Source organism: Salmo trutta, chromosome 16 (genome assembly GCF_901001165.1).
Source record: "Salmo trutta chromosome 16, fSalTru1.1, whole genome shotgun sequence".
Lineage (NCBI taxonomy): Eukaryota > Metazoa > Chordata > Actinopteri > Salmoniformes > Salmonidae > Salmo > Salmo trutta.
The window spans coordinates 57,480,343-57,552,431 of record NC_042972.1 but is presented as its reverse complement, the minus strand read 5'-3'; the positions used below and the strand labels follow the sequence as shown (position 1 = coordinate 57,552,431).

The following is a 72,089-nucleotide window of genomic DNA, read 5'->3' as shown; positions in this document are numbered from 1 at the left end:
AAATAACAAACAGCCAACAATTATGTCAGGTAAAAGATAACTAAACAGAAAATAACTACCCACAAACACAGGTGGAAAAAAACCCTACTTATGTATGATCAGTTAGAGACAACGAGGACCAGCTGCCTCTAATTGGAGATCATCCCCCCAAAAAACAACATAGAAATACAAAACTAGAACTAAAAATAGAAATACAAAACATAGAAAAACAGAAAACACCCCCTGTCACGCCCTGACCTACTCTACCATAGAAAATAACATCTTACTATGGTCAGGATGTGACAGTACCCCCCCCAAAGGTGCAGACTCCGAATGCCACTAAACAAAACACAAAAACGGGAGGGTAGGGTGGGTAACTCCTATCTATGGCGGCTCTAGTGCAGTCCACATAACCTTATCCTCCAGCAGAGGCGGCGGCTCCGGTTCGGGGCGTAACCCGCGCTCCACCCGATGATTCCTCTGCTTTAGTACCACCGGACCGTGGATCATCGCTGGAGGTTCCGGGCTGCAGGCCGCCTCAGGAGGTTCCGGGCTGCAGGCCGCCTCAGGAGGTTCCGGGCTGCAGGCCGCCTCAGGAGGTTCCGGGCTGCAGGCCGCCTCAGGAGGTTCCGTACTAGGGAGCATTGCTGGAGGCTCCGTACTTGGGAGCGTCGCTGCAGGCTCCGGACTGGGGAGCGTCGCTGCAGGCTCCGGACTGGGGAGCGTCGCTGCAGGCTCCGGACTGGGGAGCGTTGCTGCAGGCTCTGTGCAATGGATCATCAATACAGGTTCAGCACCATGGATCATCACTGGAGGCTTTGTGCCATGGATCATCACTGGAGGCTCCGGGCCATGGATTATCACTGGAGACTTCGTGCCATGGATCATCTCTACAGGCTCCGGGCCATGGATTATCCCTACAGGCTTCTTGCCATGGATTATCCCTACAGGCTCCGGGCCATGGATTCACTGGAGGCTTCGGGCCATGGATTATCACTGGAGGCTTCGTGCCATGGATCATCTCTACAGGCTCCGGGCCATGGATTCACTGGAGGCTTCGTGCCATGGATTATCCCTACAGGCTCCGGGCCATGGATTCACTGGAGGCTTCGTGCCATGGATCATCCCTACAGGCTCCGGGCCATGGATCATCACTGGAGGCTTCGTGCCATGGATCATCTCTACAGGCTTCGGACCATAGATCATCACTGGAGGCTTCTTTCGTGGAGCTGGAACAGGTCTCACCGGACTGGGGGAACGCACTGGAGACCGGGTGCGCAGTGCTGACACAGGGTATACTGGGCCATGGAGGTGCACTGGAGGGAGAGTGCGAGGAGCAGGCACATGCTCACCACGATAAGCACGGGGAGTTGGCTCAGGTCTCACCCTTGACTCTGCCAATCTACCCATGTGCCCCCCAATTTTTTTGGGGGGGGCTGCCTCTCGTGCTTCCCCGGCAGGCTTCTATATCTGTCCAATACTTGGCCCCAAGTCCAGTCTTTCCTCTCTCGCCACTCCTCCAGAGACCAGGTATCCATCTCCTCCCGGGCATGCTGCTTGATCCAGTTGTGGTGGGTAGTTCTGTAACGGCTGTCGTAGAGAGGGGACCAAGGCACAGCATGTTGAGTGCTCATAGTGAATATTTATTTTAACTCAGAATACTAAAGACAAAATAACAAACAAACAGCTAACAGTTCTGTCAGGTAACAGATAACTAAACAGAAAATAACTACCCACAAACACAGGTGGAAATAACCCTACTTAAGTATGATCTCCAATTAGAGACAACGAGGACCAGCTAACTCTAATTGGAGATCATCCCAAAAAACAACATAGAAATAGAAAACTAGAACTAAACATAGAAATACAAAACATAGAAAACACAAAACACCCCCTGTCACGCCCTGACCTACTCTACCATAGAAAATAACATCTTACTATGGTCAGGACGTGACACCTGGTCTTTGTGGTTGAATCTGAGAGACCTTACAATTAACTGTATGTGGGGTACAGCGATGAGGTAGTCATTCAAAAATCATGTTAAACACTATTGCACACAGTAAGTCCATGCAATTTATTGTGACTTTGTAAGCACATTTTTAATCCTGAATTTATTTAGGCTTGCCATAACAAAGGGGTTGAATACTTGTTCACTCAAGACATTTCAGCTTTTCATTTGTATTAATATATAAAATAAACTCTAAAAAAATCATTCCATTTTGACATTACGGAGTATTCTGTGTAGACCAGTGACACACTAATCTCAATTTAAGCAATTTTAAATTCAGGCTGTAGCACAACAAAATGTGTGACTACTCTCTGAAGGCACTGTAGCCATACTACTAGGCTGTCATGGGGCTGACATGTATTATACTTTCCCCCCTGTTTTCACAGGTGCAGCTGTTTGTCTGTCATGCAGGTTTTACAGATGTATTTATTTTTTTAAGTATCACCTGGACCCCCCCAACAAAGCGTCATCTTCCGAATCTCATGAAATTAGGATTTCATCAAGGCAGTGGACACCATCAGCAGACTCTGGACAAGGCACATTTACCTTCGCTGGTGGTAACTTCAGCCCGAGAGATGGTCCAGGAGGTTCAGGTAAAACAAATTGTTAAATTGGTTAAAACACTATTCAGAATAAATAGATAATGCGTTAGTCAAAACGTGATTTTAAATTAATTGATTTGTCTGAATCACATGACAATTAAGATAACTGATGTCACAATGAATGTCTTGCATTCTCAGGAGAGAGAAGCAGCCTACAGACTCAGTAAGGGAGATGCTGGTACATGCAGTATCAATCATATCACACAAATGAATGTGTCTAATGAGCTAACAATGATACACTGTACATGATATTCATGCAGGCAAACACTGCCCAACTGAGCCCAGTCATAGATTTATTTCACGCCTGCTCCCGCTCCCCCCCCCCCCCCCACGGCGCTCGAGGGCGCCAGGCTCCCCAGCATTGCGCACTCCTGCCACCATCATTACGCTCACCTGCCTTCCCCCGTCACGTGCATCAGCGATTATTGGACTCACCTGGACTCAATCACCGGTTAATTACCTCCCCTATATTTGGCAGTTCCCCAGCTCGGTTCCCCACTGCTGCATTGATTGTCATTTGTCATTGTGTATCCGTGTGCTGACGCTGTTTCTGTCTTGCTCTTTGTCTGTTCCTAATTAAATGTAGCTGGCTCAAGGTTTCTTAACCCGGTTGTCTCGGAAAGCGCCCATCCCACGTCAGGCCTCAGCCGGATTCAGGTTTTTATTCCCCGCCGGCTCGTCAGGCTGCTACGCCTCCGCCGGATCGTCGGGCTCCCACGCCTCAACGGGATTGACAGGCCTTCATGCCTCAGCCAGATCGTCAGGCCCCTATGCCTCAGCCGGCTCACTAGGCTCTCACGCCTCGGCTGGCCCGTCAGGCTAACCCAGGTGGGACGCTGTTTCTGTCTTGCTCTTTGCTCTTTGTCACACGAATGATCCATTGGTAGTTTGTTGTAACCAAGTATTGGTGCTAACCGTGTGTTATTGGATGCTAGCATGCTAGTTAGCTACGGCGTCATAGGACACGGTGCACTGGGTGGGTTTCACGGAAGAATACTGTACCAAGTTATCTAGCTGAATAAACTAAGTTTGAGCCTATTCCTGGAAACATTGAACCACTGTAGTTTACATCAATTATAATTTCTAAGTGGAAGTTGGAATAGTTACATTTCAGTGTTTCAGCGAATGGTTAGTGAGGGAGGCCCTGCTCTCTCGCTTCCCCAGTTGTTTAGTTAATTTTCTTTCCAATCTCCTTTGCATTAGCGTAGCCTCTCCTGTAGCCTGTCAACTGTGTCTGTCTATCCCTGTTCTCTCCTCTCTGCACAGGCCACACAAACGGTTCACACCGCATGGCCGCTGCCACTCTAACCTGGTGGTCCCAGTGCGCACGACCCACATGGAGTTCCAGGTCTCCGGCAGCCTCTGGAACTGCCGGTCTGCGGCCAACAAGGCAGAGTTAATCTCAGCCTATGCTACCCTCCAGTCCCTCGACTTCTTGGCGCTGACAGAAACATGGATTACCACAGAAAACACTGCTACTCCTACTGCTCTCTCCTCGTCTGACCACGTGTTCTCGCATACCCCGAGAGCATCTGGTCAGCGGGGTGGCGGGACTGGAATCCTCATCTCTCCCAAGTGGACATTCTCTCTTTCTCCCCTGACCCATCTGTCTATCTCCTCCTTTGAATTCCATGCTGTCACAATCACTAGCCCATTCAAGCTTAACATCCTTATCATTTATCGCCCTCCAGGTTCCCTTGGAGAGTTCATCAATGAGCTTGACGCCTTGATAAGTTCCTTTCCTGAGGATGGCTCACCCCTCACAATTCTGGAAGACTTTAACCTCCCTATGTCTACCTTTGACTCATTTCTCTCTGCCTCCTTCTTTCCACTCCTCTCCTCTTTTGGCCTCACCCTCTCACCGTCCTCCCCTACTCACAAGGCAGACAATACGCTTGACCTCATCTTTCCTAGATGCTGTTCTTCTACCAATCTCACTGCAACTCCCCTCCAAGTCTCCGACCACTACCTTGTATCCTTTTCCCTCTCGCTCTCCTCCAACACTACTCACTCTGCCCCTACTCAGATGGTATTGCGCCGTCGCAACCTTCGCTCTCTCTCTCCTGCTACTCTCTCCTCTTCCATCCTATCATCTCTTCCCTCTGCTCAATCCTTCTCCAACCAATCTCCTGATTCTGCCTCCTCAACCCTCCTCTCCTCCCTTTCTGCATCCTTTGACTCTCTATGTCCCCTATCCTCCCGGCCGGCTCGGTCCTCCCCTCCTGCTCCGTGGCTTGACGACTCAATGCGAGCTCACAGAACAGGGCACCGGGCAGCCGAGCGGAAATGGAGGAAAACTAGCCTCCCTGCGGACCTGGCATCTTTTACTCCCTCTCCACATTTTCTTCCTCTGTTTCTGCTGCTAAAGCCACTTTCTACCACTTTAAATTCCAAGCATCTGCCTCTAACCCTAGGAAGCTCTTTGCCACCTTCTCCTCCCTCCTGAATCCTCCTCCCCCTCCCCCCCTCCTCCCTCTCTGCGGACGACTTTGTCAACCATTTTAAAAAGAAGGTTGACGACATCCGATCCTCGTTTGTTAAGTCAAACGACACCGCTGGTCCTGCTCACATTGCCCTACCCTATGCTTTGACCTCTTTCTCCCCTATCTCTCCAGATGAAATCTTGCGACTTGTGACAGCCGGCCGCACTACAACCTGCCCGCTTGACCCTATCCCCTCCTCTCTTCTCCAGACCATTTCCGGAGACCTTCTCCCCTACCTCGCTCATCAACTCATCCTTGACCGCTGGCTACGTCCCTTCCATCTTCAAGAGAGCGAGAGTTGCACCCCTTCTCAAAAAACCTACACTCGATCCCTCCGATGTCAACAACTACAGACCAGTATCCCTTCTTTCTTTCCTCTCCAAAACTCTTGAGCGTGCCGTCCTTGGCCAGCTCTCTTGCTATCTCTCTCAGAATGACCTTTTTGATCCAAATCAGTCAGGTTTCAAGACTGGTCATTCAACTGAGACTGCTCTTCTCTGTGTCACGGAGGCTCTCCGCACTGCTAAATCTAACACTCTCTCCTCTGCTCTCATCCTTCTAGACCTATCTGCTGCCTTTGATACTGTGAACCATCAGATCCTCCTCTCCACCCTCTCCGAGTTGGGCATCTCCGGCGCGGCTCACTCTTGGATTGCGTCCTACCTGACAGGTCGCTCCTACCAGGTGGCATGGGGAGAATCCGTCTCCGCACCATGTGCTCTCACCACTGGTGTCCCCCAGGGCTCAGTTCTATGCCCTCTCCTATTCTCGCTATACACCAAGTCACTTGGCTCTGTCATATCCTCACATGGTCTCTCCTATCATTGCTACGCAGACGACACACAATTAATCTTCTCCTTTCACCCTTCTGATAACCAGGTGGCGAATCGCATGTCTGGCAGACATATCAGTGTGGATGACGGATCACCACCTCAAGCTGAACCTCGGCAAGACGGAGCTGCTCTTCCTCCCGGGGAAGGACTGCCCTTTCCATGATCTCGCCATCACGGTTGACAACTCCATTGTGTCCTCCTCCCAGAGTGCTAAGAGCCTTGGCGTGACCCTGGACAACACCCTGCCGTTCTCCGCTAACATCAAGGCGGTGACCCGATCCTGTAGGTTCATGCTCTTCAACATTCGCAGAGTACGACCCTGCCTCACACAGGAAGCGGTGCAGGTCCTAATCCAGGCACTTGTCATCTCCCGTTTGGATTACTGCAACTCGCTGTTGGCGGGGCTCCCTGCCTGTGCCATCAAACCCCTACAACTCATCCAGAACGCCGCAGCTTGTCTGGTGTTCAACCTTCCCAAGTTCTCTCACGTCACCCCGCTCCTCCGCACACTCCACTAGCTTCCAGTTGAAGCTCGAATCTGCTACAAGACCATGGTGCTTGCCTACGGAGCTGTGAGGGGAACGGCACCTCCGTACCTTCAGGCTCTGATCAGTCCCTACACCCAAAGAAGGGCACTGCGTTCATCCACCTCTGGCCTGCTCGCCTCCCTACCTCTGCGGAAGCACAGTTCCTGCTCAGCCCAGTCAAAACTGTTCGCTGCTCTGGCACCCCAATGGTGGAACAAGCTCCCTCACGACGCCAGGACAGCGGAGTCAATCACCACCTTCCGGAGACACCTGAAACCCCACCTTTTTAAGGAATACCTGGGATAGGATTAAGTAATCCTTCTACCCCCCCAAAAAGATATAGATGTACTATTGTAAAGTGGTTGTTCCACTGGATATCATAAGGTGAATGCACCAATTTGTAAGTCGCTCTGGATAAGAGCGTTTGCTAAATTACGTAAATGAGTCAGAAATTTTAAAAGGCTAATTTCATAGTCTTATTATGAGTCACGTGATGCATGTGTGTGTATATACACATAACAAATATTGCTGCCCATTACACATCTTTCTCTTCTTGCATCATCTCTCTCCTAAGAATTTCCATTTCAACTGTCATCTTAGCCCTTTCACTTTCTGCAAAAGGCCTTAGGGAACCCACTGAGATATCTTCTGGATCATGTTGTGCTTCTTTAACTAGCTCACCTGTCAGTTAGGGAAGCATTATCGGGGCGGCAGGCAGCCTAGTGGTTAGAGCATTGGGCCAGTAAACGAAAGGTTGCTAAATCGAATCCCCAAGCTGACAAGGTAAAAAATCTGTTCTGCCCCTGAACAAGGCAGTTAACCCAATGTTCCTAGGCTGTCATTGTAAATAAGAGTTTGTTCTTAACTGACTTGCCTTTTTTAAATACATTTTAAATCTTAATTTGGTTCAGATGAAGGCGAAGCATCTTCATTTGGCTCACAAAAGATGGAAGTACCATTGTCATTGGATGTCCTGGGGAGCCTCTTTCTTTAGGGTGGTGGCAATTGAGGAACACATATCACTCGTTTTCTTGCATTGCCAAAACGGCTGAGTTCTTTCACAGCAAGATTCCCATTGGTGGGGAAAATAGATGGCACATAGTCTGGATGTAGATGGTCACTTAAATGAAACCCTGAAATATTTGATATAAACTTCAGTTTTGGTATTTGGAACCAGGGGCGCATCTTTGGTTTTAGAAGTTGGTCACCTTTATTGTAAATAATAATAGAATATGTTCAGGGCCTAAAATGAACACACAAATGCGGGTAGATTCTGGCATTGGCGGGTAAGATTTATTTTTCACTAGCCACTTTGGCAGGCTGTCAGGGCTCCACAATGCAAGCATTTCACTCGCATTTGTGAATAAAAATAGTCAAATATGATCACATTTATAGTAAAATAAATGTTGCAGTAGCTGTATTTCTGCTGTTTTGTTTCATAGCTGGTAAATTAATCACACACGGTAAAAGAACCACACATCCTACATAGCCTATCCCACCTCACGCTGCAACACTGCCTGGCTGGGGGCTGTGCACACGTGAAGATCTGAGTGAAATATAACATTTTAGAAGTGCTGCGCACAGGCATAAAAGTTGGTTTAATTTACTTGAAACTAAAGTCTACTGAAGTGAGACTTTGTTCTTGTGTTTCTTGGCTATTTACATTGTTTTGTTCACAAGCTAGCCCAGTCAACAACGTGGGTTCGGGCCTATTCCGTTTGAGACTTGGCATCGACTCAGACTCGGGGAGGCTTCATACGGGCCAAGCTCTTCCCGAGTCCGGCAGAATCATATTACTCTGGGTTCTGGCTAATGGTACTCGGGCCCAGTCACACTAATTATATAAATTTCAGTCATTCGGCCAATACTGTCTAAATATAATGGCATTAGCGATTATTTTTATTTTTTTAAATATTTTTTTTATTTTTAAAAATGTTTTTATTATTACAAAAAAAAATGGCATATGCTGGTGGTCATGTTAATTATCTGTGTCATAAGCACATCTCAGTGTCATAGGCTATAGCCTATTTTTCTGTGGTAGACTTATCTGTAAACGCTGATACATCCTGACAAAATACACCATATGAGTGGCCTAATGTAATTTTCTGGACCTTAACTGTCAAGAATAAACCCATAACTGATCAAAATGGTTGTATAATCAGGGCTTTATTTTGGCATGAAACACAAAAGGACGTTTGATTAGCCCACATCACTGCCTAGACATTTATTCTGTACTAACAATAATACCTTCTTCATTGCACTGTGTTGTAGCCTAGAACATAGAATAACTTTATTTAAAAAAGAAAAAAATGAAGGCCTATATCTTCCATTGGATAATCTGCTACCTAGGCTGAAGGAGTGATGCAGCCTACAACCATGCATGTTGAGTTATTGCAATAGCCTATTAAACTGTTAATTGTAGTCTATAGCCTATTAAAATAGCTAAATAAATAACGACCATGACAGTCAATGGAAAAAATCATGGTGCTCAAAACATCAAGATTGTGGGTTCGATTCCTGGGGCCACAAACAGAAAATGAAAATGTGTTTTGGATGAAAGCGTCTGCTTAATGTCACATTATTTTTGCACACCTCGTATTTGTGAGACATCAAACATTTCGCTGCATGGAACTTGACAGTGGCTATGGGCTGCCTGTCCATTCTGAGAAGACAGAAGAAAATAAAACCATGTATCTTAACCGGGTTAGTTATTAGTTGTATCACCAACTGTGTAACTTTGCCATAGTGTTTCTTTGTCATAACCCAAGGTTGCATGCCAAATCTTTGCTGAACCTGAATATAGACAAGTTTAATTCAAGATTCAGACCTCACATCACCAAGTCAACAATAGGCTCATATATATATTGTCTCTTATACAAATCTGTGATTGTAATTTTCAACATAGCAAATAGCAGCATACATGTATTGTCAATTGCCATCATCAATGCTTGCTGAAGTATCCTTAATACTTCTGCATTATCTCTAAAGGAACCACAAACCGATGATCCAGCAGCGATGATCTCTGCTACTTGAGCCGTCTGCCTTGCAGCTTGAGCCTGCCTCCCCGCCTGACTTACCAACGGTCGTTGAGAGAGTCAGTCAGTTGGTTAACAGTCGAGGCCAGCCGGAAAAGATACCAACAAGTTCAAAATAAGTAATTGTAGCTATTGTATTTGTAGTAGTGTATTTCATCACAGTAGCTAATTAGTTTGTGACATTGTAGCTAGCTTCATTTCTGGACTGGTCATTGTTGTCAAAGTTTCTGTTAACGTCATCTAACGTTAATGTTAGCTAAGTCAATACGTTTAGGGCCTAGCCTGGGATATTAGATAGCTAGTGTTTCTGTTTGTGAAACATCAGTAGTCTAGCTAAGACTAGGGAAGTAATCACCCATTAACACGCTAGCTAGCTTGCTATGACCAGTGAGTCACAAAGGATTCACACAACTCCAACTGGTCTTAAGTGGAGATGCCACAGAGCACTCAAAGATTCAACAATGATGATGATGATAATGGTTTATTTAGTTTAATGTGTACTATGGCAGCTAAATGCTGAATTACAGTAACACATACAATATATATGTTGTATATGGTCCCGGTGGTTCTGTGTAATGTTAGCTACCTGAATTATTTGGATCTAGCTAGTGGTCAATGACAAAACAAATAATTTTGTGAAACTATTCATGGTTGACCCTATACAGTCAATGGGTCAATCAGCTGCTGTCTTCTTTCATTGAAAAGCAAATCTATAGAAAAAGAAATCAATTATAAGTATCATGTAAAACAACATTTCTATCGGTTGAATAATTAGTGTTTCCAGCTGATCCCATTCCTCACTTGAACCCAAGTACATGTCTTCTTGTTTGTCTTCCTGCCAGCAGACTGTCTCTCCACCCTCAGCCTCTTTGTCTCCACCTTCCACCACCATGAGCCAAATACTCAGACTGTTCACAGCCAGAAACGTATGTGTAACACAAGTTACCACTCATAATAACCAGGGTTGGGTAGGTTACTTTCTAAATGTAATCAGTTACAAGTTACCTGTCCAAAATTGTAATCAGTAATGTAACTTTTGGATTACCCAAACCCAGTAATGTAATCTGATAACATTCCGTTACTGTTAGATTCCTTTCCCCTTAAGAGGCATTAGAAGAAGACAAAAATGTATGTTACCAATTGAATGACATCTATTGCAGGATAAATCAATGTTAAAGTTTACATGGCTGGCTATATATGCATGTTAAATGTAACTTTATGGGTTGGTTATGTAGGCTTCTTCATCGCTTTCTACTACATATAATATTATGATTAAATTATATCTTTACATTAAAATACAAAGTCTATCAGAATTCCAGTCATTCCAATAAATGTTACACCCCTTGATCTTCAACAATAGGACTTGGAAATATGGAAGTATAGATTAGCCAAATTGTTTTCTCTGAGCATGACCCCAAAACGAAGGATTTATTAGCCAGCCCTACTCTGTTTCTGATTTTGTTGTCATGGAGGACTTATGCGCTCATGGAATGGCATGCTTTTTCCAAGAGTGTGCAAAGCTGTCATCAAGGCAAAGGGTGGCTTCTTTGAAGAATTTAAAATATTAAATATGTTTGATTTGTTTAACACTTTATTTGGTTACTACATGATTCCTTATGTGTTATTTCATAGTTTTGAGGTCTCCCGAGTGGCACAGCGGTCTAAGGCACTGCATCTCAGTGCTGGAGGTGTCACTACAGACCCTGGTTCGATTACAGGCTGTTTCACAACCGGACGTGATTGGGAGTCCCATAGGGTGGTGAACAATTGGCCCAGCGTCGTCCAGGTTAGGATTTGGCCGAGGTAGGCCGTCATTGCAAATAAGAATTTGTTCTTAACTGACTTGCCTAGCTAAATAAAGGTTAAATAAAAAATAAATGTCTTCACTGTTATTCTACAATGTAGAAAATAGTAAAAATAAAGAAAAACCCTTGAATGAGTAGGCGTGTCAACTTTTGATTGGTACTGTATATATATAATTTATAAGTCCAAAAATAGATAGACTTCAATGGTCAATCAAAAGTGTGCACGTTTGAGCATGTGTCCATTAGGCCTATGGATTTTTTATTTTTTTTATCTGCATGAATTAGAATGAGCAACAAAAGCCCCACTTTTATTCCATAGGCTTGGATCCACACTATGCAGCTGTTGCAAGAACACATTTTTCTCTGGCTGTCCACTGGTTTCAAAAACAATGATCGATAGGCAGCTTAAACTTCTAGAATTCAACCATTATTGGGTTCAAATACACATTTAGATTTGTGAACAGCCATCCACAACAACCACAATCCGTAAGGCACAAATAGCTAAATGAGAGAGCAGCAGTGTGATTCACATCAATGCGCTACGTAGATATCAATAATAAGTGATATCTGTATCGCCGTAGACTACGCCACTACTGTCATCCTTACCTCCAAACGTTTATTCAAGTTGGACAATCTTTGGAGGCAAACAGCACTCGCACCATTGGAAGACATAGCTTGTACTGTAGTCAAAATGTGAATCTGAAGGCTGGCACCCTGAGCCTGAGCTGATGTGGCTGGAGAGTAAAGGAGTCAATCTCAAATGTGAAAACTGTCCAAGGGTGTGTAGACTTTCACTAGGCCCATTGATTCTTGAAGAAAATGTTTAAATGCTTGTTGTGCTTAGTGGAACTGTTCTTCCCCATCAGAACCAAACACAGGCCTGTTTAACTGAAAACAAACACCGTACAGCCTCAAAACATGGTTAAAACTGTCATTTGTATATAATGGATGGCCAGTCCTTGCATCCATAGCTCCTATGACGTGCCTAGTTAAATAAAAAAATATATAATATATGTTTATGGTCAGTGCTTGGGATGTCCATGCCTGAAACCATAACCCTAACCGTACACATAACCAAATCCCTTACCTAACCTTAACCAGTTTAAATGTCATGTTCAATGGGGTAGGGATGTCCAAAGGAATCTGAATAGCACGGCCCATAAAGTGCCTTTGGAAAGTATTCCGACCCCTTGACATTTTCCACAATTTGTTAGGTTACAGCCTTATTCTAAAATGTATTAAATTGTTTGGCTGTGTGCTTAGGGTCGTTGTCCTGTTGGAAGGTGAGCCTTCGCCCCCCAGTCTGAGGTCCTGAGTGCTTTGGATCAGATTGTCATCAAGGATTTCTCTGTACTTTGCTCCGTTCATCTTTGCCTCAATCCTGACTAGTCTCCCTGTCACTGAAAAACATCCCCACAGCATGATTCTGCCACCACCATGTTTCACAGTCGGGATGGTGAAAGGTTTCCTCCAGACGTAACGCTTGGCATTCAGGTCAAAGAGTTCAATCTGACATGCACTGTCAACTGTGGGACCTTATATAGACAGGTGTGTGCATTTTCCAAGTCATATCCAATCAATTGAATTTACCACAGGTGGACTCCAATCAAGTTGTAGAAACATCTCAAGGATGATCAATGGAAGCAGGATGGACCTGAGCTCAATTTCGAGTCTCATAGCAAAGGGTCTGAATACTTATGGAAATAAGGCATTTCTGTTTTTTATTTTTAATACATTTGCAAAAATTTGTAGTTATGGGGTAATGTGTATAGATTTAAAATTTTTTTTATCACATTTAGAATAAGTCTGTAGCGTAACAAAATGTGGAAAAAGGGAAGCAGTCTGAATACTTTCCGAATGCACTGTACATCACCGTGAGTTCAGTTTTGACCCACGGCAGATCAAAGTTGGGCCCATAGCTTTCCCCGAGACTTGAGAACACATTTTGTATTGTTGTGAGAAAGTCTCTCTACGCTGCTGCTCGTTAAACTGAAGGTCTACTATTGAGTCCCCAAATGTTTTTGAAGTTGAGTCTTGGTGTCGCAGAGCTGACTTCATAAAACTGTCTACAGTATGTCGCTTTGAAACCAGTACTGCCCCAGGTTGACGTCTTGTCGGTGCTGAAGAGTAGACAATCCCAGCAGTACAGCTCTTGGTTGGCTCACACCCAGTCATCCTCAGATAGTCCTCATAATTGTTCTCTTGAAAATGCCTTTCAAAACTCTTTCTTCCTGCCCATTACAATTCAAAATGTGATTGGTTCATTCCACTGTCACTCAAATTCTGTTCTTATAAAGTTGAATGGCAGAAGCCTTCTGGACATCTTCTGAAGGCCTAGCCAATGGCATGCTGAGCTAGCTAGATTTTTCTACTCAGAGACCACCAAAGAAAAATCCTGATTTAGATTTTTTCTCTCTTCAGTATTAACCCTTCTCTTTCCAACACAAACTGAAAAGATTAAATCAGAAGATCATAAAAATGATTGAAAATATAGAAATTAAAACGATTTAAATAATATACAGTGGGGGAAAAAAGTATTTCATCCCCTGCTGATTTTGTACGTTTTCCCACTTACAAAGAAATGATCAGTCTATAATTTTAATGGTAAGTTTATATGAGCAGTGAGAGACAGAATAACAACAAAAATATCCAGAAAAACGCATGTTAAAAATGTTATAAAATGATTTCCATTTTAATGAGGGAAATAAGTATTTGATCCCTCTGCAAAACATGACTTAGCACTTGGTGGCAAAACCCTTGTTGGCAATCACAGAGGTCAGACGTTTCTTGTAGTTGGCCACCAGGTTTGCACACATCTCAGGAGGGATTTTGTCCCACTCCTCTTTGCAGATCTTCTCCAAGTCATTAAGGTTTCAAGGCTGACGTTTGGTAACTCGAACCTTCAGCTCCCTCCACAGATTTTCTATGGGATTAAGGTCTGGAGACTGGCTAGGCCACTCCAGGACCTTATGTTCTTCTTCTTGAGCTACTCCTTTGTTGCCTTGGCCGTGTGTTTTGGGTCTTTGTCATGCTGGAATACCCATCCACCACCCATTTTCAATGCCCTGGCTGAGGGAAGGAGGTTCTCACTCAAGATTTGACAGTACATGGCCCCGTCAAATGATGAGGTGAAGTTGTCCTGTCCCCTTAACAGGAAAACAGGCAGCATTCCTCCTCCTCCAAACACGGCGAGTTGAGTTGATGTCAAAGAGCTCCATTTTGAACCCCTTTATCGACAAGTTTCCCAGGAGCCTAGCTTCACCCTCTCCTCAAGCTAGGTCACTTAAAGCTATTTGTGATGCTCTGGGGTATGCTGATGTCTGGAGAACCTTTCATACCTCCAACAGAGTTCACATTTTTCTCTGCACCTCATGGATGTCGGACTAAAATAGATTACATTTTATGCCCAGGACATGTTTGCAGACTATTTTATCTGCTAATATAGGAAGCATAGTCATATCTGATCATGCTGAGGTGATCCTGGAACTACAACTCAAAGGGGCACCCAATCCATCAAGACATTGGAGATGGAATACAACCATTCTTAAAGACCATACACTTACATCATATTTTATTAGAGTTCAAAGCATTTTTCTCTACTAACTCTCAATCAACAGATAACCCCTCGCTTCTTTGGGAAACATGTAAAGGGTACGCCAGGGTTCTGATTATGTCATACTCAGCCACTAAGAGGTGGAAAAAAACATGTAAAGCAAAAAAAGTTAAAAGGGTGAATTAGCAACTAAAGAGAAGGACAACATTCAAATTCCCACTCTTGCCCTTATAAAGCAAATATCAGTCCTTAGATCAATGTTGGACTCTCTCCTAACACAGGACGCTGAAAAGAAAATTAGATTTGTCAGGCAAAAGCTTTATGAACATGGCGATAAACCAGGAAAATATTTGGTGTACATAGCTAAGAAGAGAGCAGACTCACAGTCAATTGCTACTATAACTGATTCTGATGGCAACCATTTATATGAACATAAATGGATAAATTAGTCATTTAAGAAATTCTATGAAAATCTTTATGCCTCAGAACTAACAAATGATGCACCCAAACTGATAGAGGACATATTTTCTGAGATAGTTCTTCGGAAATAGTTTGGAGCTCAGAGGTCTCTCCTTAATGCCCCTATTACAGAGGAAGAGACAATGTTTGCAATTGAGAATCTGCAAAATGGTAGGGCCCCAGGGACCAGACGGGTTTAGTAGTGTGTTCTATAAGGAGTTCCATGGACTGGTCCTTGAGCCATTGCTTGATATGTTTAACCACTCATTTTCAGATGACCGCCTCCCTCAAACGCTGAGGGAAGCTAACATATCACTTATTCTCAAAAAGGGAAAATGCCCCCGTCTTGTTCCTTGTACAAACCTATTGCTCTTCTGAATGTGGATAGAAAATTGCCTTCTAAAATCCTAGCCACATGACTAGAGGACTTATTGCCATTAATTGTGAAAGGGGACCAAACTGGCTTAATTAAGGGCCGTAACCCATGTAATAATGTCAGGTGGTTTCTTTATGTTATTCAAGTCTACCAATGAAGTGCTGTGGATGGTCTTGTGCTCTCCCTAGATGCTGAAAAAGCATTTGATCGTGTGGAGTGGTCCTACCTATTCTTTGCTCCAACTACATTTTGTCTAGGTGACAACTTTATAAAATGGGTTAAGGTTTTAAATGATGATCATCAGGCGACTGTCCTTACTAATGGGCTAAGGTCAAATAGCTTCACGCCACACAGAGGTACTAGATAGGGCTGTCCTTTGTCCCCTGTCCTATTTGCGCTCATTTTTTAATTATTTTTAACCTTTATTTAACTAGGCATGTCAGTTAAGAACAAATTCTTATTTTCAATGACAGCCTAGGAATAGTGGGTTAACTGCCTTGTTCAGGGGTAGAACGACCGATTTCTACCTTGTCAGCTCGGGGATTTGATCTTGCAACCTTTCGATTACAAGTCCATGCTCTAACCACTAGGCTACCTGCCGTTATGGAGCCACTGGCCGATGCAATCTGAGTAACACCTGCTATACAGTGTCTGCTTGGTGATGTTCATCATAAAATAAGCTTGTATGCTAATGATGTTTGATATTCATCTCCAGCCCCGAGACTTCCATTACATATCTTGTTAATAATAGGCTACAAGAATAATTTAACTAAATCAGAGGCTATGCCACTTGGTAGTCTTCACCCTGTACCTACTACCTTTCCCCCCTTTCCTTTTAAATGGTCTCCCTCAGGTTTTACGTATCAGGGTATATTCGTAACTCCTAAATTCCAGCAAATGTACAAAGCCAATTTTGTTCCCTTATTTGATACAATAAGACAGGATCTGGAGCGCTGGAACTCTTCTGATTTCATGATTGGGTAGAATATCCCTCTTGAAAATGAACATTTCACCTAGACTACTTCACCCAATCCAAATGATCCCAATCTTTCTTTCCAATAAGGTAATAACATATTTAAATGGCTGGTTAAGTTCCTTCATATGGAGAAAATGCAAGCCAAGACTTAAGATGTAAATATTACAGCTGCCAGGCTTGATCTGCCCAATATTAGGCTTTATCAATGGTGTGCCCACCTATGTTATATTTCTGACTGGATCCCAAATAATGATGACTCTATTTGGTTAGATATTGACACTTCTTTTTCAAAATACCCCTTGCAGGATCTTTTATTTTCTCGAAGCTTCAAGTCAGTAAAAGATCACTGCAATAATCCCATTACACTTAACACAAAGCATGGAGAGCAGTTCAACATTTTGGGGGGAAGGTCCAAACTAACCTTTGCTCTTACCTCGATTCTTAACAACCCAGATTTTGTACCAGGATTGCTGGATGCTGGCTTTAACATTTTAGCTTGATAAGGGCATAGGCAGACACAATTATTTATTTGTTGATAAGATTTGATTGTCATTTGAGCAGATGGTTGAGAAATATCGACTCCCAAAGCAGGACTTTTTCCGCTTCCTACAAGTAAGACATATTTTGAAGAGCACCACCTTGATTGGCAACCCTGATGTATCTGTCATTGAAAAAACATATTTTTTCTCACAAAGAAAAATGTCTGTTCGTTTATTTTATGATGCTTTGAGGTCCTTTTCTACTGTTGACACACAGGGTCAAGCGAGTGTGGGAGAAATAATTGTCTGCTTCTATTGATGAGGAGACGTGGGAGGACATTTGGAGATATGCAAAAACAAAATATATCTGTAATCGTACTAGAGCAATCCAAATAAGAATAATACACAGATTGCATATTCCCAAATCACGACATGCTTTTAGCCCCTCCTCCTCCTCCTCCTCATCCTCTCCTCAGTGTCTTAAATGTAAAACTGATACAGGCACCCTAACACATTGTTTATGGTCATGTTCCAAATTACAAACATACTGGTCTAATGTTTTTCAAGAAATTGAAAAAATCCTAGGGGTTGACCTAGAATTGGACCCTGTTTCTTTGCTGTTAGGTCTCCCTTGTAGGCATATTACTTCTGTGGGTAAGAGGAGGCTTTACAACATCCTTACCTTCACAGCGAGGAAAAACATCCTCTTACAGTGGATTAATGAGAAGGTCCCTTCTATTCTTTCCAAGATGGCGTAGCAGTCATACGTCTATTCGTCTTGTCCCGTCCCATGTATATATTGTTTTCTTCGTATATATTTTTTAGATTTTTAATCTCAATTTCCATCTACGGACTGAACATATTCTCCTGCAACCCGCCTCACCCAATGTGGTACGGATCTGCTATTTTTTACACTTTAGAACCCTCATCAGAATCTAGCCAGCTAACTAGCTACTAGCTAGTAGTCAGTTAGCCACTGCAAACGGTCATCACCGTTAACTCGGACATCAGCCAGCCTCAGCCTGGTCAATTCCTGCCAGTCTGCACAGTGCAATATCAACCCAGAGCATATTGGACTGCTTTCTCTACCACATCTCCGGATTCCTCCCGCAAGCTCTGAACCTTTACACCAGATCATCGCAGCTAGCTAGCTGCTAACCGAGTGGCTACTCCTGGCTAACGTCTCTGTTCCGAAGCAAGCACCAGTTAGCCTGGAGCTAGCCTCGAGCTAAGCCCATCTCCCGGCTAGCCGAAGAGGGCCACAGGATGTTTTTGTGCAGGTCAAGGGCAGTCAAGTCTGGAGTGAACCAGGGGCTATATCTGTTCTTAGTTCAACATTTTTTGAATGGGGCATGCTTATTTAAGATGGTGAGGAAAGCACTTTTAAAGAATAACCAGGCATCCAGAGTAAAAGGAGCAGATTTCTGGGCATGGTAGACTAGATTAAAGGCATAATGTACAGACAAGGGTATGGTAGGATGTGAGTACAGTGGAGGTAAACCTAGGCATTGAGTAACGATGAGAGAGGTTTTGTCTCTAGAGGCACCAGTTAAACCAGGTGAGGTCTCCGCATGTGTGGGGGGTGGAACAAAAAGGCTATCTAAGTCATATTGAGCAGGGCTGGAGGCTCTACAGTGAAATAAGACAATAAGCACTAACCAAATCAGCAATAGACAAGGTATATTGACATTAGAGAGAGGCATGTGTAGCCGAGTGATCATAGGGTCCAATGAGTAGCAATAGATGAGTCAGGGAGCCGATTCAGTAGTATCTACTACTACGCTAGGCGAGCTACTATCACTACCGCTCTGAGATCAAGGACTGTCGCCTTGTAGATTTGGTCATCTGTCCACCAAAGCCTTTAACAGGGAAACGACTGTCAGAATTGGAGGCTGTTTTACTAGCTTCTTGAAGATTACAACTAGCTAACTGGTAAATTAGACTTTTCCCCAAAGCCCGTTGGCAAGACTGCCAATACATACTCACCTCGCACAAAAGGCTTGAAATGCTTGAAGTTGGTCATTACTATGTGGCAGTGTTATCTCTCCTTTTCAGAAATGACTAAGTTTTTCTCCCCAGTTTTAGTTGGCTAGGCAGGTAGCCTAACTTTAGCTTGGCTTGTTGAGTTCTCTAGCGGGGTCGTTTCAAATGTACGAGGAAGCATGTGCCTGCAAATAGTGTGCATATGACAACCAATCAAAAAGTAATTCATAATACCCTCCATTCATTAAAATCACAATTTAACCAACACACATCTATTTTTGTGACGACCTGGACCAACCGCTTGGTTTTGAAGTATTGAAACCAAACCATATGGATTTGAATGAGAAGTATTTGAATAAACATGAAAAGGTGAATGTAAGAAGCATAATTTCAAATAGGCTACATCATATTAAACAGCATATACACACTCTAAACAGGTCAGGAGCCAGACAGGGAGCCTAAGAAGGAACAAAAATGAATTATTTAGGCTATATTATTTCAATTATTTTAATGGGCTGGTAGGAACATAAAGCGCTCAGTATTTAAACTACATTTTGTTGTATTAAATCATTATAGTCTATAAATTGTAAATATAAGCTGTAATTTACAAATGAAAAATGACTTACTGGTGCCTTTGAATTCATTTTTTGTAACACAAGTTTGGCCGGTCTGTGGCCTCAAGCTGGAGAGCAGGCCAGCAGTGGAGAACACCCTCTCCACACTTGCAGAGCCACTGGGGATGCTTAACACTCTTTTGGCCACTCTAGGCAGAGATGCAGAGGTTTGTTTTCTATAGGTAGGCCTAAAGGTTACTAGCCCAACCACTAGGCTACCTGCCGCCCCGTGAAGTGAGCGCTACTGCAGTGAAATTGGAATGGGCGAGAAGGCCGACGGTCCAGCCTTTGGGAATCTCGCTCAAATTGGGCGTCTCCTCACAAATGTATTTTATTTATTTAACTAGGCAAGTCAGTTAAGAACAAATTCTTATTTACAATGCCAGCCTACACTGTCATTGTCACATACTCTGGTTGGTGAATGCTGTCAGCATGGCCGTGGCCTTTAAAATACATCACTCATTGCTTCAAGCCACACCCACCAAACAGGAGCAAACGTACCTCAAAGTCTGTTCAATAACGAACAAGAACGTTTTTGGGAAGTGTTTAGTTCAGTACAAACCGTTCCGCAATGTAGCAAACGTTCAAGCGAACTGAGCGCACCTCAGAACAGTGAGTCACAGCACAGCCAATGCTGTATATATAAATCATTGGTCACAGCTCGCCGTGTATTTACATGGTTTACGCATCAGCCAGACTGTATCCATGTAACGAAACAGAATGTTAGCTCGCTAGATCAGGATGGTTCGTACGAGGCTAGATGCGCGTACGCATGGTCTAAAGTTTGCGGGGAGCTGAGTAAAATTTTATAAATGCCAACTTTTGGCGCACACACATTTTGGGGTGTATGTTGTAAGTATGCACGGTTTATAAATGAAGCCCCTGGGGTGTAATCATTAGTCCAAACTAAAACAAATTTCTAATGGTAAAATTCAGGTAGATCCCTCCCCGTTTCATTCCGTTTGCTTCCGATTTAAGAAACGTTTTGCAACAGAATCGGCGTACTGAATACAGTTGTTAATGTGTCAAGTCTTTGAGATACCAGAACCTGGTATTTTGGTATTTTATTAGGATCCCCATTAGCTGTTGCGAAAGCAGCAGATGCTCTTCCTGGGGTCCACAAAAACACATGAAATAATACAGAACATTAATAGACAAGGACAGAACTACATCAATTTAAAAAAGGCACACGTAGCCTACATATCAATAGATACACACAAACTATCTAGGTTTAAACAGGAGAGGCGTTGTGCTCTTCTCAGGAACATTGGAAACTGTAAGGCTGATGAATGCAAAAATACTTACTGGAGTATAAGTATAGAAGTAGTCGTCCTGTATTTCATAAAATAAGAGTTGGCTACACCATAAACAGTTTTCCATTCATACAACGTGTCTGGTAAATTTCCACCGTAGATATGCCATGGTAAACGAGGAAATACTTTAATGGAGTTGTACGGAATGATTGTCAAACAGACAAATCGCCTGTAGTCTGCACATAAAGTATGACTAAATTGTTTTGATGATAATACCAACCAGAGGGCGAAATAGTCTGGAAAAATGTTGGCTGCAATCAAGGCTAAGAGAGAACCTCAACATCCGCATTAGGGAGTGGTAAATTGCTGACAAATGTTGGTGGCAAACGAGATCAACTGTGCAGGTGATTTTAGGGCATATTGATGGTTTGAGAGATCAGCTGGCGATAATCTGGTGGCTTTCGATGGTTGCAATTGGCCCTGTATCTCCTTGGACACCAGAGGCTCACCCCAGCCTACAAAAAGTTAATTCACTTTCAAGAAAATAAAAAAAACTCCTAATGCTTAGGTTTAAACGTTAAATGTGTTTGCTACCTGTCAGGTATTTTATCTGTCTGTAATATCGATTTGTTAACATTTGTAATGCCTTCAATGTAAAATGTGTTTTTATTGATGTGTTGGACCCCAACAAGATTAGCTGGCATCAGTGAATGGGGTTCCTAATAACTTCAAATTCCAGCCTACAATATTACTGATAGAATATCATAACTGCATTGATTTCAATAGTTTCCTCAGTTATTTACAGTAGACATAATAGAACCAATGTCTTATTGGGCTCTAGCATTTCAGCGTGCCAGGTTTTTTCAAGCCCCTTCATTATTTATTTGCATTAAAGTTCAGGCTTTAGTAGTCAAAGTCAAATTATATTTATGAAAAGTTGTGTTTGTAAGACATTCTTACTGTGGTTCGAAGATGTCGCCCCCGCCTGGCCACCTGAAACAAGAGTCTGCCAGAGGCTGAGGGCTGCAGCTCCTCTCTGGGGCTCCCGCCATGAAGGAACTGCTCTCCTTGTGCTACTCTTCCCGTGTTGCAGTGAAGCTCAGGCTCCAGTGGTACATTTTGTGTCCAATTTTGTAAGACATAATTCAGACAATTTGAATGAATGTGGTCAAATTAACACATTTTCTCTCTCACCCTTTTGAAATCAAACATCTGATCAAATTACTGGTTATTCCTTTAAGTTCTTAAAAAAAATACATGTGGAACCTGTCCAATTTAAGCCCATGGATATGGTTGGGTGAAATGTGGTGCTTCTGTTACAAAAGGGCACAATTCTTTGCTCTAGCTTCTCCATTATTGCAGCATAAACAATATGCTTGGAACTACAGCATATGAATCAAACAGTCAACACAAAGGGATAAGTGGTAAATAGTGTGACAAAGGCAAACATCTGTTTTCAACAAAAATGTTTTATTGAGTGAAATGGAAACTCCAGACAATGAACCTCTTTGGCCGTGGAAAACAATCACACTTGGCATTACAAGTTTGCTTTGCATATACCAACAAATCCCACCTGCACTTTTTGCGATAGAGCTTTGGCAACTTCATTTGTCAACCAGAAATAAGGACAATCATGAAAAATGAAAAGAAAACAAATAATTCAAAAGTAATAAGAAAAATACAATGCGTCTTTCAGCTCTGGTACTGGAGTTGCACAGAAGAGAATAGAGAAACTGCGGAAATAAACAGTTAAACCTTATATTTAAATTACTTCATGCCTAACCATTCCTTAAGCCACCCCCCAAAATGTATATTTTTATTAAATTACTTATTTAAGTATACATCATCTCTGCCATATGTGACATTTTCTTGGGAATATAAAGATAGTACTCCATGTAACCAGAAAGATCCTCTATTGTGATGTCATCAACATAGGCCCGAGCCTGTTCGGAACAGGAACGCGGGGAGGTTGTTGTGGTGGACCCATCGGTCTGAGTTCTCTGTTGCAGGGAGGTCTGGGACGTATCCTCTGGGCTCGCCAGGTTCCTCTCGCACTCTGAGAGGATGTTACGGAGGCCCGTGAAGGAGTAGACCTCTACGCCCTGCCAACCCGGGCACTGGCACTCGCTCTGAGCGCAGGGGCACGGGCCCCCGCCCTCGTGGAGCTTTGACAGGGACCTGAAGTCAGAGGGCACAGCTCCGGTTTTGGCTTCAGCCCCTACGCAGTGAGCTGCCTCTGGGACACCCTTGTCGTCAGACAGGGGCCGTCTGGGGCTGCCCTCCAGCCTGGCTGTGGGGCCTTCCCCAGAGGCAGCAGGGGTGTGGGGCTCATAGCCAGCACTGCCAAACACAGGGGAGGAGTGGCCCGAGGAGAGCAGTTCCTTCTTGGCGGGGATCTCCAGGGAGGAGCTGCAACCCTCAGCCTCTGGCAGGCTCTTGTGTTTCAGGTGGCCAGGCAAGGGCGACATCTTGGAACCACAGTAGGTGAACTTTGGAGGATGGAGAATGGGAGACTTGGATCTCCGGCGTCTTTGGCTTCTCACGGCTCCTCTTGACGTCTTCCTCATACAGCTACTACATAGAAAAACAAAAATGTGAAAACCAAACATAACTATGCTGGTAAAATAAAAATGGACCCAAACAGTCATTCTGATTCCCATGCCTTTTGAGTGACCAAACTACCAGGCTAACCCTAACTACCAGGAAGTTTGAAAAGATAGGCTGAGTAGGCGGGGAGCTTACACTCATGATCTCGCCTTGAGTGACAGCTCTTTGAAATGCCCATGTCAAGAAACTTGGATGCAGTGAACAGTTGCAGTAAAATCATCTCAAGCTAATTTAGTGATACACAAAGCAACTCAAACATTGAAATTGCATCAATGATGTCAATTATTTTATACACCACTTGTTTGGCATGTCTTTTGTGATGCGGTTCATAGCAGCACTGACAACTGCATCAGAACGACCCTTTCGTCCTTTTGTTCCATGCTGGCTGAATACCGAGCTAGCCAGTTACTAGTTAAGACCATACACAAATGAAAAGGGAAACATAAGTATCTAGCTGAATAGTGTAAAGTTTTAATTATATTTGCTGACACCCTGCAGTCAAATTTTGGCACCAGTAGAATAGCTATCTTGCTATATAAACCTCACCCCTCTGCAAACACGCTTCGCGGATGTTGGTTACAAGGCAGTACTTATAAAATTAGATAATGTTACCATTGGTGTATTAATAATGCCGCCTCGTGAATCCAAGTGTTTGACATTGGGAGGGGAACAGTAACTTTATGATCAAACTTTATCAATGTAGAAGCAACAGTAGTTGTTCACACTTTGGTCATCATAGTTTGATTTGGTGTCATCCAAATATCATAACATTTCATGAAAAACATGATTTTGAATATTGATGAGTCTTTAAAATGGTACAAAGTAAACATTAACTGTATGAGCACGTAGCAAGATGCTAATCTCCTTTGCAGTTCTTGTCATGCAGCTATCAAGTTGCAGAAAAGTGGACCATACTTCCCTGCACATGCGCAGATGCTCTGTGTGGGTGCTTTAAAGTGCTGCTTCTTGCATTGCTCTCACTCTGCAATATTTTTGGTTCACACTGCCACTGGTGGTCATGTCTTATTAAGTGAGTTTATAAACTGAATCTATTGTTTGGTATGAAACATTGTTTACTTGTGTAATGACATTAGGGCTGTCCATGTATCACAATTTTGAGATTCAAATCAGATTAGTAATTTCTTACGAATATTTGTCAAAGATTTGAGCCCGTTGCTCGTGGCAAAATATTATTTTGCAAATATTCAAATCAGCAAAAATTATTTGAATCAGAGTGAAGGAATGGAATCAGAATATATTTGGATCTTTGGGGTTAGCCATAAATGACCTTGATAAACAATGAAGTTATAAATTGACAAGTTGACGGATTTCACTTAGCAGCGTTAAGTTCGGTTTTGGTATTCCAGAATACAGTATGTGTGAGACGTTAGCCGCTGCTGTGTGTTAAATCGGTTGTTGTTTCAGCTGAAAAAGAGTTTGTGTTTTCCCTAGGATTCTTTTCAGTAGTGGTGACAAAGGAAGCTTGGGGGCCCGGGGCATGCCCAGCCAAGATAGTACTTCTACAAAAAAATTGAGGTAACTTCTGGTGACTTTTTGAAAGGACATTCTACATGACAACAAAAACAAAATGCATGAAAATACAATTGTGTTGACACCATCTGAAACATAACTGATGAGCGCCACTGCTCGGTACGGAGATGAGGAGCAAGCGGTGATTGTGTGCTCGTGGCTCTCATTCATGCTAATGCTCGCTCCGTTTTCTACAAATATACATTGTAACTTGTCACTCTGATGTTAAGGGATAGTGATAGATTTTTTACTCACCCATAGTCAGATGAACTCATGGTTACCTTTTGAAGGGATCTGCGTGCAGTTTGAAGGAAGTTGAAGGTAGTTTCGTAAGCCATTGCTAACTAGCATTAGTGCTAATGCTAGTTAGCAATTGCACCAACGCTAATTAATATTAAATGGTATCCATGAGTTCATCGAACTCTGGGTAAGTCGAAAAAGGACTTTGTTGCCAAAATATCGCACAATCCCTTTAAAAGCACGTCTCAGTAAAAATAAAGAATGTATATACAGTTGAAGTCGGAAGTTTACATACACTTAGGTTGGAGTCATTAAAACACATTTTTCCACCCCTCCCCACATTTTTTGTTAACAAACTATAGTTTCGGCAAGTCGGTTAGGACATCTACTTTGGGCATGACACAAGTAATCTTTCCAATTGTTTACAGACAGATTATTTCACTTATAATTCACTGTATCATAATTCCAGTGGGTCAGAAGTTTACATACACTAAGTTGACTGTGCCTTTAAAGAAATTGGAAATTTCTAAAATAAGTCATGGCTTTAGAAGCTTCTGATAGGCTAATTGACATCATTTGAGTCAACTGGAGGTGTACCTGTGGATGTATTTCAAGGCCTACCTTCAAACTCAGTGCCTCTTTGCTTGTCATCATAGGTAAATCAAAAGAAATCTGCCAACACCTCAGAAAAATAATTGTAGACCGCCACAAGTCTGGTTCATCCTTGGGAGCAATTTCCAAGCGCCTGACGGTACCATGTTCATCTGTACAAACAATAGTACGTAAGTATAAACACCATGGGACAACGCAGCCGTCATACAGCTCAGGAAGAAGACGCGTTCTGTCTCCTAGAGATGAACATACTTTGGTGTGAAAAGTGCAAATCAATCCCAGAATAGCAGCAAAGGACCTTGTGAAGATGCTGGAGGAAACAGGTACTAAAGTATCAATATCCACAGTAAAATGAGTCCTATATCTACATAACCTGAAAGGCCACTCAGATAGGTAGAAGCCACTGCTCCAAAACCGCCATAAAAAAGCCAGACTAGGGTTGGCAACTGCACATGGAGACAAAGATCGTACGTTTTGGAGAAAAGTCCTCTGGTCTGATGAAACAAAAATAGAACTGTTTGGCCATAATGACCATCGTTATGTTTGGAGGAAAAAGGGGGAGGCTTGCAAGCCGAAGAATACCATCCCAACCGTGAAGAACGGGGGTGCGAACATCATGTTGTGGGGGTGCTTTGCTGCAGGAGGGACTGGTGCACTTCACAAAATAGATGGCATCATGAGGGAGGAAAATTATGTGGATATATTGAAGCAACATCTCCAGACATCAGTCAGGAAGATAAAGCTTGGTTGCAAATGGGTCTTCCAAATGGACAATGACCCCAAGCATACTTCCAAAGTTGTGGCAAAATGGCCTAAGGACAACAAAGTCAAGGTATTGGAGTGGCCATCACAAAGCCCTGACCTCAATACTATAGAACATTTGTGGGCAGAACTGAAAAAGCGTGTGCGAGCAAGGAGGCCGACAAACCTGACTCAGTTACACCAGCTCTGTCAGGAGGAATAGGCCAAAATTCACCCAACTTATTGTGGGAAGCTTGTGGAATGCTACCTGAAACGTTTGACCCAAGTTAAACAATTTAAAGGCAATGCTACCAAATAGTAATTGAGCATATGTAAACTTCGGACCCACTGGGAATGTGATGAAAGAAATAAAAGCTGAAATAAAAATCTACTATTATTCTGATATTTCACATTCTTAAAATAAAGTGGTGATCCTAACTGACCTAAGACAGGGAATTTTTACTAGAATTAAAGGTCAGGAATTGTGAATAACTGAGTTGAAATGTATTTGGCTAAGATGTATGTAAACTTTCAACTTCAAATGTATTCGGAACCAGTAAAACGTTTGGACACACCTCATACCAGGGTTTCCCTTTATTTTTACTATTTTCTACATTGTAGAATAATAGTGAAGACAAATTATGAAATAACACATATGGAATCATGTAACCAAAAACATGTTACACAAATCAAAATATATTTATATTTCAGATTCTTCAATGTAGCCACCCTTTGCCTTGATGACAGCTTTGCACACTCTTGGCATTCTCTCAACCAGCTTCATGAGGTAGTCACCTGGAATGCATTTCAATTAACAGGTGTGCCTTGTTAAAAGATAATTTGTGGAATTTCTTTCCTTTTTAATGCATTTGAGCCAATCAGTTGTGTTGTACAGAAAAGAGCCCTATTTGGCAAAAGACCAAGTCCATATTATGTCAAGAACTGCTCAAATAAGCAGAGAGAAACAACAGTCCATCATTACCATTATCATTATGAATGTCAGTCAATTCAGAAAATGTTAAGAATGTTTCTTCAAGTGCAGTCGCAAAAACCATCAAGGACCACGATGAAACTGGCTCTCATGAGGACCGCCACAGGAAAGGAAGACTCAGTGACCTCTGCTGCAGAGGATTAGTTCATTTGAGTTAACTGCACCTCAGATTGCAACCCAAATAAATGAATCACAGAGTTCAAGTAACAGACACATCTAAACATCAACTGTTCAGAGGGGACTGCGTAAATCAGGCCTTCATGGTCAAATTGCTGCAAAGAAACCACTACTAAAGGAAACCAATAATAAGAAGAGACTTACTTGGGCCAACAAACACGAGCAATGGACATTAGACCGGTGGAAATCTGTCCTTTGTTCTGATGAGTCCAAATGTGAGATTTTTGGTTCCAACTGCCGTGTCATTGTGAGACGCATAGTAGGTGAATAGATGATCTCCGTATGTGTGGTTCCCACCGTGAAGCACGGAGGAGGAGGTGCAATGGTGCTTTGCTCGTGACACTGTCAGTGATTTATTTACAATTCAAGGCACACTTAACCAGCATGGGTACCACTGCATTCTGCAGCGATATGCCATTCCATCTGGTTTGCACTGGGACGATCATTTGTTTTTCAAAAGGAAAATGACCCAAAACACACCTCCAGGTTGTGTAAGGGCTATTTGACCAAGGAGAGTGATGAGTGCTGCATCAGATGACCTGGCCTCCACAATCAACCCAATTGAGATAGTTTCGGATGAGTTGGACCACAGAGTGAAGGAAAAGCAGCCAACAAGTGCTCAGCATATGTGGGAACTCCTTCAAGACAGTTGGAAAAGCATTCCTCATGAAGCTGTTTGAGAGAATGCCAAGAGTGTACAAAGCTGTCATCAAGGCAAAGGGTGGCTACTTTCAAGAATCTAAAATCTAAACTGTTTAAAGTGTTTTGGTTACTAAATGATTCCATATGTGTTATTTAATAGTTTGTCTTCACTATTATTCTACAATGTAGAAAATTGTAAAAAAAAAAATTAAACATTTAAAAAAACCCTTGAATGACTAGGTATTCCAAAACTTTCGACCAGTGAGTGAGTGAGTATACACACACACACACACACACACACACACACACACATATATATATACACTGCTCAAAAAAATAAAGGGAACACTTAAACACATCCTAGATCTGAATGAAAGAAATCATCTTATTAAATACTTTTTTCTTTACATAGTTGAATGTGCTGACAAAATCACACAAAAATAATCAATGGAAATGCAATTTATCAACCCATGGAGGTCTGGATTTGGAGTCACACTCAAAATTAAAGTGGAAAACCACACTACAGGCTGAGTGTGTCAGCAGTTCCTGCAAGAGGAAGGCATTGATGCTATGGACTGGCCCGCCCATTCCCCAGACCTGAATCCAATTGAGCACATCTGGGACATCATGTCTCGCTCCATCCACCAACGCCACGTTGCACCACAGACTGTGCTTCTCCTGCTCCTCCTTGCACAAAGGCGGAGGTAGCGGTCCTGCTGCTGGGTTGTTGCCCTCCTACGGCCTCCTCCACGTCTCCTGATGTACTGGCCTGTCTCCTGGTACCACCTCCATGCTCTGGACACTACGCTGACAGACACAGCAAGCCTTCTTGCCACAGCTCGCATTGATGTGCCATCCTGGATGAGCTGCACTACCTGAGCCACTTGTGTGGGTTGTAAACTCCGTCTCATGCTACCACTAGAGTGAAAGCACCGCCAGCATTCAAAAGTGACCAAAACATCAGCCAGGAAGCATAGGAACTGAGAAGTGGTCTGTGGTCCCCACCTGCAGAACCAGTCCTTTATTGGGGGTGTCTTGCTAATTGCCTATAATTTCCACCTGTTGTCTATTCCATTTGCACAACAGCATGTGAAATTTATTGTCAATCAGTGTTGCTTCCTAAGTGGACAGTTTGATTTCACAGAAGTGTGAAAGACTTGGAGTTACATTGTGTTGTTTAAGTGTTCCCTTTATTTTTTTGAGCAGTGTATATACACACACAAAATATATTTTTTAAAACACACACACACACACACACACACACACACACAACAGGGTTTCCATTAGATGGAAAAAGACTGCTTTCGGCCGATAAAAAAATAATTGCTGGCCAAATTGTTCCTGGTAGAAAAAAAATAAAAATCCATAGCAAAATAATGCTTTTTAGTAATTCATGGAAATACCAATCGATGTACTCCAACTTCAAAGGCAAATAGACTTCATAGGCTAATAAATCCTCCAGCTGCTTGGAAATTACTGTCGAGTGTGTGTTTCTATTTTTACGCAAGGTCCTCTTAAGGGACTTCTGTAAAGTGTACCCCAACTGGACAAAACTGGCAAAGATTGTGTTAATTTCCAGTGTGCCCGCAGATAGGGGGATTTTTTTCTCCAAAACAGAGTTAAGACGGCCTCAAATCGCACCATCTTGAGGAAAAAGTAACAAGGCTGATGCGCAACGCAAGCTGCTCCAAAGAATTGGACAGTTTTGACTTCCCAACAGCAGAGGCTCACTTTGAGCAGGCCCAGATCCACCACAAATGCAAGTAAATTAGAGGCCATTTATTGTGTTTGTCAGGCATGGTCCTAGCACTTCTGCTGTCGCCCTAGGCAAGACCAACATATGCCGCCCATCTCATGTATAGTATAAAGACTTGGAATGGATTGCTACACTAGAGTAGCGGGTAATGATATGTATCATGTGCAATTGGTGATGTTCAGTTCAGCAGAACTTGGAAACGAAACATCGTTGCCAACTATTCACATCAGAGAGTGACAATGTTGCAATCACCAGGCAGTCAACTGCCTATAGTAGAAAACAGAGTTGTTATCAATTCAGCCCCACAGTGGAGGAGTCATAATGCCCATAAAACCTAGCGGTCAAACACAAAAATGGTTCCAATTGTTTTTCCACCATGGATTTTAAAAACAGTGTTTCGTGTAGGTGTCCTATAAAACTGTGCCAATTTTCTTAGTGTATAAACATATGACGCATGGTCGGCTGCTGGACACAAACAGTTATCTAACCTCGGACGCTTGCAGCGGTCTCTAGTTTTATTAACGAAACATGTTCCTGGTTACAAGGGCGAATGTCTGCATAGGATTCCAAATCCGCCAGCTGATAAATGCATTCTCATATTCCACTAAGGATCTCCGTCTACCAGCAGGAAAACACATTTCTTCATCTGATCCTCGTAGGTATGGCAACTAAATCAACAAATGACCTAAAATGAGAGATTTGAGGTGACGAGTGAGGAACTGGCACATAACTGCAGGTTTTTAAAATGTTTTATTTAACTAGGCAAGTCAGTTAAGAACAAATTCTTATTTACAATGACAGCCTACTGGGGAACAGTGGGTTAACTGCCTTGTTCAGGGGCAGAATGACGGATTTTTACCTCGTCAGCTAATCCATTCAATCCAGCAACCTTTCGGTTACTGGCCGAACGCTCTAACCACTAGGCTACCTGCCGCCCCCAATTATTTAAGAGCTTAAACTCTACGTTTGGCCAAATGTAGAAATGAGGCCATCTTTATATCACTAAATATGCACGTCGAGTTGTGAAATTTTGTATTGTACTCTTGAATATGTTAAAGTATGAGACCTACTTTTTTTTGCCGGGGGGGGGGGGGGGGGGGGTTTAAATCGTCACGGAAAAAGGGGAAATATATCACGGGTAGGCGTGTCCGAGCATAGAAGATGACGCGCTACCTTGATCCAAAAGATATATTGAACACATTTGAATTTACAGTTCCATCTTTTATTTAACTAATATTTGTTTTATTTATGCATTTGGTCTTGTACAGAATACTATCCTAGTAGCAGTCAGATATTTATAATGTTCCATGAATACTACACTAGGTTTTTGCCAAGAAGCTATATATATCTAGCTAGCTAGATGACATTAGCAACATACCTTTATTTTACCAGATCCTCTTCTCCTTCAGACAGAGGTCTTTATTTAATCCATTATAATTTCTGCCAACTATATGAACAAGGTCAAATCTATTTCAATTAATGCTGTCAGAATGCACTGCTGTATTAAAGCAGTTTAGATCTAACTTGACATGTTCTGTTTGCAGATTCAAAGCCCAATTAACTCATTGCAGAATATATCCATAAGCATGAATGAATAAGCATATTTATTTGACAAAAATGCACCTAGTGTCACCCATGAATCACAGACACCTGAACTCCAACAATCACATTGTTTTAAATAAATCAAAATAGTAAACAATGAATACATATTCCTTTCATTCATATTTGTATATGTTAAGTAAACATTCAATGATTTATTCATCAATGCCACACACCTGGGACATGGAAGAGCACCATATGAACTATTATCACTATCCGAGAGCGAACAGATTCTTCTATGTTTCCCGTTTTAGAAATTAGACCAGCACAAATAATACAACATGTAAAGCAGCATATTGTGATTTTGGTGGGTGGGTTACAAATGGAGAAACTGGATGCGTAAAGTAGGTTTTCTATAAATTACTAGCCAACTCCAGCAACAACAAAAATAAAGTATGAAAATGTATGCACTCTGGGTAAGATCGTCTACTAAATTACTAAAATGTAGAAATACATATATATATAAATAAAAAAAGAGAAACGCACTTAGGACTCAAAACAAGTTAGCAGCAATATCAACACCCTTCTTGTCAATGTTGCTTCTGTCAATTGTGAGCAGCACATTTACCACTGCATTCAGTCTGAACCCCCAGAATAAGCAGCATTACACAGGTGAAAAAAAGGTAGCAAAAACAGTACACCACAACACTTTTAAATGTGTTACTGAGTCTTGATGTTATCAAATCAGGAGAAGAACAAGTGAAGGAAGCAGCATAGGGGAAATGGGTGATGGTAGGGTGGAGAGTTCCAAAGTGTCTGAAGTTGAGGGACCATGGGATATAAAAGACAGTGTGAAATAAGGGTTAGCTAGAGATCTGGTTGGCCATGGAATAAAAATAAAACGGGGTGCTGGTGTGCTTCTGCACCCCTTTTAGGTAGTGGTCACAAATATCCGGCCCATGTGCAGTCATACTCGGGGTCTCTGCGTGTGTCCCTCGACAGCATTCAAATCATGGTCATCTTGTGTCTGTGGATCACAACATTAAAGATGATGCGTGATCACAGCATTTCCAACAAGTTCAACTTCAACTTGAGCATGTGTTATAGCAATATGGCAAGGACCAAATAAGGTTACATAACCTTGCCTACTACCTATACTAATGATCTGCTGTCCAGAGGGTAACAGCACACATAAATGTTTTCCCGCAGTACACTAAGCACACTTGACTTGAGAGAATGCTAATCAGTCCATCTATGAAACCTCTCAAAATGCCAGACTAAAATAATACAGCTAGCTAGGGTAGCTACAAGTAAACTAGTATTGAAGTAGGCTACCCACAGACACAAACAAGATCAAGAACTCCTAGCCCTAGAACTTCACCATCTAAGCTAGCGTGTTAGTTAATTAGCGAGCTAAACTGCTGACTAGTGAGCTATTGTTGGTTTATAGAAGCCAAAAGAAAGCTAAACTTGTTTTTCTGAATTTCTCATGCATTTTAATGGCTAGACAAATAGATGTAGCCATCTAATGTAGCCATCTAGCTAGGCTAATGTTGCTAACTAGATAACCATGAGCTAGCTAGATAAACAGGCATTTTCAATGTAAAACTTGCCCAAGACAGTTGGCAATTCTGTGAACTGAAACAATTTTAGCCAATGTATTAATTACTAAATGTAGCTAACATTAGATAGTTAATCCAGAGAATCTTACCTTTGCCTCGATTCGGCAGTCTCGTCTAGATCATCATGGCCCTGTTGAGTGACTTGAAGCTTGAGACAGGAATTTGTAGTTCTCTATGTCAGCCACATTGAATACAGGCGAATATATTGATAAAAAGTCACCTTGTCCTGGACAGACTTATATGGTTATCAAAACGCCACACCAGGGTAACTCTCCACGAAACACAGCCCTTATTCGAAGTGTTTCTAAAATCCACAATGGATAAAATGAATGGTGGAAAAACAATTGGAACCATTTCCGTGTTTGACCGCTAGGTTTTATGGGTATTATGATTCATACCGTGGTAGACTACACAACCCCACGATAGTTCAAATTACAGTAAATATACAATTTATTAACATCATCCAGTAGAACTGTAAAAAGAGTTTGACAGAATTTGAGCTTTGCAAACAAGTGATTTCATAAATGCATGGCATAGGCCTTATTTCACAGGAGCATTGTAAAATAAGCTGTCACTCAATGAACCAGCCTTAACGAATTTCGTTTATGTACGTATTGAATTTGATTGCACAACATCAGTTTAATAATGTATTAATTTTGTGGCTGCCTAGTGTCCTCTTTCAACTGCTTGTGGTGCTGAATCGCAGATGGAATATGGAGAGTGGGACAGCAGGCCCGGTCATGGCTAGAAGGGATCCCAGCTTTTGTCAAATTAACGTCAAAGGTAAAAATAAATTGCATTTTAGCTAACCTTAACCTAATTCTCCAAACCTGCTACATTAATTATCCTAACCTGCTGCTATAAAGTGATTTATAGCAGGGATGAACACACAATGGGCAATGTTTTTCTTTTCTATAAAACCTGTCATGTTGGTATAAGAACATCATTCTACTTTATTTTATTACAACTTTACAGGCAAAATTATATTCTGTTAAGATGAATTACATCTAAATGTGATTTTGAGCACTGTGGGTGGAAGCCCTAATGCGTTACGCACCCAATGCATATGGATGTCAATACTGGCAATTTTTAAAATGTCTAGTAAATTAAAATCTTACTAGTCACGTTGTCAGGTGCCAAATTTCCCTAACAGAAAACCTGAAATACACTGAGTGTACAGAACATAAGGAACACCTGCTCTTTCCATGACAGACTGACCAGGTGAAAGCCATGATCCCCTATTGAGGTCACTTTAGATAAAAGGGACGAGACAGGTTAAAGATGTATTTTTAAGCCTTGAGACATGAATCTGCGGCAGTTACAGTCAGGACCAAAGTTATTGGCACACCTTGATAAAGACAATTGGAAAAAAAAGATTGTATACAATAAATAATACCAATTCTGAGCTATGTTTCTATACCAACATTTTAAAATTATATTATTATTTTATACCAATAAATTGCTCAGATGGCGATTTTAACAATCAATACGTTTTTTTCCTCTCAAAAAGATAGGGAGTCGAAATTATTGGCACCCGTTTTCAATATATCACCTTGCAAGGATAACAGCACTGAGGCTTTTTCTAAAATGCTTTATTGGAGAACACATTAGGATCTTAAACCATTCCATCATACAGAATCTTTCCAGATCTTATGGACTGCCCTTTTCAATTCAAACCACAGGTTTTCAATAGGGTACAAGACCGGAGACTGAGATGGCCATTGCAAAATGTTGGTCAATTAACCATTTCTTTGTGGATTTTGATGTGTGCTTGGGGTTATTGTCTTGCTGGAAGATCCACTTGCAACCAGATTGTTGCCTAAAATGTCCTCATACTGGGTAAAGTTCATAATGCCATTGACCTTAACGCCTCCAGGACAAGTGGAAGCAAAATTGCCCAATAATATCAAAGATCCACCACCATATTATACAGTAGGTATGGGTTTCTTTTCTGCTTACGAATCCTTATTATTTCGATGCTAAACCCACCACTGGTGTGCGTGGCCAAAGAGCTCTATTTTCATGTCTTCTGACCATAGCAATGGTTCCAATCCAAGTGCCAATGCCGTTTAGCAAACTCCAAGCGTTTACATTTGTTGGATGACATGAAAATAGAGCTCTTTGGCCACACACCAGTGGTGGGTTTAGCATTGAAACAAAGATTTATAAGCAGAAAATAACCCCTAACCTATTGTAAAATAGGGTGCTGGCTCTTTTTTGTATTACTTGCTAGACAAAATCTCTTTATCTGAGCAATTGTTTTAGTATAAAATAAAATATTTGTTTTTTTTGCATACAATATAGCTCAGTATTTGTGTAATTTATTTTATACAGCCTTTTTTGCACTCATTTTAAACACAATGTGCAACATTGTATTACAAAATGTGTACATTTTACAAATATAGAATTTAATTAACTGAATTTGGCCCTAGGGGTTCTAACAAGTTATTATACTTAAATAATAAAAAGGAACAGACAATAGAGAAGCAAAGCAAGAAGATACTTATAAAACAGTGGACAATGATTGTAAGAGAGCCTTTCCTTACCCATGCCAGTTCTCCTTGGGGCAGCTTAGTTTGGGCTTGGCACCCTCTAGAAAGGCTCGGCTAACCACTCTTGGAGTGATGGTCTCACAGACGTGCAGCGTGGCAGGCAAGCTAGAGAAACCAACAAAAACTCAGACCACAATATACTGAACAGCAGAAGAACTTAAGTGAGACTTCAAATTTTCAAGAAATATTACATTAGTCCTGGAAACTGACCCTAGATCAACCAGTAAGGAAGGACATAAAACGTAATAGCCATTAACAGTACTACGAACCTTTCAGCATCTACTCGGAGCTTTTTAAAGGCAGTTTGTAGGGTCTCATCCTCACAGTCTTTTCCTCCTGCCTCCATAGTGGGAGGAGGTTGTAGTGACCAGCCACCCAGCTATAAAACAAGAACACTTCATTAGCGAGGTATCACTGCTCACGCAACATGTGAGTGACTGACTCGCTAGTGTAAGGTTGGTTATAGGGGTAGACATGCTGGCTAAATTTGTCATGTTCCCACACTATAGCGTCTAACAACTGGCTTAAATACTTTCTTGTGAACTGCTCGGTGATGTAAGGGATGCAGATTTAATAAAAACTATCTACCGACTACGGATATACCTTCCGAAGTGGGATGTGTCGCTAAACAGGTACAGACTTAAAGGGATAGTGCGAGATGTTGGAAATTAACCTGTTGGGGCTAAAACTGTTTGAATGGTGTCTGAGTATAACATAACTCATATGGCAGGCCAAAACCAGAGAAGATTCCATACAGGAAGTGCCCTGTCTGACAATTTGTTGTCCTTCTGTTGCATCTCTATCGAAAATACAGCATCTCTGCTGTAACGTGACATTTTCTAAGGCTTCCATCGGCTCTCAGAAGGCGCCAGAAAGTGGAATGGGGTGTCTGCTGTCTCTGGGCGAAGAACAGCAGGAGAATTTGTGAGTGGTCAGCCTGGGGACAGTGACACTGGAGATGCGCGTTCATTAGAATTCTCAATGTTTTTCTTTCAGCCTTTGAATGAATACAACGTCGCCCGGTTGGAATATTATCGCTATTTTACGAGAAAAATCGCATAAAAATTGATTTTAAACAGCGTTTGACATGCTTCGAAGTACGGTAATGGAATATTTTGATTTTCTTTGTCACGAAATGCGCTCGCGCGTCACCCTTCGGCTAGTTACCTGAACGCATGAACAAAATGGCGGTATTTGGATATAACTATGGATTATTTGGAACCAAAATAACATTTCTTGTTGAAGTAGAAGTCCTGGGAGTACATTCTGACGAAGAACAGCAAAGGAAATCCAATTTTTCTTATAGTAAATCTGAGTTTGGTGAGGGCCAAACTTGGTGGGTGTCAAATTAGCTAGCCGTGATGGCCGGGCTATGTACTCAGAATATTGAAAATGTGCTATCGCCGAAAAGCTATTTTAAAATCTGACACCGCGATTGCATAAAGGAGTTCTGTATCTATAATTCTTAAAATAATTATGTATTTTGTGAACGTTAATCGTGAGTAATTTAGTAAAACCACCAGAAGTTTGCGGTGGGTATGCCAGTTCTGAACATCACATGCTAATGTAAAAAGCTGGTTTTTGATATAAATATGAACTTGATTCAACAAAACATGCATGTATTGTATAACATAATGTCCTAGGAGTGTCATCTGATGAAGATCAAAGGTTAGTGCTGCATTTAGCTGTGGTTTTGGTTTTTGTGACATATATGCTTGCTTTGAAAATGGCTGTGTGATTATTTTTGGCAGGGTACTCTCCTGACATAATCTAATGTTTTGCTGTAAAGCCTTTTTGAAAATCGGACAATGTGGTTAGATTAACGAGAGTCTTGTCTTTAAAATGGTGTAAAATAGTCATATGTTTGAGAAATTGAAGTTATAGCATTTATGAGGTATTTGTATTTCGCGCCACGCGATTCCACTGGCTGTTGACTAGGGTTTGCCCAGGGAGGTTAAGCAATTTTTCTACTTACCCAGAGTCAGATGAACTCAGGGATACCATTTTTATGTCTTTGTGAGCAGTTTAAAGGAAGTTACTAACTATGTTTGCGCAATGACTGGAAGTCTATGAGGTCAATTAGCATCCATTCATTGCAATCACTCACTAAACTACCTTCACCTGACTGAATCTCGCACTATCCCTTTAAATCAAACACATTTGTAATGCCGTTTGGAGATGGCAGCTATTTTACGATCCCCTAACCAATGCTGCTATTGTTTGTTTTTTCACGTTATTTGTAACTTATTTTGTACATAAAGTTTCTGACACTGTGTTATGACCGAAAAGAGCTTCTAGATATCAGGACAGCGATTACTCACCCCGTACTGGAGGAATACTCTTTCTTTAATGAGTCGGACGGGAAGGATTTATTTCAGACACCCGACAAGGCCCTCATCCACCTCATTTGCTGGACAAAGAGACAGAGATATCGGGAACGAAGGTCTGGGTGCCTTGTAAGGATCCGACGACGAGTGGATAATCTGCCTTTACCATCAGTCCTATTAGCCAACATACAATCATTGGATAATAAAATAGACGAGCTACGAGCACGTATATCTTACCAACAGGACATTAATAACTAATATCTTATGTTTCACGGAGTCGTAGCTGAATAACGACATGCATAAAATACAGCTGGCGGGTTTTAAGCTTTTTCGGCAGGATAGAACAGCGGCCTCTGGTAAGACAAGGGGGAGCGGTCTATGTATATTTGTAAACAACAGCTGGTGCACGAAATCTAAGGAAGTCTCCAGGTTTTGCTCACCTGAGTTAGAGTATTTCATCTATATTCTTCGTAGCTGTCTATTTACCACCACAAACCGATGCTGGCACTAAGGCCGCACTCAATGAGCTGTATACGGCCATAAGCAAACAGGAAAACGCTCATCCAGAGGCGGCGCTCCTAGTGGCCGGGGACTTTAATGCAGGGAAACTTAAATCTGTTTAACCTAATTTCTAACAGCATGTTAAATGTGCAACTTGAGGGAGAAAAAAATAAAACTCTAGACCACCTTTACTCCACACACAGAGTCGCATACAAAGCTCTCCCTCCATTTGGCAAATCTGACCATAATTCTATCCTCCTGATTCCTGCTTACAAGCAAAAATTTAAGCAGGTAGCACCAGTGACTCGGTCAATAAGAAAGTAGTCAGATGAAGCAGATGCTAAGCTACAGGACTGTTTTGCTAGCAGACTGGAATATGTTCTGGGAATCTTCCAATGGCATTGAGGAATACACCACATCATTCACTGGCTTCATCAATAAGTGCCTCGATTACGTCATCCCCAACCAGAAGCCATGGATTACAGGTAACATCCGCACTGAGCTAAAGGGTAGAGCTGCCGCTTTCAAGGAGCTGGAATCTAACCCGGAAGCTTATAAGAAATCTCGCTACACCCTCATACGAACCATCAAACAGGCAAAGCGTCAATACAAGACTACAAGACTAAGATTGAATCGTACTACACCGGCTCCGACGCTCGTCGGATGTGGCACGGCTTGCAAACTATTAGACTACAAAAGGGAAGCACAGCCGCGAGCTGCCCAGTGACACAAGCCTACCAGACAAACTAAATTACTTCTATGCTCGCTTCGAGGCACTGAAACATGCATGAGAGCACCAGCTGTTCCAGACGACTGTGATCACGCTCTCTGCAGCCGATGTGTGTAAGACCTTTAAACAGGTCAACATTCACAAGGCTGCAGGGCCAGACGGATTACCAGGACATGTACTGCGCTGACCAACTGGCAAGTGTCTCACTGACATTTTCAACCAGTCCCTGACTGTGTAACACCAACATGTTTCAAGCAGACCACCATAGTCCCTGTGCCCAAGAACACTAAGGTTACCTACCTAAATGACTACCGAACCACAGCCCTCACATCTGTAGCCATAAAGTGCTTTGAAAGGCTGGTCATGGCTCACAACACCATAATCCCAGAAACCCTAGACCCACTCCAATTTGCATACCGCCCCAACAGATGATGCAATCTCTATTGCACTCCACACTGCCCTTTCCCACCTGAACAAAAGGAACACCTATGCGAGAATGGTATTCATTGACTACAGCTCAGCATTCAACACCAAAGTGCCCTCAAAGCTCATCACTAAACTAAGGACCCTAGGACTAAACACCTCCCTCTGCAACTGGATCCTGGACTTCATGACAGGCCACCCCCATATGGTAAGGGTAGGTAACAGCACATCCACCACGCTGATCCTCAACACGGGGGCCCTCGGGTGCGTGCTCAGTCCCCTCCTGTACTCCCTGTTCACTCATGACTGCATTGCCAGGCACGACACCAAAACCATCATCAAGTTAGCCAATGACAACAGTGCAAGGCCTGACCACCGACAACGATGAGACAGCCTATAGGGAGGTGGTCAGAGACCTACCTGACCGTGTGGTGCAAGGACAACAACCTCTCCCACAACATGATCAGACAAAGGAAATGATTGTGGAAAAGGAGGACCGAGCATGCCCCCGTTCTCATTGATGGGGCTGTAGAGGAGCAGGTTGAGAGCTTCAAGTTCCTTGGTGTCCACATTACCAACAAACTATCATGGTCTAAACACACTAAGACAGTCGTGAAGAAGGCAAGACAATGCCTATTCCCCCGCAAGAGACTGAAAAGATTTGGCATGGGTCCTCAGATCCTCAAAAGTTTCTACAGCTGCACCATTGAGAGCATCCTGAGGGTTGCATCACTGCCTGGTATGGCAACTCCTTGGCCTCCGACCACAAGGCACTACGGGGAGAGGGTAGTGCGTACGGCCCAGTACATCACTGGGGCCAAGCTTCCTGCCATCCAGGACCTCTATACCAGGCGGTGTCAGAGGAAGGCCCTAAAAATTGTCAAAGACTCCAGCCACCCTAGTCATAGACTGTTCTCTCTGCTACCGCACGGCAAAATTACATAAAATAATTACATTATAAAATGTCACAATAACGTGGGCATTGCCTGACAAAATAGAAAGCATGCTCCCGACACAAACACACTAATGAAGTATGTACATGTGGTAGCTAGTCAGTCTTACCGTTTGAGATGTTTAAAGAGTTATTGATGAGTTATTGTATCATGTCCTAAAACGAGAAAGCGACCAAAAACTGGGTTCCCTTTCTAATGGAATGCATTGTATGGAAAACCAAGTTGAGGCAAACATTCAACGTTGTCTTGGTCATAATAAATGGACATGGTTTTACCGCAACAGAATAGCTACACCCTTAAATTGAATTGATTTTTGGTTAAAACGGTCCCACCCATTACAGGTTAAAATGTAATTGGTTGATTCCACTGTCACCCAAATTCTGCCCTAATACAGTTGAACAGCAGATGCCTTCTATCTAGCTTCTGATGGCCTAGCCAATGGCTGATTTAGCTAGCTAGATTTATCTCCCCAGAGACCACCAAAGAAAAATCGCTAAATGCAACATCCAGCTGTTTGAGAGTTGTGCGCTCTGCCAGACAGATTATCTATACGCTATATGTGAGCAGCACGTGTGTGATAAATAAATCGACATAACGAACAGTTTAAGGAATCCATGTGCTTTTTTAAACAATTATATAGCCTAGATTAAAAATACCATTATTACAATATTTTGTTCACTGGCCCAAGCGGGTCACTGACGGGGATGATCGAAGGGTTTCCAAAACCTCCCCTGTATGTTGAGCCCTGACACACAGACAGGGGCATTCCCGTGCCGTTGTTGCCTCTTCATAAAGTTGGTTTATTTATGGTGAATTGCACATCATAATGACAAAGAAATTGCAAATTGTGAACCAAAAACGAATGTGACCAGGTAATTTATTGTCACTGGCCAATTCAAAATATGTGTCGCACTGCCAAGTCAAATAGCTTCAAATGCGACTGTTTTTATCGCAGTATCGAACCCTGTATACGTTCTGCACGTACGTGCTGCGCAGAGAAATCTGTCCCTGATATTCACACCTCTCGTCAATACAACACATTGAATTTAACTCCACACTTTTTACTGTATAATAGAAAAGGCTACTGCAGAAAAACGCTGATTTGCTCATATCCAAAAGGTCTACCTGTGATTGGGCAGGACATACATAGTAAGGAATATAAATGCATAATCTGCATTTTAATTTTGGAAATAAGGGGAAAACACACTAGGCCTACATGAAACCATCACACACACTACTCTCAAAAGTTAGGCACCAAACAGAATTTAATTAACACCAGAAAAATAGATTGACTTTTGATTCAGATTTAGCTTAGAATTACATTGGCATATGCATCCTACCTGTGAAGTATCTATCCCTTTTCCGTGTGACATTCAAATGTGTGCATAGTCAAGTTAACAAGTTGTTAGCTAGCTAGCCAGGTAACATCGCTAAACAAGGTTGTTTGATATCAAACCAAAAACTCAGCCCACGAGTAGTTAATTCTTAGTAATAGCTACTGTAAATTGGACAGTGCAGTTATATTAACAAGAATTTAAGCTTTCAGACGATATAAGACACTTATATGTACCAACATTTGTTGTTTCTCTAAAATCTGCGATCGTGACACAAGGCGCTGCATGATTTACAACTGTCCCGTTGATGGGACACCTATCCCTAAGAAGTTTTAAAAGCTTTTTATTTTAAATATTATAAAACAAGTGCGCCAAGGATTGGGCTAGAGCAGGTGTCACAGTGCTCTGTTTTAAAACATTTTAAAATGGATGGAGATGCACAGAAAGAACAGACAGAGAGAAGCAGCTGAGTTAGCTAATGGCTGGAGATGCGGCTGGCTACTCTCAGCTGTCACACGTGATATTGGATGGAGGACTCATTCTGATATTACAGATTACAATCTGAACTCTGATATTCTATTTGTAAGACGCATATGAATGCATTCAGTGCTCACTCAATTTAAATATGAGTAACATACACCATTATTCATTGGCGGGTGGTAATGTTAGTAATGTTAGCTTGCCATCTTAGTTGCTAACGTGGCAGGCTAACGCCAGCTAGCTAAAGTTAACTTTGAGTGTAATAATTTGCGCTATTGAAACATACATGCAACTATAATTTACTTCTTATCAACTATAACCGCAGCATTATTTTGACCATAGGTTGCTTACCTCGAGTTGCATTCTAAATATCCCAGTCAGGGACAATGTTGCGTGGAGTGTGTGATGACACAGCCGACAGAGAAGGGAATGTGATCACATAGGGAGAAGATCTAATCGACCCGTTCTTTTATAGCTCCATGGGTGGTGCACTCTGCGTCTGTTTACTTTTCACGTGGATTACCTATTTTGAGATCAAAACAGCAAATATCATCATAAAGTGACGAGTTTGCATCCCTGTAGCTAGTAGCAATAGCCTAATCAGAGATTTTGTAGGAATAATATGAACCATCTCTGGCCATAATACGGTGAACAGGCTTTACAAATAGGCTCTGCTACTGCGAGGCAACCCCTTTCGAACAGCAGTGTGCAGACCTTAAACACAGACCAGTTTAGAAAAACACCACAACAGCAATGCACAATGATTTCATTAGCTAGCTATCACAATCACCACAGCTAGCGGTTAGCTAGGTTCATTTCTATGTAAAATGAACCCATGAGCAACAACATGTGAAGTTCATAGGTTCATATCAAAATGGGTGTCAAATGAAAGCGAAGAGTATATTTTGGGGAAATGAAGGCATAGACACATTTTTCAACTATTTTCCATCTTAAAAATTGGTTAGTGCTATCTGGGCTCCTTGGGAAGTCCCTAACCCTTAAGCCTAAACTTAACCCTTACCATTTTAAATGCAAACTTCAATGGGGTAACGTAAGAGTTGGGATGTCCCAAGGATTCCGGATAGCAAGGACCCTTAAAAATTAGGCGTAAGTAATGGCTTTGATTTCTGGTCAAACTGATCGAAAAGGGGTCTTACAAAACCTCTACCAGAAAAAGTCTTAAAAGGTATTAGAAATACATGTAAAGACCCCTGCCAACTAATATCAACACATTTGGTTTTGTAGAAATTATTTGCCTTCTGTAAGTTTAAAAAACATTGCCGTGTGTCTTGTAATTCTGTTACCAAAATGTTTTACCTCATGAGGAAGGAAAATGAAAGTTAACAGAAGTAACAAGGTAAACCTACCAATTAGTTTGTGTTTTTACTAATATAATTTTTGGTTTAAGTGATTAAAACTCGTAATTTTGTTACCAAATCGGTAACAAAATGACCTATACATTTCTTTTCTTTTCTAAATACGCTAATACTGCAATTGATTTGGCTACAATGGAAAATCATAGTAGTCACAAACCACAGTTGGTTCACCTGCTACTGTTCTTCCTTCCACTGGCATACTGTTGGCCAGTCCGCCCTGGCCTTGATTTCAACATCCACAAACGTCTATTTTTGGGCCGGTCCAAAACAGCCTTGATTTGGCCCAAACATAGATATTAGGGATGCACGATATATCGGTAAGCATATCGGAATCGGCCAATTTTAGCTAAAAATGCCAACATCACCCGATGTCTGGATTAACACCGATGTGCAAAACCGATGTCAAAGCTGACGTGCATACTTGCATACCATGACATAATGACGCCACAAAAAATACAGCGCTACACAGAACAAAAGCAGAAATATACTAAGCGCACACTTCCAACAACTAAACAAGTTCAAGTCGGGCAGTCATTTGAAAGAGTAAGAAACTTTCAGCGAGACAACTCAAAGGTGAAATCCATTAACGCCAAGGTAATGGAATTCATTGCCCTTGACAATCAACCTTTCTCTGTCGTGGATGATGTTGGCTTTCGCCGACTGGTCGAGCACCTCGAGCCCCGGTACACACCACCAAGTAGGCGCTATTTTTCAGATGTTGCCCTACCGGAGTTACACAGTATTGTTGAAACGCACATCCCTGAGCTACTTGTTATGGGCATCACTGCTATTAGCTTCACAACTGACATTTGGACCAGCGATGTCAGCCCCATGAGCATGCTGACTCTGACAGCACAGTGGGTCAATGAGGATTTGGTACTGAGGAAAGCGTTATTGCATGCTCAAGAATGTGCTGGTTTTGATACCGCTGCTGCCATTTCAATGGCATTTGAGAACATGTTTGAAACCTGGGAACATGAACACACTCCTAGCTCCATTCGAACAACTGACTCGAGAAATAAGCAAATCAACTATGTCTGCAGCAGACGCAATACCCTCAGTAATAGCATTGAAACACCTGCTCAACAAAACTGCCGACACATGCCGTGGGGTTAAAACTTGCAAAAGTACTCTACAAGAGGCTGTGAACAAGCGATTCGGTGGCACTCTGAGTCTCTTTACTGTGTCGCCACCATGCTCGATGCTAGGTACAAGGACCGCTACTTTGATGCAGACAAGAAACAGGGTTTACATGAAGTGTTACAGACACAGCTGGACAAGATGGAAAAGGACAGAGCACACCAAGGAAGAGGCCACGGACAGACAGCTGAAACTTCACTGCTTGACATGTGTAGCAAAATCCTGGTTGAGACTGAAAAAATGAACAACGAAACAGCAAAGAAATAGGTTTTGATTATGTTTTACTGGTAATGCGGACATTTGTAAATGGAAAATTACTTTTTGGTCAGTGTGTGTGTGTTTCAACTATTTAACTGTACTAGAATGCATAAAAGGCCGCAAAAAATGTAAATATCGGTATCATTTTTTTGGGGCAAGGAAAATATCGGATCAGCAAAAATGTCATATTGGTGCATCCCTAATAGACATCCATGATTGGTGACCAGACCAAATCTGAATCAATCATAGACGTCGGTGTTTCACAAGTTTGGACAGCACATTACAGTGAAGCAAAGTAGATCACTGTACAGGATAGTCAAGAAAAGTAGAATATAGTTCAGTAGAGTTCAATACAGTACACTAGAGCACGCTAGAGCAGAGTACAGTATAACTGTATTGTACTGCACTCTACTGTGCTGAACCAAAGATTTTTATAACTAAACCGAGAGACCACAGCCCGTTGTTTAAAATGGGAACAAATGAGTCATAGTGGGCAGAACAAGCTGTGGGGGGGGGGGCTGAGCCAAGCATGAGCTAGCGAGATCCTATTGGTGAGTTTTAGCATGCATTTGCATATTTATGCTTGGGACAGTCTACTCTGAAGTGCACGTGTGCAATAAGTCAATTCGCCTTTGCACTCCTTAACAACGCAATTTAAAAAAAACTTGGTCAAAGGGTAAAGTCTACAAAATGTTGTCCACTCTGTTCATAACAGATTTTAGTTTTGGGAAGAGAACTGTTTTGAGATCAAATGTTTCATTGTTCTATCTGTGGTGTCTCTTCTGCCTCCCACCTGCTGTGCACCGGACTAGATGATTAAGCTAGCACACAGTGTCCTTCTCTCCCACCATCATTAACATGTGGGAAAACAGTACCCGATAGGCAGGGACGAAGTACACCGTCTACTGTTGTACGGCTAGCTAGCTATCGTTGTCACCCCTGCCCCTTCTTCTGGGGGGTTTATTGGGAGCTGGCATCCAACATTATTGTGCATTAGCGCCCCCGCCTGTCCTAGCTTAAACATTTACCAATAGAAGTATAAAGAGGAGTTCCTGCAGATGTGGGAACACCCCAAATTGCAGGCCGCAATTGCACCAGTTTACAATAACTAAATTCACCCCTTGCACTCCTAAACAGTATTTTTTTGGGCAAAGGGTAAAATCTACAAAACTTAGTCCACTCTTAGTTTTGGAACAGCAAACTGTATTGAGATCAAATGTTCCATCGATAAGAAGAATGTCGGCCAAAAGTCATATCATCTCCATCTCCCAGTGCCAGCCACTGGGCTTCTTCTCATCACCATATCTGAAAACGTCAACCGGATGCTTTACACGTATACATCAGTGAGATATCTGGCTCATTGTTCTGTGGCTGTACAGTCCAAACTTGTGAAACAGAAATGTCTATGATTGGTTCAGATTTGGTCCGGTCCAACCAAATTTGGTCTTGTTTTGGTGCAGAGCTGATTAGAATAATAGTCAGTGTGTAGAATAATACTCATATATGCAAAAAAGGATATTGCATATTTCTTCCATGGTGTACCTATTCAGGATAAGTCACCATGAAGATAATGACATTAATATCCAGATCAGGGGCCGGATTCACAAAACATTACTTACACAAAAAGTAAGAAGTTTAACCTGTTTAGGATAGGGGGCAGTATTTTCACGGCCGGATAAAAAACGTACCCGATTTAATCTGGTTATTACTCCTGCCAAGAAACTAGAATATGCATATAATTATTTGATTTGAGTATAACAGAACTCATATGGCAGGCCAAAGCCTGAGAAGATTCTATATGGGAAGTGCCCTGTCTGACCATTTCTTGTCCTTCTATAGCCTCTTTATCGAAAATACAGGATCTCTGCTGTAACGTGACATTTTCTAAGGCTCCCATAGGCTCTCAGAAGGCGCCAGAACGTGGAATGATAACTCTGCAGTCCCTGGGCGAAAAACAGTAGGGGTTTTGGAAAGTGGTCGTTCTGAGAACAATGACACTGGCGCGCACGTGCATGTTACGACTGAATTTTACTTCTTTCAGTGTTTGAACGGATACAACGTCTCCCGGTTGGAATATTATCGCTATTTTACAAGAAAAATCGCATAAAAATTTATTTTAAACAGCGTTTGACATGTTTCGAAGTACGGTAATGGAATATTTTGAATTTATTTGTCACGATACGCGCCGGCGCGTCACCCTTCGGAGATTGTCTTGAACGCAAGAACAAAACGCAGCTATTTGGATATAACTATGGATTATTTGGAACCAAAACAACATTGGGTGTTGAAGTAGAAGTCCTGGGAGTGCATTCTGACGAAGAACAGAAAAGGTAATCCAATTTTTCTTATAGTAAATCCGAGTTTGGTGAGTGCCAGTCTTGGTGGGTGTCAAAATAGCTAGCCGTGATGGCCGGGCTATCTACTCAGAATATTGCAAAATGTGCTTTCACCGAAAAGCTATTTTAAAATCGGACACCGCGATTGCATAAAGGTTTTCTGTATCTATAATTCTTAAAATAATTGTTAGGTTTTTTGTGAACGTTAATCGTGAGTAATTTAGTAAATTCACCGGAAGTTTTCGGTGGGTATGCTAGTTCTGAACAAAACATGCTAATGTAAAAAAAATTGTTTTTGATATAAATATGAACTTGATTGAACAAAACATGCATGTATTGTATAACATAATGTCCTAGGAGTGTCATCTGATGAAGATCATCAAAGGTTAGTGCTGCATTTAGCTGTGGTTTTGGTTTTTGTGACATTATATGCTACCTTGAAAAATGGGTGTGTGATTATTTCTGACTGGGTACTCTCCTGACATAATCTAATGTTTTGCTTTCGCTGTAAAGCCTTTTTGAAATCGGACAATGTGGTTAGATAAAGGAGAGTCTTGTCTTTAAAATGGTGTAAAATAGTCATATGTTTGAAAAATTGAAGTTTTTGGATTTTTGAGGTATTTGTAATTCGCGCCACGCTCTACCATTGGATATTGGTGAGGCGTTCCGCTAGCGGAACATCTAGATGTAAGAGGTTTAAGGGAAAAAATAAAAGGTTCATAAGATAGTTTGTAAATGTAATTACTCAAAATGTTCTTAGGAACTTCATAAATATCTTATCTGGCATTGACATTAGTGACGTGCTTGAAACCAATAAATAAGCCTGTGTGACAGGATTTGGTAATTTCGTTATTTTTCACACATTGTAGCCATTAGACTAGCTATATCAAAACCAAAAATAAATAACCAAGGAAAGCGCAATAAAAAACTTCAGCAAACAGGAGCTTGAAGTGATGGTGGAGGAAATAGCAGCCAGGAAAAGATTCCCATTGGAGAGACTTGGTAACTGCGGGCTCACTGCATAGACCGTCTAGGGTATAGCAAGGGACAGTGACGCCGTAAAAATGTAGTGGTGCTGAGAGACCATTCATGTGGACCAGCTGGAGGAGAAGGTGTCGTCCATGATAGGAGAGAAGGTGGTAGAGGGCCTGCGCGACCGGTAAATTAGGTACCTACGTTAACTAGCTAACGCGCAACGACTTTATTGCCAACATAGCTAGCGACGTTAACGTTAGCTAAGTTCTTTGAAAATTGTCGAGATAGCGCTAGCTATTTAACACTTCGAGAATATTGTAATATATTGTTAATTACTAGCTAGGTAGATAATGCGCGTTTAATTAGTTTTATTGCTGTACTGAAATATCCGGTAGCCAACTGTGTGTGGCGCAAGAAAACGTTCATGGTTACAAAAGTATCCACTCGTATCAAGACAAGGGTTTAGCTGTCCTAAAGTGAAGTACATTTCCAAGAAGAAATCCTAAAACATTATTTTAAAGAAACCCATTTCTTCTTAATTCCTCCCCCTCCCCCCCTGTTTCTTCCTAAGAAAAAAAGTAATTACACTTCCAATAACTTTGTTGAGGAATAGCAACTTTGCTTAAATTTATTTAAATATATAGTTAAGGGGAAATATGGCAGTTAATTTAACAAGAATTTGTGGATTATGTAAATCCGTTACCGTAATCTGATACCAGGTGTAAATACACTTCACTCACTGTAGCCTAGTTCAATAACAATATATTTTTTCAAACTCAAGGTGTCATATCATAGCGGACACCCCATTCTTTCTGTAGACAGCTTTGAATCTTAATTCGGTGCAGATATTTAAGAGTTTTTGGGAAACGTCGCATAAAAAAAACCAAGGAAGATTTTAGCATAAAGATTCTGTTAGCTAGCCACCAAACTTTGCATCCACAGTTCTTCCAGTAAATTAGTTTCTTACATGTTGTAAATTGTTCAACGTACTGCTAGTGCATAGAGTTGTACGGTGTATTAAGCTTTGAAATCAATGGTATTTGTTTTGTACATTTTAAAGTGAAATCATGGAATTGCTCCTCGCTAGCCTACGCTGTGGATGAAGTTGAGCATCAGTTCCATAATAATCAATGTGGATACTAGCTAGCCAGGCAATATCGAAGTTTGACATCGTGTGAGAATTGGGGTACTCACAACTCAGGATCTCCTGTCCACAGTCCAGATTGAGGATGGCCTGGACATGCAGGGTTTATCAGGCGCTGCGACAAACGGGCCTCAAATGCAGCAAGCTATTAAGCAACAGTGAGGTGGCTAGCTAAAGTAGCTAACTCGGTTAGCAATGTCTCATCGATTTTCTTCGCGACAGACGCGAGCTATTGCATTTTTCGATTAGGTTTTGCTTTCCACAAGCATCACACTACAATCAATTCAGTTTCATTCTAATCTATTATTATTTTCAAAAGCAGTATTTACTTGGCTAGTTCCAGACTTTTCTTTCTCCAACATCTTGTTTACACACGAACCACTTCGCAGTGACTCTGCAACAACACACTCTGCCCTGACGTAGAACACAGACGCTTCTTCTTCGGTGGGGTTTATCGGCGGTTGGCATCCAACGTTATGTTGCATTACCGCCACCTACTGTACTGGAGTGTGGGCCAGAGATGGGGATAAACTAAACCCTACCTGCCAGCCCTATTGCTCTTAAAAAGTATAAAATATTTGAGACTATATCTAATGACGTTCTACTCAATATACTCTTTAAACTAATTTCCTGTATCCCCTTCTCCCTCAAACTAGATCTCATCCTCTCTCTTTCCCTCCAATAATGTCCACACTATCAATACATGCTCCACGGTCTCTGTTTCTTGGCAATACTCACATTTTCCTGTTGGATGCTTTCCTATCACATGTAAGGTGTTTTTCAACTGGATGTGTCCCACCCTTAATCTTGGAAATACAGCCTCCTCCCTTCTGTCCTTTCCTGTCATTCTCCCCTCCCCACCTTTCCTCTGTACTTGAAATAAATGCCTGCCCTTAGTATCTCTATTCAACTGCTCCTGCCATTTCTCCACCATCACTGTCCATATCATACTTTTTGCCTCTACCTTGCTCATTGATACTACCACATCAACATTCCCACTACTTAGTACTTGTTTAGCCTGTACATCAACTGCCTCGTTCCTCTCCACTCCCACATGAGCTCGGATCCATGTAAATATTATCTGTATACCCATTTGTTTACTCCTGCCTTAAGAAGTTTTAAACAAATCAGATTGATCAACACCCTCCCTATCTTTCTGTAGTCTCTCCAATACTTTCTGTAGTCTCTCCATGATGGATTCACAGGGATAGCTACCTTTGGACTAAACTCCCTTCCATACAGTTCCATCTCCTTCGCCTGGGTATTACCCACCCACCTAAAGCTCGTGTTCTGTCTTCACTCATGTTCCCAGCATGCCTGTAAAATCCCTTTCGCAGGATGAGATACCCCATGTCCCTGAAGGCTGACCCAATAATTCATTGCCAGCTGCTGTCTCCTAATCTACAATGGCATTTCCCCCATCTCCGCCTGTAGTGCAGCCATTGGGGACATCCGAAATGCCCCACTACATATTCTGAGTCTTGTCCCTGTATGACATATAGCCTTCCCAATGGTGTACGGGCTGCCGAACCATACACTATACTTCCATAGTCTATTACAGATCGGATCAATGCAACATATATGGTCTTCAATGAGGCACACCCAGTCCTTCCCTGTCAGACAGCGCATCACATTTAGTAACTTCATTCACTTTCCCACCACTCTCTCAATGTGTTCTGCCCAGGCCATTCTAGCATCAAGTATCCCCAAATTACCTGAAGGCCCCCACCATCCCCATATAACCTCAAGCATACCTCATCTCCCAACTTCCTCCTGGTAAAGAACACTGTCTGAGTTTTTTCTACAGAGAACCTGAATCCCCACATTAATACCCACCGCTTTACCTCATCAATTGCTTCCTGTACATTCCTGACTATATATGGCACATTTCTTCCTCTCTTCCATAAGGCCCCATCATTTGCAAATAACGACCTCCCAATATCTGGCTGTACTTGAGAGTAAACATCATTGATCATGATTGAGAACAACAGAGGACTAATCACGCCATTATCCACCACGTAGCTGCCTGAGCGAGACTTCCCCGCCCAAACAGGAAATCCTTTATGCAGTTGTACGTTCTTCCTCCTACCCCCATAATATCAAGCTTGATTAACAACCCCTCCTTCCATATCATATCATATGCCTTCTTCTTCTTCACATGTTCACCTGAGCCTTCCTGACCTCTGCTTCAAAGCAGAGCACTGGGTCCATTGTTCCCCTACCCTTCCTGAATCCGCTCTGATGTGGCGATACTAACCCCCTGCTCTCCAGGAAGTAAGTTAGCCTCCGTTATCATACGCTCCATAATCTTACATACATGTGATGTTAAGGCTATTGGCCGATAGCTTGTTGGCCTCGTTGGGTCCTTCCCTGGCCTCCGGATTGGTACCACTACTGCCTCCTTCCAGCTGCCTGGTAGTTTCCCCTCCTCCCACACTCTGTTGTACAACACCAATACCTTATCCAGTGCCTCATCACTCAGATGGGCCAACATAACATAGCACACCTCATCTTTCCCAGGTGAAGTTAACCCAGCCTTACCTATTGTCATTTTCACCTCTGCCATAGTAAATGGTGCATTCAACGCATCATTTACATCCTCCCTCCTATCCAGCAGTCCCGGACAGTGACGGTTCTAGACCATTTCAACTGGGGGGGCCAAGCTGGGGCCAGTTGTACTGTTAGAGGGGCCAGTTACATTAGACGTTATTGTTGTCATGTCGTTTTGCATGTGGTACGATACTGTTGTGTTCTGCCTAAAGCCGTCCCTCTAGAAAATGTGTGGGTTAAATTAGTGTTCCGCGTAGCCACTGTCTAATAACGGATGTAAAAAAAGAACGATAGCAAAAATTTGTTATTTAAAAATAATTTCATTCTCCACATTTAGTGGGGCCCAGAACCGCTAGTGGTTCCGGATGCTCCTCTCTCGTTCTCTCTCTCCCCCTCTTCTGACAAATGTGCCGAGCTATGCACTTGGACAAATGCTTTGGCCATCATCTCTGCCTTCTCCTCATCTGTTTCTGCCACATCCTTCCCACTCGTCAACACTGGATAATCCCACTCCCTTCTGACTCCACTCATCCTCTTAATCATCCCCCACCGGTGTCGCTCTTCCAATGGTGTCACAGAACCGACGCCAACATGATCTCTTTGCCTGACGAATAGTTCTCCTCACCAGAACCTGGGCCTGCTTATACTGAATCAGATGTTTGAAGTTATGTGTCCTTTTCAGTACTCTAAATGCCCTGTTCCTACTCCTCACCATTGCCCCACTCTTCCGACCACCACGGGACTGCTTTCTTACTCCTCCTCCCTGAACTCTCAGGTATCGCCTCAGTAGCTGCCCCCACTAAAGCTGTGCTCACCCAGTTATTCATACCATCGCACTAGATACCAGAGTATCAATCCTAGTCCCTCGGCCATCATTCAGACACACCAGACCTTTAACTTCTATCAGATTTTCCATCACTTGGCCATTTGCTTCACTCCGTGAACTTTCTCCCTCTGCGTCATGTCCTTACAGAACACCAACAAACTCCCATCTTTTAACACTTTAGCATTGACAACTTTCCCAATCAACTATTTTATCACAGCCGTCAACCTTATCGGACTCATCGCCCTTACTCCCCCTTCCTCCCTAAACTTCAGAATCACTTTATGCTCCTCCTCACCTCTATGCTCCCCTCGCGTCTTATCTTGCCCTACCTCTGCACTTTCTACCTCTGAACTGCCGCTAGCATTAGAAACTATGTTGCTTTCCTCAAACTTTTCTGCCTCCTCTCCACCTCCATAGACCTCTTGCTCCCCTTCAAATCCCTACTCCCTTTCTCTCCCGCTTTCTTTTACTCCTTCTTACTCCCTCCTTTATTTGTACCACTATGCTCCATACTTGCTTCACTTTCTTCTCCATTACTATCTCCTACCATCTCTAACCCAGTCATAGCACAGCTGTGCCGAACCGCCACCACACCGAGTAAAGTTTGATTGTTTGTTTTTCCGCTAATTCTAACTGTTCACACAACGTCGCTTTGAAAACGCCGTCCCCAGCGAGTCTTCATTCTTTGCTCTACCGCTTATGAATCCAGTTGAAAACAGACACACCAATGTCATGGTATTTTCAATGCAGCATTCAAACAACTGGGAATTCGGGAATTCTCTGACTTCCGTCTTTAACAGTCATCCAACTCGGAATTCCATGTCGGAAACTCTGGCATCTTTCAAGAGCTTAGAATTTCCGACCTGAAGATCACTGACGTAATGATTTAATCTAGTTTTTTCCCCCGAGTTCGCAGTTGTCTTGAAAGCACCACATTTGTTCTTCAACAGACTTTGAGGCACGTTTGCTCCAGTTTTGTGGGTGTGGCGAGTTGAGGTCGACCGATTAATCGGAATGGCCGATTAATTAGGGCCGATTTCAGGTTTTCATAACAATCGGTAATCGGTATTTTTGGCAACCGATTTGCCATTAAAAAAAATATATATTGTTTTATTATTATTTTATTTAACTAGGCAAGTCAGATTAAGAATACATTCTTATTTTCAATAACGGCCTAGGAACGGGAGGTAACTGCCTTGTTCAGGGGCAGAACAACAGATTTTTACCTTGTCACCTCGGGGATTTGTTTTTGCAACCTTCTGGTTACTAGTCCAATGCTCTAACCACCTGCCTTACATTGCACTCCATGAGGAGCCTGCGTGGCAGGCTAACTACCTGTTACGCGAGGGCAACAAGAAGCCAATGTAAGTTGCTAGCTAGCTAGCTATAAAAAACTATCAATCTTAACATAATCACTAGTTAACTAGACATGGTTGAAGATATTACTAGTTTAACCTGTCTGGGTGAGGTGTGACGCTTGCATCCCACCCTAGTCAACAGCCAGTGGAATCTCGTGGCGCGAAATACAAATACCTCAAAAATGCTATAACTTCAATTTCTGAAACATATGACTATTTTACACCATTTTAAAGACTAGACTCTCGTTAATCTAACCACATTGTCCGATTTCAAAAAGGCTTTACAGTGAAAGCAAAACATTAGATTATATCAGGAGAGTTCCCTGCCAAAAATAATCACACAGCCATTTTCAAAGCAAGCATATATGTCACAAAAACCAAAACCACAGCTAAATGCAGCACTAACCTTTGATGATCTTCATCAGATGACACTCCTAGGACATTGTGTTATACAATACATGCATGTTTTGTTCAATCAAGTTCATATTTATATCAAAAAACAGCTTTTTACATTAGCATGTGATGTTCAGAACTAGCATACCCACCGAAAACCTCCGGTGAATTTACTAAATTACTCACGATAAACGTTGAAAAAAATACATAACAATTATTTTAAGAATTATAGATACAGAACTCCTTTATGCAATCGCGGTGTCAGATTTTAAAATAGCTTTTCGGCGAAATCACATTTTGCAATATTCTGAGTACATAGCCCGGCCATCACGGCTAGCTATTTTGACACCCACCAAGTTTGGGGCTCACCAAACTCTACTATTAGAAAAACTACTATTAGAAAAATTGGATTACCTTTGCTGTTCTTCGTCAGAATGCACTCCCAGGACTTCTACTTCAACAATAAATGTTATTTTGGTTCCAAATAATCCATAGTTATATTCAAATAGCTCTGTTTTGTTCGTGCGTTCAGGTCACTATCCGAAGGGTGACTCGCAAGCGCTTTTCGTGACAAAAAATGTCAAAATATTCCATTACCGTACTTCGAAGCATGTCAAACGCTGTTTAAAATAAATTTTTATGCTATTTTTCACGTTAAATAGCGATAATATTCCAACCGGGCAACGTTGTATTCATTCAAAGGCTGAAAGAAAAAAATTGAGAATTCTCATGAATGCGCATCTCCAGTGTCACTGTCCCCAGGCTGACCACTCACAAATTCTCCTGCTGTACTTCGCCCAGAGACAGCAGACACCCCATTCCACTTTCTGGCGCCTTCTGAGAGCCAATGGAAGCCTTAGAAAATGTCACGTTACAGCAGAGATGCTGTATTTTCGATAGAGATGCAACAGAAGGACAACAAATTGTCAGACAGGGCACTTCCTGTATGGAATCTTCTCAGGTTTTGGCCTGCCATATGAGTTCTGTTATACTCACAGACACCATTCAAACAGTTTTAGAAACTTTAGAGTGTTTTCTATCCAAATCTACTAATTATATGCATATTCTCGTTTCTGGGCAAGAGTAGTAACCAGTTTAAATCGAGTATGTTTTTTATCCGGCAGTGCAAATACTGCCCCCTAGCCCCAACAGGTTATCTAACGTGTCCTGCGTTGCATATTATCGATGCGGTGCCTGTTAATTTCTCATCGAATCACAGCCTACTTCGACAAACGGGTGATGATTTAACAAGCGCATTTGCGAAAAAAGCACAGTCGTTGCACCAATGTACCAAACCATAAACATCAATGCCTTTCTTTAAAATCAATACACAAGTATATATTTTTAAACCTGCATATTTAGTTTATATTGCCTGCTAACATGAATTTCTTATAACCAGGGGAGTTGTGTCACTTCACTTGCGTTCCGTGCAAGCAGTCAGGGTTTATGCAGCAGTTTGGGCCGTCTGGCTCATTGCGAACCATTTATTCCTAACAAAGGCCGTAATTAATTTGCCAGAATTGTACATAATTATGACATAACATTGAAGGTTGTGCAATGTAACAGGAATATTTAGACTTAGGGATGCCACCCGTTAGATAAAATACGGAACGGTTCCGTTTCGTTTTCGAAATGATAGTTTCCGGATTTGACCATATTAATGACTAAAGGCTCGTATTTCTGTGTGTTATTATATTATAATTAAGTCTATGATTTGATATTTGATAGAGCAGTCTGACTGAGCGATGGTAGGCAGCAGCAGGTTCGTAAGCATTCATTCAAACAGCACCGTTGTGCGTTTGCCAGCAGCTCTTCGCAATTCTTCACAAATGTTACACTCTGTTTATGACTTCAAGCCTATCAACCCTCGAGATTAGGCTGGTGTAACCAATGTGAAATGGCTAGCTAGTTAGCCGGGTGCGCGCTAATAGCGTTTCAAACGTCACTCGCTCTGCCCACGTAAGCCAGACGTGGGCACATTGAGCCTCAACAACACAACCACTTTCGCAATGCCCTCGCCTGTTGTCTCCAATACCCTGTATAGCCCAATAAACTCCTTGTGAGGGACAAGGACATGGTCAACATAAGGCAGGCAGACACTCTCCTGTTCAGCAGCAGAGACATCTTGAGTACCATCAACAATTACTGAAAATTGTACAATCGAAAGAGACCTAATATAAGCTGCAATGCCTCGAATAACTGTATTGACCATGATGTTCAGAATTTCGTTCTGTGCCTTGGGGCCTGTGTACATTGTGGTACGATCTGTTAACCATTTCAGTAAAATTAGATCATCCTCTTCTGCCCTAAGTTTCAAAAGCTGGTATAAATTCTCACTGTCATCCGTGTGGACTCTAAAGGCTTGTCACTGTCTTGCTTCATGCCGCACTGAACTAACCATTTTCATCAAGCAATGCCCTGCTGTTTACCCCACGCGCTGGATAACTGGGCACTGATTGGATTTAGCTGGTGTGCTGTTACAGCTACAAAGTGGCGATGGGTTTGGCAGTTTTGATGTGCTGTGAATTTTACAATGGCTTTTCTCCAGTTCCTAAATCCTGCACTAATGAAGGCAGAATCTGCTCTTTGGCCAAAATATGGCCAGCTTGAAAACCCTTGGCTACAGTGAAAACACAACACTGCTTTTATTGATGGATTATAATGTAGCCAGGGGAAATCGCGAAACCATTTCTCTTGAAACATCAACACTCTGTTGGCAAGAGTTTGTGGTTCTATAAATTGTTGGTGTTGCTGATATGGTTCTGTGCCATCACTGAGGTAACTGGACAATGCTGTGCCACTGTCCCATATACTGGTGCTGCTGGCAACAAGGTTGACACCTGGTCCTGCCGTGGCTGTGACACCGTCATCTGAAGTCTCTCTCCCTGGCTCTTTCCCTTTCACCACCCTCACTGACTCACAGTTTGTCTCCTAGAAAATAAATAAGGCGTTTCCAATACTCCTAACTACCGGTACCCAAAACTACACAATTAAATCACAACAGCAATACCATTGCCTTAAACTAATCTTGGTTCAGTCACCAGTTTAAGTTGAGAGTGGGGGTATCCATGACATTGTCCAATTATGTCCTTATTTTACAGGTCTTAAAGAGAGGACCTTTCATAATGTTGTCAAACAAAGACTCAACAAACTTACCTGAGACTCCCTGTCTTTGCCAGTGTGTCCCTGCATAACTGTCCCCAGCTCTGCTGTCTGTGTGTCATCTGTTGCCTGCTCTGCCTAATGACATCATTATGAAACAATACCATTAGCATTTCACTTCTTTCTTATGAACATTTTATCATCTATTCTTTGAGATATTAGGCAACAAGGGTTCTTACTTTGTGTTTTGATTTACTGAAAAATGCTCTGATGTCTGTCTTTTTTCTTTTTTTCAGCCATTTTACTACCTGGCTGGCTGGCTACACACACACACACAGTGTGTAGGCTATTTACAGTAGGAGATGGGCTTCTATCGTCTACAAGGGTAGCTGTATAAGTTCACCATTTACACAACATATGCTGCAACCTTTTGTAATTTGAATATAGTTCATGTATTTGTTTTATATTGGCTGGTTTCCCACAATAGCTGAATTTGCAGAGCTAGCGAGCACCAATTCTGTTTCTGTGGTGTTTGCTATAATCTTTGCTATTGTCAGTTTACTCCAAGATCAGCACATAGGTGCTTCAAAGTCCCCTAGCAGCAATTTAGCTTTTGCAACAAGACCATTAAAGATATTTAAGACAATGTTAGAAGAGAGTGTAGTTCTGTTCAGTTTGGAGTTCAGTTTTTCGCTAACCTTATCACAGGGAAGCATTACAGCTGCATGCTGATCTTGGAATAAACTGACGATAGCAAAGATTCCATCTTTGACGACACCATATAAATGAAGGTCAAGCAAGTCATAGAGAAAGCAGACTGTATTGCAATCATCTCTGATGGGTGGTCGAATGTTCGTGGGGAAGGAATAATTAACTTCTTGTGGGCCGGTGGCAGTATTCGGTATTTTGGATGACTGACGTGCCCAAAGTAAACTGCCTGTTACTCAGGCCCAGAAGCTAGGATATGCATATAATAGAAAACACGGATAGAAAACACTCTGAAGTTTCCGAAACTGTTAAAATAATGTCTGTGAGTATAACAGAACTGATATAGCAGGCAAAAAGCCGAGGAGAATCCATCCCGGGAAAAACAAATTGAGCTCACCACTCATTATAATGTCTGTCTATGGGTATATCAAAGGAATACCTCCCAGATTGCAGTTCCTATGGTTTCCAGTAGATGTCAACAGTCTTTAGAAAGAGTTTCAGGCTTGTTTTTTGAAAAATGAGCTACAATTTGTAGTTTTTCTAAGTGGCTCCCATTTTGGCTGTAGTGTTGTGGCGCGCGTCGGTGAGGGCGCGCACTTCGTTATTTATCTCTGGTAATGAACATACTATTCTCCGTCTTAAATTTGATCGTTTATTTACATATTAGGGTACCTGAGGATTGATTAGAAACGTTGTTTGACTTGTTTGGACGAAGTTTATTGGTAACCTTTGGTATTCATTTTAATGCATTTTGAACAAGGGAAACCGGTGGATTACTGAATCAAGCGCTCCAACTAAACTGACTTTTTTGGGATATAAAGAAGGATTTTATTGAACAAAAGGACCATTTGTTATGTAGCTGGGACTCTTGGGATTGCAAAAAGAGGAAGATCTTCAAAGGTAAGTGATTTATTTTATCGCTATTTCTGACTTTCGTGACGCCTCTGCTTGGTTGGAAAATGTTTGCAATGCTTTTGTATGCGTGGAGCTGTCCTCAGACAATCTCATGGTATGCTTTCGCCGTAAAGCCTTTTTGAAATCTGACAAAGCGGCTGGATTAAATAGAAGTTAAGCTTTTAAACGATGTAAGACACTTGAATTTTCATGAATGTTTAATATTACGATTTTGTATTTTGAATTTGGCATACTCCGATTTCACCGGATGTTGTTGAATTTGATCACGGTAATGGGATTTCTGCTCTGAGGTTAACTACATCTCCACCCCTCAACCAGTATTCTACAAGAGCACAGACACAAGGGATAACAGGCACACCGGTCTCTACATTGCAGATGAACTGAAGGCAGTCATCAATGACCTTGGACCACAGAAGGTATTTGCATTGGTGACAGACAATACTGAGAACATGAAGGCTGCTTGGTCTAAAGTGGAGGAGTCCTACCCTCACATCACACCCATTGGCTGTGCTGCTGATGCTTTGAATATGTTCCTCAAAAGACATCATGGCACTGAAAACAGTGGATACACTCTACAAGAGAGCAAAGGAAATGGTTAGGTATGTGAAGGGTCATCAAGTTATAGCAGCAATCTACCTCACCAAGCAACATGAGAAGAATAAGAGCACCACATTGAAGCTGCCCAGCAACACCCATTGGGGTGGTGTTGTCATCATGTTTGACAGTCTCCTGGAGGGGAAGGAGTCTCTCCAAGAAATTGCCATATCACAGTCTGCTGATATGGACAGCCCCATCAAGAGGATCCTCCTGGATGATATATTTTGGGAGAGAGTGGTAAGCAGCCTGAAGATCCTGAAACCTACAGTATAGCAGTAGCCATTGCATGGATTGAGGGAGACAATGCCATCCTGTTCAGACTATGCTTGCAGATGTAAGAGAAGAAATCCTTACTGTCCTGCCCACTTCACTGTTGCTCCAAGCAGAGGAAACTGCAGTTCTGAAATACATCATAAAGCGTGAAGACTTCTGCCTGAAACCCATACACGCCGCAGTGTACATGTTGGACCCCAAGTATGTTGGCGAGAGCATCCTGTCTGGTGCAGAGATCAACAAGGCCTTTGGTGTCATCACTACCATGTCTCGCCACCTTGGCCTGGATGCGGGCAAGGTTCTTGGCAGTCTGGTGAAGTACACTTTCAAGCAAGGGCTTTGGGATGGAGATGCAATATGGCAGTCGTGCCAACATATCTCATCAGCCACCTGGTGGAAGGGACTTTGTGGATCTGAGGCTCTTTCCCCTGTTGCCTCCATCATCCTCCGAATCCCACCAACATCAGCCACCTCAGAGCACAACTGGTCCTTGTTTGGGAACACACACCAAAGCACGCAACAGGCTGACCAATACGAGGGTAGAAAAATTGGTGGCCATCCGGGCAAATTTTTGTCTTTTTGAGCCTGACAACGAGCCATCCTCAACATTGGAAAGTGACAGTGAAGATGAGGCCTCAGTCTGATGTTCATGAGGTGGATATTGAGGAGGTCCAGGGAGAAGACATGGAAGCCTGAGAGGAAGACAACCAAAGCTTTAGTTTCTAGACCATCATTTTACAGATGTATGTTGAAAATGTTTTTGGGATCATTAGGGATCATTCAATATTCCCATTATTTTGTTTTCAGTGAAATCATCCCATGTGAAGAGTGAAATCATTTAATTAAAGTTCAATTCATAACAAAATTATTTTTTATTTCTATTGGAAGGATTTAACCATTTGCAATTATGTCTACTGATGACAAGGTAAAAGGTCAATGTTTCGTTCTCCATATGATATGGTAAATATATCCAGTGCAAAAAACATCTACATTTAAATGGTATTAATATACATTTGCATATATTTCCGTTAATTCCCACGGAAAGTTTCCACCTCTGAATATTCCCCAAAATGTGCAACCCTAATGGCCAGTCAGGAAAGTTTTTAAGGACATGTTTGAATCAATTGCCACGTCCGAAGATACACATCTGAGCACCCTGAAACCCCTATGTCCAACAAGGTGGAATGTGCGGAATACTGCTATGAGAGCTGTGCTAGGGCACTATGAGCGGGTACTAAGCAGCCTAGAGGAGATGGCAAAAACTGCATCCAAGACAGCTTCAACCGCCAGTGGCTTATTTGAGCACTTCAGCAAAGGCAAGAATGTGTTGGGCCTCACACTTGGCTCTCCTGTTCTTGGAGAGCTTGAATGCCTAAACATTTCACTGCAGAAGAAAACTCAGACTGTCTCTGGTATGCAGGCTGCAGTCGGGTGTGTACAGTCATCTCTTAGGGGCAAGAGAAATGAAGAAAGCCACCTTGCACTGTATGAGAAAGCAACAACATTGATTGACTCCATTGAGACACACTCAGAACTATTTGCTGGATGGTGAGATTGTTTGGCGACCGTTTTGACCAGGACAGTCTAAACGTCCTGCAAAAGTTGGAAAGACCGCTTCCAACGGGGGAGTACCCTGAGCTGAACATAGATTCTCTTTCAGTGCAGTTGCCTCTCTTTCGCAATCAAATACCCCTGTAGCAGCAGTGGAGAGGCAGCAGAGGTCCTCAGGAGGCTTCCAGTGGAGGTGCGTGGGTTGTTTGACCAAGTTGAGGGGCTGATCAGAATTTTGCTTGTGGTGCCAGTGTCTTCATGTGAGGCTGAGAGGCGTTTCAGTGCACTCCGCAGGTTGAAGAATTGGCTATGGGCTAGCATGGGCCAAGAGAGACTGAACGGCGTAATTGTCTGTATTGTACATAAAGACAGGCAGTCTTGAGGGAAAATATCTGCCAGAAATTTGTTGGATCCATTGAAACCCGCAAACATATGTTCGGTTCTTTTGTTCAGTAGTGTGTATAGCAGTGGTTCTCAACCTTTTTTGGGGTACTGGAACCCCTGCATATTTTGAGGCAAGGCAGGAAAGGTTTTGAGCTGTCCTCAGGGACCCCCACCCCCTTTATATTATATGTAAAGTTACTGGAAACCTTGTGGTACTAAATACATTCATTACACTTTTTTAGTTATTTCACAGACCCCTTGCAATTACACCAGGGACCCCTAGGGGTCCACAAACCCCTGTTTGAGAACCCCTGGTGTATAGTATGATATTTGTTTAGTAGTTTTCAGTTTTTAGTATATGACAGGACACTTACTAATTATTTATTTTATGTTATTTTATTTAAAATTGCATACTTTGTGTGACATACTTGTCCATAGCTGTTGTTTGAAGAGTTGAGACTGACTGAACAATAAGTATTTTTGAAGGATATTTTGGTTGATTTATTTGGGTTATTCATTGAAGTAGTTCTTTCACTTTTAGAACTGTACATATTTTGAGTTTTTTGTTCTTGTACAGCTAGTGTAGTAGACTCAGGCCAGTGGCACATATTTAATGACTATATAAATGTATCAGAAAAAGTAAAATAAAAAGGTAAATTCAATACTGAGACTATTTTAGATGAGATCGCACTATGCTCATTGTATTTACAAAAACTGCACCCATACACAGTGTATAGTACCATTGCCACCTACAGGCCTTTCTTGGTATTGCTGGTTGTAAATACAAATACCTGCATACAGTGGTTCCTCCTTTAAAAGTTGCGAGCTTATGTCATGGGACTTACACGGAACCCAAACCGGCTGCGCGTGTGCGCCATCGTGCATAAATGTATTTTGTCCCCCCACACCAAATACGATCACGACACGCAGGTTAAAATATCAAAACAAACTCTGAACCAATTATATTAATTTGGGGACAGATTGAAAAGCATTAAAGCTAGCTTGCTGTTGCTAGCCAATTTGTCCTGGGATATAAACATTGAGTTGTTATTTTACCTGAAATGCACAAGGTCCTCTACTCCACCAATTCATTCACACATAAAATGGTCAACCGAATTGTTTCTAGTCCTCTCTCCTCCTTCCAGGCTTTTTCTTCTCTTGACTTTATATTGCGATTGTCAACTTTCATAAATTACGTGCATTACCGCCACTGACCTATTTTGTCTTTCAGTCATCCACGTGGGTCTAACCAATGAGGAGATGGCATGTGGGTACCTGCTTCTATAAACCAATGAGGACATGGGAGAGGCAGGACTTGCAGTGCGTTCTGCGTCAGAAATAGAACTGACTTCTATTATAGCCCTTGGCAACGCAGACGCTTGTTGGCACGCGCGAGCATTGTGGGTGCAATAATTGAATAATATAGATTTCTAAATTTATTTTGCAACGCTCGCCCACGCGATGCGAGCGGTGTAGTCAGCCTGTTAGAGGTACCCAGTGTCACGGCTTCATTGCTCCAGACCATGACAAGGGGGAGTTAGAGCACTCATTATGCATTTGGGTTTTTATATGACCAATAATATCGAGTGGTTCCAATGACGAATTTGACATGAGCGACCCCACCCTGGTGACTTTCTTCAGCAAAGATGGCTGACAAAACATTACGGGAAGGCAAATGTAAGTAGTTATAATGTCATAACTAGTCAAGCAAAAAAATGTAAGATTGAGAGGAATATGATAGTGAATGCAGAGACAAACGATTATGTCACACCCTGGCCTAACCAAAATAGAGAACAAAACCCTCTCTATGGCCAGGGCGTGACTAGGGTGGGCATTCTATGTCCTTTTTTCTATGTTTTTGTATTTCTTTGTTTTGGCCTGGTATGGCTCTCAATCAGGGACAGCTGTACATCGTTGTCGCTGATTGGGAGCCATACTTAGGTAGCCTGTTTTCCTTTGGGTTTTGTGGGTGGTTCATTTCTGTTTAGTGTTGTTACCTGACAGAACTGTTTTGGCTGTCGTTCGTTTCTTGTTTTGTTTAAAGTGTTCCATTAAAATATTATGATGAGCACTGACCACGCTGCGCCTTGGTCTACTCTTTCAGACGGCCGTTACAGATTATGCATATTTTGTCATAAAGTTAATTTACGAAAATTGCTATTTTGCTAGTTTTTTTTTCTGTCATATCCAATACCAGGTGTATCAAACTCCATTCTGTGAATTATGCTGTGTCTGCAAGTATGTATTACAATTATACACTTCAACAGTGTTTACTACTCCTGCTCCTGGGACATCAATGATTACACATTGTAACTATGCAATAGACTAGAAACATGATTTTGTAATTCATATGTACAGAATAAAACAGTACATCCTGCCACCACGCCGACAAGCGTGCTGAATAATGCGTGGAAGAGAGCGAGGAAGGAGATGCGAGTAACAATCCAGGCTATTTTCTCTGAGACCTGCATAATAATGTAATGAAACAAGCAGGGAGCAGGTTTTGAACCCTCCACATTCTAGCCCGAAGTCCAGCACGCTATCGACTGTGCCCAAATGTGTTTATTGGGGTTGGGGCCGATTGTGGCTAAAATCACTTTAGCATTTGGAATCTTTAACATGTGGAAAGGGGAAAAAGTATTATTATTAGTTTTTCACAAGCGTAGCCGGATGGGCTATTATCTGAACAATAGACTATTCAACCTTTACTAAAGAATTGTCTAATAGCCGAGCTAGGTGTGAACCCCCCCCCCCAACTTGAGCTAGGTGTGAACCCCCCCCCAACTTGAGCTAGATGTGAACCCCCCCAACTTGAGCTAGGTGTGAACCCCCCCCAACATGAGCTAGGTGTGAGCCCCCCCCCCCCCCCAACTTGCAACAAATCATTTGTATCTGTCTTTCCACATCTACCTACACACGTATCTACCTACACACGGTTAATGTTCTGAAAATGTTCAGGCTGTATCACATCCGACCGTGATTGGGAGTGCAATAGGGCAGGGCACAATTGGCCCAGTGGGTTTGGCCGGGGTAAGCTTTCATTGGCCGGGGTAGGCTGGTGCTGAAAATATAGCTAGCTTGTTATGCAAGTGTTGCACACCAACAGATGGAGAAAACCTACATCAGTCGAGCATTCATTTCAACAATAATCTTCATTTTAATTTGACTTCACAAACAACATGAGGTCTTAATTGGAGTCTATTTCTTCAGAGCCTAGACTTATATAAAATAACTTAACTGGCTGAGGTAGGCTATGAGGCTTTATTAGGCCTACTTACAATTGCATTTGGTCAAAAATGTAGCATCCTACATAAAACAATCATTTAAAGAAAAAAGTCTCCACGTTCGAACTAAAACAATGTAACTAATAATTAAAAGCGAACATTTGTAAAACACAAAATCTAAAAGTAATTGGAAGGTAGATACAAATGATGTGTGACACAATAAAGAATGTAAATAAGATGTAAACAAGATGCTGTGTTTTTAATTACAGTAGTGACGGACAACTGGAGGCATTTTGAAAACAGGTTTTCAAACACTTGTTTTTCACAACTGTAGCAGGTGTAGCCCATCATACAAATGTTTCCTATTAGCAGGACAAAATACTTCTTATAACCCGGCAACTGTTGTGAAAATCACTCAACTTGCAATGTATTCGATGCTTAAGTACTCTAAAGTGTTACATTTCTAACTCAAAACAGCAGTACAGTATTTATTCAGCAACATCTTTATTCTTTTGTTAATAAAATAAAATAACAAGAAAAAAGACATTCAAATGCAGATGTTTATATAAACTACATTTTAGTCACACCCAGCTCCAGTACCACAGGTAAAACCTTGCTGAAATGATCCATGTATTTATTGCATTGTTGTATCGTCAATTTCTCTAGCCAAAACATCTTGATGGCCTTGACCAGTTCATCTTTGCTTGTCTGCTTGGCAGAGTTACGGATTCATGTTTTCAGTTGATGCCAAACAATTTTGATCGGGTTTAAATCAGAGATGTAGAGATGAAAGAAATATTTTTAAATATACTGTAGGCCTACTGAAGGTGTTGTAGGTCTTTTATTTATTTATTTTTATTTACCCTTATTTTACTACACAAAGGCCTACTTACTCTGCTGGCGTCTTGACCCAGTTTATGCCCTCATTTGCAATGCAAACCGGGCGGCAGTGTGTTTTGGGTCATTGTCCGCATTTGGAGAAGAAAAAAAATACATTTAGCCTAACAGCCCAAACTAGGTACAATAATAGAAATATACATGTAAATAGGCCTAAATGTAACAAAATATTGCTATAATCCTACCTTGAAAGAAACGATGTGTACCCAGAAACACCTCTCTGACATAGGGTCCAGCATATCTCTTGATGATTTGTTCCTCAGATAAATCTTGAGCCATAATACCTGAAAAAGGAGGCAAGAGTGAATTATTGTGGAACACATAACAGTCCGTGAGGTGTAGGCTACAATATTTTATGTACCTTTTGCTTTGTAAATAGCCAAACTTAGCATCAAAAATCAAATATGGGCCTGGTCCCTGGCGAGAAATTGCCCCCCACACATGGAGTTCGAGGGGATGCTTGGGACTTGGCTTGATTGTTCTTCTTCCTTTTTTTCTGTAGCAATTTTGAGCATTTTGCTCAAGGGCCACGGTTGATTTGTCTGTGAAGATGACATTATTTAATGTCTCGCCAGCTTTGATCCATGCCTGGGCCTGCAGGATGCAAAGTTCTTTGTTTGTCAGACGAATCATTGGGTTGAAACTACAGAACAGTTCAAAACAAGTGAACACACATGGTTAATGTTCTGATCATTAAAAAAAATATATATATATATATATATACTGTATATGTAAAACATTTCTTACCGAGCATTTCCGTAAGTCCACGCAAGTTTCTTCAACTGTCTTCTTACTGTATTTAGAGTGATGTTTGATGTCGTGCCGTGATGCCAGCAGATTACAGATTGCCTTTGCCGATCGCTCATCATCTTCATTCATCAGTGAGTCGATGGCTTGAATAGTCTCACTGGAAATGAAATACAATGTGAAAATGTGCAGCATACAATACCAGCAGTCGATTTATTTAAGCATCATTTTTAGCATTATTAGGCCTACATTAAAGTATCGTAGCTTACTGTACCTGTTCATTTTCCTGGGCTTTCGAGTTCGGTCTAAAACAGGCATCTGATGATAGTGTTTGCGAATAGCACTGTCCGTGACCAAAATCCCCAAGTCTATCAGTATTTTTGAAATGTCTCCAGTAGATTTTCCATTCCTGCTGAAAGCCCTAATCTGCTCACTTAAATGAATAGAGATCCTGGTCATGGTGCTACAGTATAATCAAAGTGAGGACAATCGGCAATCTGCTGAATACTTATAGCCTATTGTATCCTGAAAGTCATGCCTTTCCTCACCCTGCCCAAAACTCCACCCTTAACACAGTTACCATTCAAAAACGAGCTGTTAATAAAAAAAAATCACATTCTGATCAAAGAGAATAGACGAAATGGACATTGTTTTCATCAAGCCAGCTTTTTTCTATGGTGCTACCTGTTCCAGGGTTAGGACCGCAACCACCAGAGGACTTGAAAATGAGCCAGAGCTGAGAGGATCACCAAAACTAATGGCATTTTGGATTCAAAGCATTTTATATAAAAAAGAGAAGCTTATCAATGTGTAGGCATACTGTATAATAAAATCAATAATTGTGTACTAAAAACGTGAATGTGTTTTTGCAGAGCCTCCAAACATGCCGGCAACCATCCGTGAAGATCAGTGGACAAAGGGCTGGACAACGAGCCGCTCTGAAAAAACACATGGTTGCCAAGAAAGTGGTTAGTTAAGCTAGATTCTTAAATTTGTTTTTGTATGTTGGAGTCACTTTTAATTCTTAATTGATCTACCGTTTCTATCATAGGCCACTGTAATTGATGGGGGCTCAGGGCGGTACCATTCTGCTCATCTGATGAAGGTGCTCATGGGTGAGATTCAAACTTTGAAGACCGAGATTGAGCCATTGAAGGCAGACCATCAGAAAAAGAAACATTCTCTGAGGGCAGAGATACGGGCAACAGCTGATGCATTGGTCCAGAGCCAGGCGGTATTGGCGGCTAGTCACTCATCATTAGCGGAGAGTCAGATGGCATTGGCGGAGAGTCAGGTGGAGAATGACACGTTGAAAAAGGCGAGGAATGAGATGGAGTCACAATCCATGCCAGGCACACCTATGAGCTCTGGAACTCCACCTCCGACAGGCAGAGTCAACATACGTGGTGGGTTCGTCAGGTCTTCGGTTCACCTTGACATTTCCATTCCTCTTCTGACAACAGAACTTGACCAACTGCTCACCAGGCACAGCAAGGTCCGCCCTGACCTTTATGCTGTTTTGCTATTCTAAGGATGAGTAACCGAAGAGAGATACCACGAGTGGGCACAGAATACAAACTGGGATGGATCCTGAGGCAAATGTGGTTCACCAGTGAACCTCCGGGTGTTCATCATTAATACTGTGTCTCAGCAGTTTCCGTCCATGACTGATGCAACCCGAAAAAGCATTAAAGTTAATGAGTACTTGAGGTCACCGAGAAAGTCTGGACATGGCCTGCTCTCCCTTATGTAAGGAATTAGAGTCAATCACAGCGGAGTCAATCACCACCTTCCGGAGACACCTGAAACCCCACCTCTTTAAGGAATACCTGGGATAGGATAAAGTAATCCTTCTACCCCCCCAAAAAAAGATTTAGATGCACTATTGTAAAGTGGTTGTTCCACTGGATATCTTAAGGTGAATGCACCAATTTGTAAGTCGCTCTGGATAAGAGCGTCTGCTAAATGACTTAAATGTAAATGCAATGTTAAATGAATTAGGCACTTTCCCATGTTTACTACAGTATGTACTGTATGCTATGTTTACTTGTCAGACTGCACAGTAGCCTAAAAAACAAATGCAGGTGGCTTATATCTTTAAAATGCTTTATTATCCATACGTAAAAGCATATATTGTAGAGTACTGTATTTCTTCATCAGCATCTTTAAGCTTTCGTTAATAAAATAAGGATAAAAATACTCTTTCAAAATGCTAATGTTTATTTAGTTATGGATCCATAACGAATTACTTGTTCAAATATGCCATGATATTCTTGAGATATGTGTTGACTTCAATGAGTCACGTCATTGAAGAAAATATTTTCCGATATACTGTAGGCCTACCATAGGTGAAATGAGTCTCACCTGTATTGAGTAATGTCTAAAGAATGTAAACAATTTAGAATCCTCCAATCCTATAGCCTACTCCCGACCATCACGTTGTACTGGCTTTATTTACAAATTAGTGAGAATGTCTCACCCCGTGTTTAAGAATTGCCTTTTTCTTGCTCACTCTAGGTTAAATGAAAACGACATTTCCAATATATTGTTACTTTTTAAACAAAGCGATTATTATAATGAATTATTTTAGAATTATGTAAAATGTTGAATTATATAAAATGTAGATAATCTCAGATATTCTCACAGATCCTAATGGAAAATGCCCGTTAGATATTAATTTAGTCCTCCAATCCTCTAAATGTAAATATTGGTAGAGTCACATCATTGAAAAAACACACCTACTGTACTCATTCCAGGATTTGTCAATATTTTTACTATTTTCCACATTGTAGAATAATAATGAAGACATCACATCTATGAAATAACACATTTGGAAACAGTTAAGAACAAATTATTATTTACAAGGACAGCCTACTCCTTCCTCCCCAACGGGGATTTGAACCCCAGTCTCCCACTTGCCCCGCATTCTGAAGTACAGACATGGCCTGCTCTCCCTTATGTAAGGAATTAGGCACTTTCCCATGTTTACTACAGTATGTATTGTAGACTGCACAGTAGCCTAATAAACAAATAAACACATTTCGTTAATAAAATAATGATAAAAAAATACTCTTTCAAAATGCTGATGTCAACTTAGTTATGAATCCATAACGAATTACTATGGGAATAAATATCACTGGTTTACAGAAATATTGGAACAAAGTTGTCTAATGAAGGCAAAGAATTTAGAATCCTCCGATCCCGACCGTCGCGTTGTACAGCGCCATATTTTCCATTCCATCCTAATGCACCCCCGAGGGTTTCGTTTTTCTCGGAATAGAAACACCATAATATAAATCAAATGAATTAAGCAAAATGTCTTAAAATCAATCCCATATACTATGTTATTACAAAAAAGTTTTTAAATTATCTGGTAATGCCAATACGGAATACTATCAAACGCTTCTGAAAGATGTCCTCTGGTGGTCAAACTAGCAATAACTTGCAGTAACAGAAGAAATGGCTGAGAATGAAATGATGTCCCACAGAATGGTGCTGCAGCTCGCAAGGTGTGCAACGGTATGACGGAACTTTTAAAGGAGGAACTACTGTACATACTTGATTGATAAGGAACACTGCTATAACTATTATTATTATTAGTATTATAATGATTTAAACATTTGAACAAGTTGGGACAACCCTTCAGTTAACTAGCAATCAATTATCCAGTAGTAGTAATTATGATTCCTCAATATACATTTAACATATTACTACGTAGGCTATGTGTTACAGCACTACTTTTGGTGTCCCCCTCAAGAATTGCTCTTGAGATAATTTAATGTAATTGTCTCCTCCAAAGTTGATATCAGATTTTCGCCCCTGTCCTTATATTAAGCAAAACAGACAGCACCATTTTCTTGTTTATAAAATGTATGGATAGCCAGGGGCACACTCCAGCACTCAGACATCACTTACAAAAGATGCATTTTGTGTTTAGTGCCAGACTATAGGCAGTATGGATGACCACGTGCTCTCTTGATAAGTGACTGAATTTCACAATTTTCCTGTTGTGCTAAAAATTTAAAATGTAAAAAGTACTTTGGGTTGCCAGGGGAAATGTATGGAGTAAAAAGTACAATATTTTCTTGAGGAAGGTAGTGATGTAAAAGTTGTCAAAAATATTAATAGTAAAATAAAGTACAGATATCCCCCAAAAATACTTAAGTCATACTTTAAATTATTTTTGCTTAAGTACTTTACACCACTGGTGATTTGTCGCTAGATGTAAATAATGAAGTACAGCAGCATGTCCCCCACTCATTCTCCATGTCACTTGATCCTCCGTGACAGGCATAGCTGTGCTATAAATAGAGAAACCCAAGGGTTCTGGGCTGGCCCAGATAAGGTATCATGGTATAATTACCACATATTTACAACTCATTAGAATGATACGACTTCATATGGAAACTCATAATGAACATTAAGTAGACAATTCATCCATAAATTTGTGTCTACAGTGGTGTGTGTGCGTGCATGTGCGTGCTTGTATGTGTGTGTTAGCATGTTATGTAACATCCTCTAGGCCAGCCAGGGACACTTGGTGCATTGTCAGTCTCCAAGCCTCTGAGGGGTTCCACATATCTGCAGAGTGGAAACCCAGGCTTCATAGTATG

At 41.8% G+C, this 72,089-nt stretch overlaps 1 protein-coding gene across 5 annotated transcripts; it reads right to left on the bottom strand.

Moving 5' to 3' along the window:
• Positions 1–22,414: 22,414 nt before the first annotated feature.
• Positions 22,415–50,390, bottom strand: oser1 (oxidative stress responsive serine-rich 1). 5 transcript variants are annotated; one of them, XM_029695078.1, is made up of 5 exons: positions 50,002–50,390; positions 43,074–43,245; positions 36,244–36,353; positions 35,969–36,079; positions 22,415–23,539 (listed from the first exon to the last, which is right to left on the bottom strand). In XM_029695078.1, exons 2-5 carry the CDS (start codon positions 43,083–43,085, stop codon positions 22,798–22,800), a joined length of 975 nt encoding a protein of 324 aa, XP_029550938.1. In that variant the 5' UTR covers positions 43,086–43,245; positions 50,002–50,390; the 3' UTR covers positions 22,415–22,797. The 5 variants fall into 5 exon arrangements, with proteins under 5 accessions (XP_029550938.1, XP_029550939.1, XP_029550940.1 ...); XM_029695079.1 differs by having other exon boundaries at positions 50,281–50,363; XM_029695080.1 differs by lacking the exon at positions 43,074–43,245.
• Between the last annotated feature and the right edge of the window lie 21,699 nt (positions 50,391–72,089).

Excerpts from the sequence above, each read along its gene's own strand:
- oser1 (XM_029695076.1), bottom strand. The coding sequence starts at position 50,313 with ATGTTGGAGAAAGAAAAGTCTGGAACTAGCCAA. Across the intron at positions 36,080-36,243 it reads CTCCGAGTAGATGCTGAAAG|CTTGCCTGCCACGCTGCACG; the intron begins GTTCGTAGTACT and ends TGGTTTCTCTAG. Across the intron at positions 23,540-35,968 it reads CCCAAGGAGAACTGGCATGG|TAGCTGTATGAGGAAGACGT; the intron begins GTAAGGAAAGGC and ends TTTTCTATGTAG.